Genomic DNA, 71,811 nt, shown 5'->3' on the forward strand with positions numbered 1-71,811 from the left:
CACAAAAATGGGCTGTTTAGGGGAGGTTTGCAGAGTGTAAAAACTTTTTCCCCCTCTTGGAAAGCTCTTTAACTGGTTGATGAGAATTACATTGATCAAGTGCTGTGCCAGCAGAAACAAAGTCTTAGGTGCTGCAGATTGTCAGCGATTTCCTTCTCCAGCACATGGATAAATACACCTGGAAACATCTACCTATCTACCTACTCTCTCTTTCTCCCTCCCTCCCTACTGTATTTCTCTCTCTATCTCTTTTTATTTCTCTCTCTCTATCCCACTACCTACCTACCCCCCCTCTCTCTATCCCTACCTACCTACTGTATTTCTCTATCTCTCTATCTCTCTCTATTTCTCTCTCTCTATCCTTTTATCTACCTCCCTACCTAACTACTCTCTCTCCCTACCTATCTACTGTATTTCTCTCTCTTTCTCTCCCTCTTCCTACCTACCTACTTTTTTTTTTAAAAAAAAAGCCTCTTCAAAACCTTGGTGTGTCTTATACTCCAGTGAATCTTATACTCCGAAAAATACAGTACATGTTGTGGCATGACAACCTTTATAAATTTGGAGGAAACCCTGAGACCATCTAGCCCAACCCCTCCTCTCTGCAGGAATCCCAGTTCAAGCTTCTCTGACTGATGGCTGCTCAGTCTTTGCTCTCAGACGATCCATGAAGTGGATGCTTTAGTGGCTCAGCTCTAAAACAGCGCATCCTTTTATCCTATTTTTTCTCTCATTTAGTTAAAATCTCCTCTCTTGTAACTGAATTCACTTTTTCCAAGTCTGATACTCTGGAATAAGAGTGAGCAGATCTTACACTCGTGTGTAACAGGAGTCAGTTATTGGAAGAGGGTTCTATCCAGTGGTGGGATACAAATCTTTTTACTACTGGTTCTGTGGGCATGGCTTGGTGGTCTTGTGACTGGGTGGGCGTGGCTTGGTGGTCTTGTGACTGGGTGGGCGTGGCTTGGTGGTCTTGTGACTGGGTGGGTGTGGCTTGGTGGTCTTGTGACTGGGTGGGCGTGGCTTGGTGGTCATGTGACTGGGTGGGCGTGGCTTGGTGATCATGTGACTGGGTGGGCATGGCTTGGTGGTCTTGTGACTGGGTGGGCATGGCTTGGTGGTCATGTGATTGGGTGGGTTTGGCTTGGTGGGCATGTGATTGGGTGGGTTTGGCTTGGTGGGCATGTGATTGGGTGAGTGTAGCCAACTTGACATTACTCACATCAAGAGGTACCTTGCCTGGCCTCTCCTTGCGTCAACAAGATACAATTTCCTTGTCTATTTATTTACTACTAATGAACATCCAAAATACACAATTTAATCCTATGTATATATGCCATATGTGTACATACATATTACAAGGTATAGTGTGTTTATAGGCACACAAAAAGATACATTACTTTACACACTGTATGTGTATGTACACACACACACAGAGAGAGAGAGAGAGAGAGAGAGAGAGAGCTCTTCTAAAACTATACACATTTTAGATTTTAGATTTTATTTTTAGGGTCCGCAACTTGGGAGTCCTCCTGGATCCACAGCTGAGTTTTGATCACCATCTATCGGCTGTGACCAGGGGGGCATTTGCCCAGGTTCGCCTGGTGCGCCAGTTGCGGCCCTACCTGAATCGGGAGGCCCTCACAACAGTCACTCGAGCCCTTGTGATCTCCAGGCTGGAATACTGCAATGTGCTCTACATGGGGCTGCCCTTGAAGAGCACCTGGAGACTTCAGCTAGTACAGAACGCGACCGCGTGAGTGATTGTGGGTGCACCTCGGTTCGCCCACATAACACCTATCCTCCGCGAGCTGCGCTGGCTGCCTGTAGATCTCCGGGTGCAATTCAAGGTCTTACTTACCACCTATAAAGCGCTCCATGGTAGTGGATCTGACTATCTGAGAGACCGCCTCCTGCCAATAATCTCCCTGCGTCCCATCAGATCGCATAGAGCGGGCCTCCTCCGTATTCCATCCGCCAGTCAATGCCAACTGGCGACCACCCGGAGGAGAGCCTTCTCAGTTGCTGCTCCGACGCTATGGAACAATCTCCCCGTGGAGATTCGTACCCTGACCACAGTCCAGGCCTTCCGTACAGCCCTCAAGATCTGGCTAGCCCGTCAGGCCTGGGGATAAATTCTCTTGCCCCTCCCGAATGCTGAGTGAATGTTGTGTTTTAGTACTTTTTAGTTATTTCACATTTTTTTTCTGTATTTTGTCTTTCACTCCCTTTCCCTTACTATTGTAAGCCGCCCTGAGTCCCCTCAGGGAAAAGGGCGGCCTATAAATGCTAAATAAAATCTAAAATCTAAAAATCTATACACATTCAACCTCACTTATTGCATTTAGGAAAAGCACACCCAGAGTCCACTTTCTGCCACATATTTAACTTTCACTTCTGCACATTAGAACATTACACAGGCCTTCAGATGTTCTTCGCTAGTCTGCACATGACTGTTAGAGCCAGGAGATGTCATGGATTGAGTAAAATGTGGCAAAGCTCACTTAACAACGCTCTTGCTTAGCAACCAAAATGTTGGGCTCAATTGTCATAAGTCAAGGACTGTCATCGCCTTCCTCTGCATGGCAGCCTTGTCCTAGTAAACTCCTTCCCTTTTCTGGCAATTTTCCTCTCTGTTAGAGGCACCAAAATAATCCAGAGGATATAAGGTCTCCAGCTGGAGGAGGAGTTGGACTAGATGGCTTCCAAGGTCCCTTCTGACCGTACTAGAGCAGGGGTTGGACTAGAAAATGACCTCCAAGATCCCTTCCAGCCCTTTCAAACGTTGTTGTGCTGTTTGAAAGAGTCTTCTGAAGCCATGGTTTGTGTCCTTCCTTCCTCTCATTTTCTCTCTTTCCCTCCCTCCCTCCATTTATCTATTGACCCATCCATCGAACTATATCTCATTCACTTCCTCCTCCCTTCCTCTCTTTCTTTCTTTCTTTCTCTTCCTTCCATAACTCCCTCTTTCTTTCCTTTCCTTTCTTTTCCTTTTCTTTCTTTTTCCAATTCTTTCCTCTTTCTCTCTCTTTCTATCCCTTCCTTTCCTCCTTCCAAAGCTAGGAGATCCACCTGAAACAAAAACTCCTTTGGATGAAACCACCCATTTTACACACACACACATAGACACACACACACACACACATTATCCGCCCATTTTACACACACACACACACACACACATACTTCCAACCAGCTCTGCCCCTCGCCTCATTGTTTGATTTTTAGTGGTGGGCCGGTGTCCGAAGTCCTTTCCAAGCGCCCAGCAGCCTCGCTTGCATCCCAGGAAAGCCCGGCTGATTAACTTACTGGGACGCGCTTCGATCGATGCAACAATAGTCCCCATGTGATAGCAGAGAGTTCCAATAGTTCCTGTATTTCCCAGAATGAATGGCATCTATACGGTTAGGACCCCCATATCTGGGTGGGAATCTTCTCTCTCTGGAGCAGGCAGAGAAGGGGGACTTGCAGGGATAAGAGTGTGCCTGTGTGTGTGTGTGCGCGTGTGTGAGAGAGAGAGTAAGGGCAAGAGCAAGAGGGAGAGAGAGAGCAAGAGAGGGGGGGGAAGAAAAAAGAAAAAGAGAGTGAGAGTGAGGAATCAGAACCTTTTCAACCTTGTGGGACTCCTCTCCCCGTTTCCTCTGGATCTCCCTCCCTCTTCCCCAAGTTCTTCTTTTCTCCCATCCATTCTCTCCCCCACTCCTGAGAGGGAGGGGGCGCTGCTTTGCCTGGGAGTTTTCGGGGCTCTTGAAGGGGCAGCAGGAGGGGGGGTGTTGGGTTCCCAGAACTTTGGGTGTCATTCTGAACTCCGCATTGGGGGGCTTGTGCGCGGGGTGTCCACTGAGGGGCTTTTAGCCAGAGGCTCCTTTGGCCAGGGGGGAAATTGGAGTGGCTCGGGGGATCCAGGAGGGACGATTGAAATCTGTTGGCTGAGGTGGTCAATTCCCCCCCAGTTGGACCTGGCCGAACTTTCCCAATTCTGCAGCAAGAGGAGTTTCAGCAATGGGGATGGGGGGAGGGGTAGCCCCAACTTCCAAAGGCCTTTTAGCCATAATTGCCATCAGAGTAGATGTTGGGGAGGGGGTCAAGGAGGAAAGGGGTCCCCTGACTCTCCCTCTGACCCCCACAGGAAGGAAGGAAGGGAAGGGAGGGGGAGGGAAAGGAAAGGCAATGGGAAAGAAGGAAAGGATGATAAACAGGGGGAATGGGAAGGGAAGGAAAAAGGAAAAGAGAAAGGAAAGAGGTAAAAGGTGAAGAATGGCCGCTGCTGGAGTGGTCGGGAGCAGCCTGAGGTGGACATTCGGGAGCAGACCAAGACAAGCAGGAGGCCACGGCAAAGGCAGGCAAACAGGCTGGGCTGCATGGATGCCTGCAAGGGGACCTGGTCCTTGAGTTGGGGTCTCCTCAAACCAGAACGTTCACTTCCTGAGATTCTTATGGCTGCATTTGCCTTCTTTCCATGAACATCTCCCGGTAAAATAAAACTATTACAATGACAAAATAAAAGTAGACAACACATTTTTTTAAAAAAATCTGCATTAAAAACAGACAAAAACATGCATATGTCCCACCCCCCATTGAATACAATACAACTATAATAGTTTCTCCCCCTTGCAAAACAGGCCCACCATTATAAATTACGCATCAATTTGCAACTCCTTGACTTGTCATCTATCTGCTGTATATAAAAAAACGTAGTTAACAGGCAATCCAACAATAAAGTTAAATTTCAAAACTTCAAACTTCTGTGTTATCTGCTGTTGTATTTAACCCTCAGAATATTTACAGGGGCTTCTTCTCTACTACAGACCACCACATTCATTACCTCTGATCCATCCAGAATCTGCCCAGGGTTAAACAGCTTTGGTTGATTCTTAATAAGACATTTCCTTAAAATTTTAATTAGGATCTTTCTCAACAACTGCTTCCCATTCCCCAAAGTCATGGGACCTCCTGAAAATGGAAACATGACGAATCTTAAACTCTTTGTTTTCCAGTTAAATATGACAAGTTCATCCCCAAATCTCCCTCAATCTTCTTGAAAGAATCCGTTTCATCAGTCCTCCCTTCTGTCCACTTTGAGTCTTCAGGGTCCATGGCCTCTCCAGCCATCTCCAAGCAGCCTGCCTTCAAACCAGACTCCTTCCTCAGGGATGCCAGCAGCAAATTAAATTCCAGTCCATCCAATCCATCCGATTCAACAATTGTTGCGTGCTTCTGATTATTGCCTTCAAGTTGATTTAAAACCATTGTTATTTTATCAAACTTTTTAAATGAAATTTAAAATAAAGTTTCAAATAAAGCTTCTAAGTTGAAAGACTTTATATTCTTTAAATCACATCAAATTAGCTTACTCTAAGATCGTATTAATTGCCGTATTGATGACCAATGGCAAATTATAATCCATCACCTTCAGGTTTCATAGGAAAGATTAAAAATTATTTGAGTAACATTTTGAAGACAGTTTTTATTCATTTAGTTATCATACCACCCCTCAAGTTTCCACAAAATTCACAAAATTCTTTGTGAGTCCTTTATTGAAACCCAGTTCTATCACCAGAGTTCCCATAATCCATTTAGAAAGTGTAATGATATGTGAGAATGACTTTTGGGATGAAGAGAAGAGAGGCTGCCTAGGGAGGGATCAGATAAGAGGGGAGAATCCTGCAGCTGCATAATGGGAGAGAAAGAAATTCAGAAAGGATCCTCCCTAACTTTTCAGGCTGAGAAAAGTGTTGGTGGGAGATTTGTTCTTAAAGATTTTAAAAAATTTGTTAAAGTCATATTACAATAAAGCAGAATTAGCGCATCTGGAGGTATTTTCCATCAGGCTTGCAAAGGAGGAGATTAGCCTGAATGATTTCTTCTTGATCAACCCATGCTTTCAGGGAATCAAGCTGTCGTTTTCAAAGAGTTTATGGATCATCTTTTTTTTCTCTGTTCATTTTATTTGTCATCTGCTCTAGAATGTTCCCTATAATTGTCCAACTGGGTGGATTATATTTTCTTTATATTTTGTCAGTATGTGATTGACAATTTTTTCTCAATTTTTTTCATTCACTTATGAAGATATTGGCAGTATTTGTACCCTATTTAACCATATTTGGAGATTAGACAATTGTAGAAAAAAGATTCAATGTGGGATAAGAAACAAAGTTTTCTGTTTTTCAAATTCCTGGATGTTCCCATTCTAGTTTCATCCCTTTCTGGAGAATAATGAATTTTGGAATATTTCCCCCTTTAAACTGTACTTGGACCAAAATGGAGAGATAAAAGCAGATATTGGCATTGACGGCATCTTGGTTCTCCCCAACGAACATCCCAGGAAAGAGATTCTGGCGTATTTTGATAGACAGAGACTTTCTATCGATGAAGATGCTCTTTCACAGCTAAAGTTGCTCAATAAGGTGGGAGAAATTTTGGTGTCTTTTCTCTGTTTCCCAAAGCCTGAGGTCCCATTTCAAGTGGGCAAAACCTATATAGTCTCCAGGGTGGTTGGCATCCCATGCCAGTTGGTGTCTAATGGAAGTTGTTCAACAGATGGGACCTAAGTGGAAGGGCTTTGCCATGTTTTATGGAAACCTTTCAAGATCTTACTGGTCAGAGGTTTCTTTCTTCATCAGTTTTATTCTATATTAAAACATCTAATGGAATAAAAGTTTCCTAAATCTTTTACATATGTCATCATAATTTTTTTCCAATTCAATCCGTTAATAAAGTTTAAAGCAGAAAAGTACTTTATTGTAATATTAAATACAAAAATCAAAAGGGAGGAAGTAAATAAAGAATCTTCCAGTTGTTCTCCCTCCTGCATCTGTTTAAAAGTAGTCAGAGATTTCATATTTACCTCAGTGAAGACCAGAGGCTACTTGTCTCCATCCATTTCTCCCTCCATTTTCCATGGACGGAGAATCCTAACTTATTTTCTTTGGCATTCCTCATTTTTCTGCTCAGTCCCTGCCTCAGTCCAACTGTGCGGAAAATTGTCATCCTGGATTTGTCAAGAGGGCTCGAGAAGGAGAGCCAGTTTGCTGCTATGACTGCGTTCCTTGTCCGGAGGGGACCTTCTCCACTCAGGAAGGTGGGTCACACTGAGGAAAATGGGAGGCTTTGTGGAACTGGATCCATCCAGAACATTTTCATGAAAGTGCAAGTTAAAAGACAGATTGGAGTTCACCAGTTTTGTTTTTTAATTTTTAACCTGCACAATTTATTATTAAAAAGGAAGTAAATAAAAAAAAATTTGAAGGAGGGGCTGGGAAGAGTTGGGAGGAGGAGGTGGAAGACTGAGCAAGCTTTACTACTATTTAAGGAAATATTTCTTCTGCTTTTTAGTTTGGACTTGTGCTGCTAAATCCACCTTTCTAGGAACATCTGAGTTCTTTGAAACTTGATGAATTGTTTTAGGTCCACCTTCTGAAAGACCTTGCAATTCACTGTATATTGAATCCTCCCCTTGAGGATCACTGAGAAGGTGTCACTGGTCCATAATGTGGTGGTGTGGATAGTTATGGAGGGAACTCATTACACAAATATTCTGACAGTCATGTAGATCAATAAATCAGAGTAGAGCTGGAAGGGACCTTGGAGATCTTCTACCCCTGCTGAAGCAGGAGAATCTATACCATTTCAGACAAGTGAATGTCCAGTCTCTTCTTTAAAACATTCAGTGTTGAAGAACCCAAAACCTCTGGAGGCCAGCTGTTCCACTGGTTAGTTGTTCTTACTATTAGGAAGTTTCTCCTTAATTCAAAATTGTTTTTAAGTGTTACAAGATACTGTAGGTATCCTCCAAGTCCAGTATATTAACTGCCATGTGGCTGAACTCAGGATGTTTGCCTAAAAAGATTATATGATTCATTACTAATTTCTAGTAATGTAGCTCCCTATGAAGATTCTACACATTACACAGGAAATAATTAACATCCTAGGACTTCCCTCAACTTCAAATACCTAATCATATATATATATTTAAAAATATCCTTCTTATGCTCTTTTTAATGAAATCATTAAGAAATACTTCTTCGAAAATGCCAATTGTATCAGTTGTTATCCAAAGAAGGCATTTCCTATAAGATAAAAGGACAGAATGTTAAAAAAAAATGGTTTTTGGTTTCTCAGATGCAGAAAAATGCACCAAGTGTCCAGATGACAAATATCCAAATGAGGCCAGAGTCCAATGTATCCCCAAAGTTATTGCCTTCCTGTCTTATGAAGAACATCTGGGCATGATCCTGGTCTCTTTTGCCCTGCTCTTGTTCCTAACTACAGTCCTTGTTTTAATTATCTTCATTAAATATGGAGAAACTCCCCTTGTCAGAGCCAACAACCGGGACCTCTCCTACATCCTCCTGGTCTCCCTCCTGCTTTGCTTCTTGTCTCCTTCTCTCTTCATTGGTCAACCAAGGAAAGCCACCTGCCTTCTCCGACAAACGGTTTTCAGCATCATATTCTCAGTTGCCGTTTCTTCTCTCTTGGCCAAAACCATCACGGTGGTGCTGGCTTTCCTGGCCACAAAACCAGGAAACCAAGTGAAGAGATGGCTGGGGAAGAGCTTGGCCAACTCCATCATCCTTTCTTCTTCTGCTGTCCAAATTATCATCTGCTCCATCTGGCTGGGATTTTCTCCCCCCTTCCCTGACTCTGACCTCCACTCCCAGCCTGGAGAGATCATCCTGCAATGCAACGAAGGGGCCGTTGTCATGTTCTACGTCACCCTCAGCTACATGGGCTTCCTGGCTGCCATCTGCTTCACGGTGGCTTTCCTGGCCAGGAATCTGCCTGGGGCCTTCAACGAAGCCAAGCTGATCACCTTCAGCATGCTGGTCTTCTGCAGCGTCTGGGTGACTTTTGTGCCCACCTACCTGAGCACCAAAGGGAAACACATGGTGGCTGTTCAGGTCTTCTCCATCCTGGCCTCCAGTGCTGGTCTGCTGGGCTGCATCTTCATCCCCAAGTGCTACATTATCCTTCTGAGGCCAGACCTGAACACAAAGGAGCATCTCACAGCCAGAATAAATGTAAAAGCATGATATATAATACCATTATGATATTGGAAGAATTGTTAAAGTTTATTTTATTTGAAAGGAGATATTCTTTCCATTTAGACAGTATGCAGGAGTCAAAGAAAATATTTATATGTTTCAAAATAGGAAATTATTGAATTGTTCTAGCCCCCTTCCCTTTCAACTTAATAAACCTTGCTGAAAGTTATTCAGAGGAATTTGCTGTTCAACAACAGCTACTAAATTTGAAACCTATAAAAATAATGCAGGCACTTGTTCCTACAGCTAAACGTGTGTGTGTGTGTGAGAGAGAGGGGGGGGAGAGGGAGAGAGACATAGAGAGACATAGAGAGAGAGAGACATAGAGAGAGAGAGAGAGAGGAAAAGAGTTTAGGAGGAAGCTGTGGGAACCAAGAACCAGCCTGGTTGCCTGATCCTCTCCCTGAGAATGCTAGAATGATATGAAATCCCATGTCTGACTGGCTGTCAGCTGGGGAGGGAAATCGAATATATAATTCTTTCTTGATTTCCTGATAAAACCTCCTTTGCAGAAAGGGTTCAGCAGAACAGCTGTCTGGGATTTCAGTTTGGGATTGTTTTTGTTTTGTTATGAACTTCACACCAAAATAATAAAAACAAAGTAAATAAAAAATGTGTAAAATTTCCACTGTATTTTTTTTTCTTTGATCAACCAGAGAATTAAAATAGCAGTTTTCACACCCTTTAATTTCCCACTCTACAATTGCGACCAAAAGCATTTTCTCTGGTCCTCTTCCAAGCTTGTCTTGTCTGTGAAGGGCTGGAGAAGATGTCCAGAGAAAGGGGACCTTGAGACTCTCCCCAGGAGGAGGTTGGAGGGATCCTGTCTAAAGGCAGCTGCATCATTGACCAGGTCACAAACCTTCAATGCTGCAAAATATCCATCCAGGTCCAAGAAGGGGCTGAATTAGGGGGTGGGGGACTTTGAGGTTTCTAGGAAAAGGCACCCATGGAAGCTGCTCTGCTCTCCAACCACAGAGATTGCTGATCTGTTGTTAATCAGTGTTTATGTCTATGAATGGCTCCCAATTGGGAATAGGATCCCTTTACGAATTTCATTTTAAGGAGGTAAGAAAAGATCTGATGGACCAGAAGAAGGTCACTCTAAGATTCACAGGGACCACACAGAGGCCTCTGGTTCTCCCACAAGCAGAAGAAGGCAGAGACTTATGGCTTTGCTCAACATGGAATAGACATTTTTGCACAATTTCACTTTCTTCCATCACACACCACAATATTGGACACACGGACATCTCCCACTCTAGGAATCCCCAATTCTGGTATGCCAAGTTAATCTGAGAAAATATTTCCAACTTCCACAGGCCCATTCAATAAGAACTAAGGTGGGACTGGAACTCAGGAGTCTCCTGGTGATTGGCCCAAAGTCCCCCAGGAAGTTTTCATGCCTAAGGGAGGATTAGAACTCGAGTCCCCTGGGGATTGGCTCCAAGTTGCCCCTTTGGCTTTTATTTGAAGGTAAATAAATGTAAAAACATGAGATACAACACCATTATGATATTGAAAGAATTGTTAATGTTTCTTTTATTTGAAAGGAGATATTCTTTCCACTTAGATAGTAGGCAGGAGCCAAAGAAAATCAAATCTACTTGCTTCAGAATGGGAAATGATTGAACGGCTGTACTTCTTGTACCTCCCTATTCAACCAAATAAATCTTGCTAAAGAGAACTCTGGGAAAGTCATTCAGAGGAATGTAATATTCAGCAACTGCCAATGAACCAGACACCTTATGAAAAATAATTGAGGCACTTGTTCCTACTGACAGCAACTAAAAGTTCATGTACGTGAGAGAGAAAGATCATAAGAGGTCAGATGGGAACTGTAGGAGCCCTGCTCTAACCGTGTTGTTGGATCATCTCCATGAGAAGCCTTGGAATGGCAGAATGAGCTGGAATGCAGGGATTGACCTGCTCTCCATCACTATCATGTCCTTCTTTCTTGATTTCCTGATAAAGCCTCTTTCACAGAAAGCATCGACCAGAACAGCTGTCTGAGGTTTCACTTTGGGTTTGTTATTATTTAAGTATCTCCCTTTTAGAAATCCCCACTCTATTTTTTCCTTCCTCATCCAGAGAATGAAAATAGCAACAACTAACACTATTCCGGCCCTTTAATTTTCCACTCTATAATTTGTCCATAAAGCCTTTCCCTGCGTTCAATGCCGCCTATTCATCCAGGTCAAGAAGGGGAGGGGGAGTAACGGAGATGGGGGGGGGGGGACACATCCAGGTTTCTAGCAAGAGGCACCCATGGAAAGTCTTCTGCTTTCCAACCACAGAGATTGTGGGTGGATGAGGAGTCAGCCTGAGGTTTTAGAATGGCTTCTAATTGCCACTCGGGTCACTTTGCAAATTCCATTTTAAGCAGGTAGAAAAGGTTTGTTGGATCAGACCGAAGTCAGCCTAAATTTCACGCTGACCCCCCAGATGCCTCAGGTCTGCCCACAAGCAGGGGGGAGGGACGCATCACTTGGCCCAACATGGAACCAGGCAGGGGTGGGATTCAGCCAATTCCCATGGGTTCTCTAAAACCGGTTGTTAATTGTATGAGCTGTTCGGCCAACTGGCTGAATTGTCTCAGCCTGGCCCCCAACCCTCTCCTGAGGGTGTCCCCCCCCAGACAGGTCTCAAGGTCCCATGGACCTCTTTGGCTCAGGCAGTCCAGTTCCCCGGTGGCTCTCTCTCTACGCAAAGTGAAGGAATTGCAGAAACTCTGCAGAGCCCAGAATGGGGCTTCCTCGAACTTCGGGATTGGGAGGGTCCAGAAAGGAGGAGGACCAATGGGAATTCTGCCTGCTTGAGCATCATCGGTCTCCAGGCAGAGTCTCCCTCTACTTCACCCAGTGCAGGAGAGCTTTCCAAGCAGAGTAGAAGCCCCAGTAGGTTCTTCAGGCCAAGATCCCCCCTCCCACTTTCCCCGCCTCTCTCCCTCCACAGAACTGGCTTTCCTCCTTCAGCTGATGCCCCAAAGGACTCTGCCCGGAGACCGATGACGCTCAAGAAGGGAGAATTCTCATTGGTGCTGCCGCTAGTTCTGGCCCAGCCCTCCCATCTCCGAAATCCGAGACAAACGCTCCACACCCCTTCCAGATTCCTTCTCTGGGGCTGGAAGCATCAGGCGGGGGAGATACACGCAGGCACTGCCGAGCCCAGAACGGGCCTTCAGACAACGCAATGTCTGAGAAACACGGGATGTGCAGAGAAATGCAGGCTACAACCAGCGAATCGCGTTTTCCCAGGATCCTAGGATGAAGCCCCAGTGGACCAATACGAAACAATGCTGCCCTCTTACAAACACACACACACACACACACACACACACACACACACACCAAGAGTCTACAGGTGTTTATTCAAACTCCCCAAACAGGCCCACAGAAAGCTGCCCTATTGATAATAAAGAGAATGTAGATTTAATCCTTCATGTATTAACTGCAGCTAGAATTGCATTTGCACAACATTGGAAAAGTGTAGAGATTCCTATGGATGAGAAGGTGATAAGGAAAATATCTGAATGTGCAGAAATGAACAGATTAACATTAGCAATGAAGGAGAAAGAGCAAACTGGATATTACATAATTTGTGAAGTATTTTACCAATGGTTGGAAAATAAAAAAGGAGTTTGGAAATGGAGAAGGCTAAAAAATAAGTAGAAAATATATTTAGAGACATAAAGAAGATGAAAACTGCTAGTAAGTGTATGATGAGAATAATGATGTTTAATGTTAACATGGTATCATCAGTAGAAGATATTAAGAAAAATTGGGAGTTTTATGTTTAAATGTTTAAAATATTATAATACTAAGTTTAGGAATGCTAATGTTAATATGAATGTGAAAGATGTGGCAAATGAGTAACAATGTTGCACAGAGATGTTTGTACCCAGACGACACACAGCATAAGGAATGATGGAATGTTTATTTTTCTAATTGAAACATAATAAAAATTATATACAGTGTATATAAAAAGAAAGCACCCATCTTGCACAGGTCTGGATTCCAGGCTCAGCACGGCAAGATTCCCTGGGTAAGTGAGTCCAATGGGCACCCACGAAGTCCAGGAAAACCCTCCGTGAGTCTAACAGGTCAGGATAGATGGCAGAGGTCTAGAACTGGGCACTTTGCTCTGGCAATGCTCAAGTCTTCAGAGCGGGATGAAGCACGCAATGCCGGTGCAGCCCTTTACGAGAGGGAAGGTGGCATCCTCACAAGTAGCCCAGCTGACTGGCATTGTGCCTGCCTCCTGTCTGCTCTGCCTGTCCTTGGATCAGGAGGAGGTGTGGACTCCACATCCTCCTCATTGCTAATGGGCAGCAGTTGCTCCCTGGGGCCTCCTGGCTAACTTGCTGCAGCTGTGGCTTGCCTTGTTCAGCTCCCGCCTTCCCTCATCCATGACCCAGCTGAGGCCAGCACTCTCTGAGCCCCGATCCTGACCAACACTCGACTTGGTGCTTTTTCTCTGCTGACTGAAACGCCCCCTCCTCCCCTGAAGTCATGTCTACAGAGGGGCCTGGGGGGATCCATGAGAGGTGGGGACCGTGCATGAGATGTCTCCTTCATGTGAGTGGCCAGGAGGAGGTGGAAGCCTGAGCAGATACGCAAGAGCTCAAAGTGAAGGAGACCCTCCCGAGTGGCTAGGAGAGGCGGAGTCCTGCGATGATCAGCCAAGACCTTGATGGTCATTGGGGGTCAGAAAGAAAGGGAGGAATGGAAAACTGCACTCAACTGCCCGTTATATGGTGATCCAGAGATCCCGTCTCTGAAGCTCCTTCCACCCTCCCTGCATCTCCTCTTTAGAGCTTCTCCTTCTGGGAAACCCTTCCTCCCCAGTCCTCGCATTCCGACGGTTCCTCCCTCCTGCTGCCTCTTTCCTGGGAGAGAAGAGAAGGGCTCCTTCTGAAGGCCTCTCCACCCTCCCTGCATGGATCTGGTTTCCCCCTGAGGGGATCCTTTGAGGGGAAGGGAGGGATCTCCTCTTCCTGGGACTCTTTGCACCCATCGAGGGTTGAAATGGCGTCTCCTCTTGGCTCTCTGACTGCTTTTCCTTCAATACCTTTGAGGTCCCCATTGAGATGGAGGGGACCCTCCTCCCGGGTTACGTCCAGTTCCTTCCAAGATTGGACTCTGATTAATCCTCATCCACTCCTAGACACAAATAAAGAAACTCCCATTCAAAGACAAGAATGGGAGATCTGTCTACCTAATTCTTGTGTCTTCTTTGACCCTCCCCAATATTTTCCCCTCTGCTTATAATTGGGTGACATTGGAGGCTGTTTTCCTTCTGACTCCCTCCCAGAGAATTGAAGGCCTCCTTGCTGGGCCTTTCCTGGAGGTCACCAGAGGAACCGGTTTCTTTCTACTCCTAAGTGGGCCCCACTTCCCTTGGACTCAGAAGAGGAGGGAGGGGCAGGAAAGGCCGGACTGAAGAGGGAAAAGTGGAAGAAACCATCCTCCTTTTTTCCGTCTCCTGCAGAGGGGAGTGAAATGCTCTTTCCCTCCAGGAGCCCCTCCTGCTTCTGGAAAGCCCCCTGCTCCCTTCTTTCTGCCCCTCCACAAAGGGAGACTTGGCTTCTCGGAGCCCCCACAACTTGGCTTCTCTCTTTTTGGGGAGACAAAGACGTCCCAGGAAGAGAGACCAGGGTCCTTCTCCAGGCGCCTGAAGGTCGCAGGGCTTTGGATGGGGGACAAAACCCTCAGCTGAACCTGGCAGGAGCGAATGGGGGGCCTGAGTTGTTTTTCCCTTTTGGTTCTAGGACTTTATCTCCTCTGAGGGTGGATGGATAGGGGGGGGCAGCAGCCCAGAACCTGATCTGGGGGTCCTTCTGGATCCACAACTCCTGCCTGAGGAGCAGGGGGGGCAGCCATGGTCAGGAGGGGCCACGGCAGAGTTTGGGGTTTCACCCCCCAGTCGCTCCCTTCACGGCCACTCAGGTCCTGCTCGCACCCAGGATGGACTACCGCAAGGCTCTCCCTGTGGGGCTGCCCTTGGAGAGCTTCCAGGAACTCCGACTGAGGCAGAAGGCAGCTGCGAAGACAGTTGTGTCTCTGCCTAAACAGCCCTGAAGAAAGAGCAGGAGGGCCTCCACTTACAATGGTTCTTTTAGTTCAAAGTTAACAACGGCACTGAAAAAAGGGACTTATGACCGTTTTTCATGCTTACAATTACTGCAGTATCCCCATGGTCACGTGATCAAAAGTCAGATGTTTGGCAACTGTCTCATATTTATGACGGTTGTAGTGTCCCGGACTCATTGGATGGCCTTTTGGGACCTTCTGGCCAGCAAAGTCAGTGGGGAAGATTCACTTAACAACTGTGGCAAGAAAGGTCGTAAAATGGGGGCAAAATGCACTTATCAATGGAATCTTAATTCATTTGCTACAGGTTTTCAAAAGACTGGAGGGCCATTTGTCTCAGATGATATAAAGACTCCTGCCTTGGACAAGGGGCTGGACTAGAAGACCTCCAGTATCCCTTCTGATTCTATGATTTTAAAAACCACAAGCTTTTTACAGCTCGCTTGCAACTTTACCAAATTTAATTCAGCCATTTCCTTTTGTTATTAAATGGGTATTGCTAGTTCAATGCACATGCGTTCCACTTTTAAGATGCTGAAAAAATCCCCATGGCCTGCAACAAAATTCATTCTTCTACTCTTATCTTGCCCTAACTTCTGATAGGTTCCTGAAATATAGATCTATAAAATTTAGTGAAAATATTTCTATCTATTTTAATACAGACTCGTAAAACAGATTGGGACAAATGACATTAGTGCTCTGGGATAATAGCAAGTTTACTCTATTTGGATTTTCAGATAAAAGGTATCTTTTGTGCTAAGTTCTAACAATGTAGTTCTCTAATGTAACTATGAAACAGTCCAAATATACAATTCCCCTCAGGGAGGAATTCTGGGAGTTGAAGTCCACAAGTCTTAAAGCTGTCATGTTTGAAGACCCCTGGGTTTTTTTTTTCCCTAAAGGGTTAGGGGTGCAAGGGTCTTGTAACAACAGCTTTAAGACTTGCGTGCTTCAAATGCCAGATTTTCTGAGCCAACATTTTGGTTGCTAAGCAGGAGCGTTGTTAAGTGATACTGATATTATATAACCCTTTTAATTAAGCGGGTACCTTGAGTAAACATAACTTTGAGTTTCAAATAATACTGATTTTGTTGTTGTCTTAGGTGACATATGTGAAAAAAATTCAGGTGCTCAGTCATGAAAATATGCCGCTCAAACATTATACTTTTCCGCTCACACTGAAAAAAAATTAGAGGGAACATTGACTCCAACCTGGTTCTCAGGAACCTATTAGAAGAATTTATTGTCAATTAGCCATTAAGCCATGTCAAGATGAATAATGTAGAACACAGAGCACAATAAATCCATATATAAAAATGGAAAGTAATAAAAAAATAAGGGAGAAAGAATATGAATAAAGATTGGAAAACATATTTATGCATTACCCTTAATATTTGCCACAGTCATACCCAAATATCCAGTACTCAATGGAAGAGTTTTGCTCCAATAAAGGGCTGCATTATATGTAATTTTGGAATTCTGACCACCCAGAAAATCAGTTGTTTTGATTTAAGCAATGAGTCATTTGTCTAACAATGCAGTCCAAGATCTTTCTCTTTCTTAGACAGTAGACATTCCAATAACAGATGTATTAAGATGCATGACATCTTCTTAACTCCACAAATGAAATCCTTTTCATTATAAGCAGTTGATTATATTTCTTTAATTAACCATTATGACTAGCTTTTCAAATGTTGCTCAAATAAATACGACCCTGAGATATTAAGGTATTTCTGCGTCTCAATACTTGGCAATTTGGGAGGTCTGTTTGTAGCAGCTCATCCACTTCAATGTGCCAACCTTACTGAGAGGTTGGGTGTATCTTTCTCTGCTCGGATATCCCAGATTCTTTGTGCAGCCTTCTCTTGAACTTGTTCTCCGAGTACGCAAGAGACAGGGAAACCACAGCTCCTAATAGGATTTGACAGATGTTCAAGGAAAGTGGTCTGTAATTGAAATTTTGTTGGTTCTGACAAACCAGATTTTGGGGTTCTCTCATTTTCCACTAATTTTATTTTAGATCAATAATAATATTCCCTAATTTTAGTGAGAGAGAAAAATGAACAACTTCCTAAATTAGTTCTGAGGGCAGAAGCTAAAGTTCTTTTATCCATCTCTAAGATACTCTTCAGATGCTGGGACTGGAATTGTACTAAGCATGAACTATCTTAACTATAGTTTGATATTGGAGCTTGGAAATAAAGACTTTAATATATTGGGCTAAGGAAGCTGGATGGTTTTTAAAATTTAAGCAGCAAATTCACTGAGTCCCCTGCTCTAAAAGCGCTTCATTGAACAAGAGTGAGTGAACTTTCAGTTCTGGAGAAAAGTACTCTAAATAAGGAAAAATGTTAATTCACTCTATTGACTCACCATCAAATAGCCATCAATGGCTATGATGTTATTTTCCAAACACCCTAACTGTTGACTTTCATTTATTAATTTTAAAACAATTATTAGCACAGTAGGAAGCAACTCTTCTCAACAACCCAAGTTGAAACTATAAGAGTAATATCATAACATCAGCAAAGAGGCATTTATCTCCTAAGGTATCCTTACTTCATGCCTTGATTTTGACATCTTTTCACTCATTTCTTTTAACTTTTCTCCCCCCTCCCCCTCTCCTTCCTTCCTTCCTGTGTTCATTCCATGGGGTGAGAGGCAGCCCTGATTTCATTTTTTCTAACCTCTCCCCCCCTCCCTCTCTCTCATTTTTTTTAACTCTGCAAAATTCTGGTAACTAGTTTTTCAATAAAGTTGATTTTGTTCTGGGAGACAGGCCATGCTATAGTATCAGCCCTTTTGTGTGGTGCCCTTGAGCATTAGCTTTCAAAATAAAGAACATTTTGGTTCCAACTCAGCTGCCAACTATTTCAGTTCTGTGTTATGTTCTGCCATTAACTGGTCCCTGGAGTTTTGTCTTTTATTACTATGCCAACAAATCTCAGATGTATTTGTTTCTTCAGCCACAGGTGATGTGTATTCCCTCTGGGCTCAGTTTCAAGCATGGAGACCCCAAATCTCTCAATTCTAGATGATGGCTTTAATTCGATATCTGCCCCTATTATTATGAATCACATAGGGATTATTTCCCTTTCATTTCCCTCCAGAGAATTTCCAACAATTTTATAATCCAAGAACTGGTTGAATTATCCAGGGATCCCTCCTGAGAGGGAGAATTATGATAAAAGTTTCAGCTCTGCTCTTTGGCCAAATCCTCCAGGGGAGACTTTGGGCAGAGAAATAGGGAGTTTTGGGACAGGCAAGGTCTGTGCTCTTGAATGTACATCTCTCTCCTTTCCAGATGAAGCTGAGTGTTTCTCTGTGTTTGAATCAGGAAAGACACTGGATCATATTCCACCTTGTGAGACTTCTTTGAATTCTTCTAATTCTTCTTTAGAAACAGGAAGGGGATTGATTGATTCGCCCCATGAATGATGGACCTCCTGCTTCTGCTTCTGATGCTGCTTTTGTTCCATCCAGTTTCTGGGAAGCTGGGAATGAAATGCCCGCAGAGTTTGGAGCACCAGGATGGAAAACTACCACAGAGCTTTTACAGCCCAGGAGACCATCTCATCAGTATAGTCTCCACTGGAAGGGAAATATTGCATACAAACTTGCTTTTCAACGTGGCTCCTTCTCTTCAGTTTGTTTTTCGTGATCCGTAAGTCATTCAGGGTGATAGAGTTGCACTCCCTCCATTCTAACACTCTCCTTCTTTTCTGTTTTTATTTTTCGTTTATTCCTATATTGGGGATTGTGTCTAATTTCCTCAATGATTTTGATTTCCTTGGCTTCTCTCTTTTGTCTGATTTTGTGAAAGAAACTCAAATCGAAAAATAGGCCTGAAAAAAAAGCTGAAAGGGCTGCAGATTATTTTCCTCTCTCAGTTCAATCCTTAATTTATCACTTGAATAAATGAATTTTATCTAAAGTAGTGGTGGAACCAGTTGTAGTTGTCGTACCTCAGCCCATTTCCATATTTGTATAACTGATCATTGCTTTTGGATCAATGTTGACTTAAAGTTCAGTAGGCTTTTGGAGGCTTATATATTTTTAAAAAGTATTTGTTGCTGCCCATTGTAATAACATTTTTTTTACAATAGGGATGTTTATGGTTTTTCAGATGCCTTAATATACATTTTCAACATTCAAATGGTCAACAAGAATTCCCAGCTCCTGCACAATCTCACACTGGGCTACAACATCCATGACAACTATTTGAGCACTTTCCGCACTTCAGATGCCTTGCTGGACATTCTCTCCACTGGAGAAGCCAATGTCCCCAACTACAGCTGTGGAAGGAAGGAGAACCTTCTGGCTCTTCTTGATGGAGCTACCAGGGAAATCTCCGTCCAGACGTCAACATTAGGAGGCACCTACAAAGTCCCACAGGTTTGTGTGGGTTTTTCTCCATCTGGTAAAGTGGGTGGTGGGTGGTGGTGGGTGAGCAATAGATGCAATCATGTCTTCTCCATGGAATCCAAGAGCTGCTTTTCTCCATATTAGCAAAAATGTCAATATTTTACCCCTTTATGTTCATGTTGAGATTAATCATAAAAGGCCTGAAATGCAAGCAATTCATTCCCTGGAAAAGACATTCTACCAACTATTTGATTGATCAAAAAATATCCCTGGTTGTTTGGGTCTCTATTGGCATCTTCATTTTCACATATAAAAAAGTTCTACAATATCCAGTCGGATTGAAGTCAGCAATAGTAGCATTTTATCTGATTAAAAAGTGGAATAAAAAGAAGTCTAGCAATTATAGGCCAAACTGACTAGGAGATATTGTGGCTAAACTTTATGCCATGATCCTCTTAGTTAAACTTGAGAAAAATGTATTCCTTGCAGAAGAACCAGAAGGTTTTAGGTAGTGAACAGCTATATAGATTTTATAATAAATATTGCATGTCAATAATCTAATATTGCTAACAATTTGTCTTAAAATCTCTTATCTATATCAGCAAACTAAAACACAGTTTGCTGGCTTTCTAGATGTTAGTGCATTTGTCATAATTAACAGAGAAATATTATATAGGAAATTGATTGCCCTCGAAATGGAACTCAGCCTGTTGGCCCTGATCCAAGCTCTTTCTCCAGGTCCTTGTTTAAGAGGGAGGTTTGGGCTCAATGGAGCCATGAGAAGAAGGATTGATACTTACCAAGGAGGAAGGGAAGGATGCATATTTGAACCCTTGTTAATCAGTCTAGATATTGACAACTTACTTCAACAAATGAAGGATCCAAACACAGATCATAAATAAATGTTATTTCATTTTTTGACAAAAATTACTAAATTAGTGGACCAGTGAAATGCAGTGCACATAGTATACAGTACTTGGATTTTAGAAAGGCTTTGACAAAGTAAACCACCATCTACTTCTTCGAAAGCTAAAAATATATGGGATAGACAGCATCACCCCCAGATGGACTCAGCCTGTGGTCCTCAATGGAACTAGGTCTGCATGGAGGGAAACAAGCAGTGAGGGACCCCAATGTTCCATTTTAGGCCCAGTACTCTTCAACATCTTCATCAATGATTTGGATGAGGGATAGATGGGGAACTCATCAAATTTACAGATGACACTAAACTGCCAGGAATAGCTAACAGCCCAGAAGATAGGCTGAAGATCCAGATGGATCTAGATAGACTTGAACCCTGGGCCTATCTAGCAAAAGGAAATTCAAGGTAGAGAAAAGTAAAATCTTACACTGAGGCTAGAAAAACCAAATGTACAGGTAGAGGTTAGGTGAAACCTGGCTCAATAAAAGGAACTGTGAGAGGGATTTTGGAATCTTAGTGGACAATCTCTCAAATGTGAGCCAAAAATGTGTTACAGCAGCCAAAAAAAAGCCATTGCAATCCTAGGCTGCATCAACAGAAGGAGAGAATCCAAATCATGTGAAGTATTGGTACCGCTTTATAATGTCATGGAAAAACCACCCTTGGAATAGTGCATGGACGGAGAACCTTTTCAGCACCAAGGGCTCTTGTCAGGGACGCGATCTGGAAGAGGAGTTGCACAGTGTACATGCCAGTGCGTACATATGTACCAGGCAGCTCCTCTTCCGGTTTCTAGCATGCACCCACATGACAATCAGCCGGCTGGTGTGCATGCACTCGCAGAAACTGGAACACCAGCTCTTCCACTTCCTGGCACTACTGTAAACACAGAGGCCAGCTGATTGTTGCACACACGTGTGCACCAGAAACCCGGAAGAGCAACGGGCAAGGCCGCACATGCCAGGTGACATGGCTCTGCGTTCCACTCAGCCCGAGTTAAGAAGCTGAGGCAGAGGGCGCCATTTCCCCCTCCTGGGGCCTCTGTGCATCCCGTTTTTGGCTTCCCCAGTCCCCAGAAACACTCTGCCAGCCAAAAACTTTGGTCTTGCTTTACAGCTTCACTCCGTGGGGCTTGCGAAAGGAAGGCCTGCACTCAGCTGGTGGGTGGGGGCTGGAGGGTGGGCGGGGTGATTTGGGCGGGGCAGCCTCATGGTCCCACGTGGGCCAGATTAATGGCTTCGGTGGGCTATATCTGGCCTGTGGGCCGTAGTTTGAGGACCCCTGGAATAGGGTCTCCTTCATGAGCAGAAGGTTGGACCAGAAGAACTCAAAAGTCCTTTCCAACCCTTTTATTTGGCTATAAGTTATGTTATAGGTACATATGTTTAGCAGGCTAAATACCTATTGGAATATGCTGATTTACACTGTGATATTATCATACTTACACATTGGATTATATACCCTGTGAGGAAGACTTGGGTTCTTTTCTCACAATAATTATCTGATACTTAATAAATCAAACTCAAAAGTTATGGCCTTTGGGAAATGACATCCTAGCCATAGATGGTCAGCCAATGGAGCAAGTAAGACCTTTCCTTACCTGGGGTAGTTTTCTCTGAGACTGAATCTTGGCTCCCTCATCATCAAAGGAGCTCAGTTAGATCAAAGACATGAGTGAAAGTGGTGCTTAAAAGAAAACCTCATAGCTCTCCAGCTTCCTCAGCCCCAATTATTGAAGTATGTGAGGCCAAGGTTTCCCCCATGTTCTTACATCAATCTGATGTTTGGGGCTTCAGAGAGAAACCACCAGCAGAACCAACCGAATCCCAGCCGCTGAGGAGTATCTTGGGGTGGACAAAAGGACTCCAGCTGCTGCCCCTCAGAGCTGATTTGGGAATTTTCACAATTTCTGCTTTGCCTAAAATTAGAAAATATGGATGTTGGCATAAAATTTAATCTATGGAAACTGACAGACTCAGAAAATTGTGGCTGTTAGAACAGAGAAAACTTCAATTGAAGTCCAATCTTGTATTGTACAACTGACAAATTGTATTAGGAACTGACGTCTCCATGTTTCTTGTACAATTGGAGAAGAAGCTAAAAAGATTCCTCCACAAAGAATCTGGGCCATTTAAGCATTAAAATATGCAGCAATCCTGAAAAATTATAGTAGGCCATTTATTGGAATAGAATACTTCAGTTGGCATTTGCACACGTTAATCTTATTGCAATAAATTGTAGGGGTGAGATACAGTAATATGATTTACATTGTTTATAGTTTTTTAATTAATTTATTATTTTCTGCTTTTATTATACAATCTTGCTAATATTCTGTCTTTAATATTTTAAACAATGTCTAATTAACAAATTATTCTAATGCTTTCATGAGAACAAGATTGGATTTATTAAAATCTAATATTGTGGACTTGATCTGACCTCAAATATAAGACAGCATTCTTCATTGTGGAAGGTTTTTGAATGCAGCTCAGAATCTGATAAGTCTAGTGAAACTCTGAAGATGAGGCTAGAGATTATCAGCTTTTATTTCTGCAGAAAGCAAAAGACTGGACAACCTTTTGGTCTCCCGCCTTACAAGAGCAGGCAGAGAGAGAAAAACTTTTCCAAACATCTTACAGCTCACACAGCTTGCACAGAACGTCATTGCTATAGAAACATAAATTGATATCATGTGAATTTCATGATTTTTCTCAGTGCTCTGAAAACAATGGACTTTAGAAGGGAAAAGAAATACATTTTCTGGCGTATAACTCAGAGCTTTGTTAGGGAATGCAGAACTTACATTTTAAGTTACAAACAAGGCTCCTTGGCAGAATCCACATTTTACTTTTCACAAGACGTTACTTTGCTAGGCTAAGGTTGGCAATTCGCCTAGAACCAGGATGGCGAACCCATGGCACGCGTGACACAGGTGGCACATGGAGCCATTTGTCAGGGCACGCGAAGTGTTGCCCTGTTACCTGGCAGGCACGCATGCCATTTCAGTTCAGCCTTTTCAAAAACCATTCGATTCGAACGATTCGACGATTCGAACGGAAGGTAAAGTCCCTCCATCTTGGAAGACAGCGTTTATATCTTTGATACCCAAAGAAGATCAAGATACTACTCAACCCAAAAATTATAGACCTATTTCATTACTGAAAGTAATTTTTACTAAAATATTAGCAAATAGGTTAATGTTGGTCACTCAACAATTGATACATACGGACCAAACAGGTTTTATACAAGGGAGACAGATGAAAAGTAATGTTAGATTAATTATTAATGCATTAGAATATTTGGGAAAGAACAACCAGATCCCTGCTGCGTTTATATTTTTGGATGCTGAGAAGGCCTTTGATCGAGTTAACTGGCAATTTCTGTTGAAGATACTGCAAAAAATGCAGATAGGAGATAATTTTTTACAGTCAATTAAAGCAATATACCAACAGCAAACAGCACAAATCATAGTCAATGGAAGTTTAACAGTCTCTTTTCAAATTGGAAAAGGTACAAGACAGGGCTGTCCTTTGTCCCCATTATTGTTTATTATAACTTTGGAAGTATTGTTGAATAAAATACGGGGCTTGGATGGTTTAAAAGGGATCAAGATTAGGCAGCAAGAATATAGAGTCCGCGCTTTTGCGGATGATTTGGTCATAATATTGGAACAACCGCAGGAATCCAGTATGGTTTTAATGAATACGATTAATCAATATGGTCAAGTGTCGGGCTTTAAAATAAACTTAGGAAAAACCAAAATATTAGCTATAAATATGAATATTAAACAAAAGGAAGAATTAGGAGTGATGCTAGGATGTGAGGTAGTTAAAAAAGTCAAATATCTTGGAGTTAACATTTTAACTTCAAATGGGAAATTATATAAGCATAATTATGAACCACTTTGGCATAGCATACAGACACGATCTGGTATTTGGTTGGCATGCTTACCTGTTATTCAACAAAAAATTGGATAAGAACTTTAAAAGTCATATTTTAAGAAATGCTTTATTGCGGGTTTGGAAGAAATACCAATATAAATTAAATGACAAGATACCCATGTGGGCAATTCCTAGACACGCAATTGAAAATATGAATACAGCACAAAAACAGGACAGAATTACTTACAGACAGCTTCTTACCTCGGAAAGGGGGGTATTACAATTAAAATCTTTAGAGGTATTAAAAGAGGAGAAGGTAGTTCAAACATGGTTCCAGTATGGGCAATTACAGGCTAGGTGGAAAATAGATAAAAAAATTGGTTTTATTCAAGTTGAGGATAATCTGTTTAAACAAATAAGAGATCAAAGCTTAATGCATATAAAGAGGATATATAATGTATTGATACAGATGGATTCGGAAACAGAATTAGTTAAAGATTGTATGATAAAATGGGCTCAAAATATTGAGGAACCAATAATGTTGGATACATGGGAAAGGATCTGGGTAAGAAATGTGAAATTTACACAAGCTCAAAATCTGAGAGAAAATTTTTACAAGATGTTCTATAGATGGCATTTAGATCCTAAAAAGTTGGCTTCTATGTATCCGAATGTACAGCCTAAATGTTGGAGGTGTGGTTCTCTCGATGCTACATATTATCATATATGGTGGACCTGCCAAAAGGTTAAGGCATTTTGGATAAAAATATGGTGGGTCATGCAAAATGTTTTTAAAAGAAGGATAAAGTTTAGTCCTCAGTTATTTTTACTAGGTATATGTACTGACCTTACAGTGGTAGAGACCAATTTGATTCTGCACCTGATAACTGCAGCAAGACTGTTGGTGGCGCAATATTGGAAGAAGGAAGACTTGCCTACAATCCAAGAATGGACATTGAAAGTAACAAACTTAGCTGAAATGGCTAAAATATCGGCATATCTCAAAGATCATTCAAATGAGATATATAAACGAGACTGGAAAAAATGGATTGACTATATACAAAATAAATACGGGACTAAGAAATTCCAGTTAGCCTATGCTTAAGATCAGAAATGATTTAAACTGTTAAAAGTCAGTTCAGTAAGAAGAAGCTAAGGTCAATCTAGAATGTCATTAATTTCTTTATTTCTTTTTTCTCAATAGATTTTAGACTGTGTTAGTTAAAAATCCATACCGTGTATGGGTTCTGGGAAGTCGGGGGGGGGGGGGGGGGAAGGAGGAGGGGGGGTGGGGGGGTGGAGGGAGGGAGGGGTACACACAACAAAAAAAAATTGTACTTCAATGTCTTAATGATTGACAAATGATGACATATTTGTGTTTTTTTTAAAGAAAAATAAAAAAGTTCTGTTCAGAAAGAAGGGAAAAGAAATACATTTTCTGGCGTATAACTCAGAGTTTTGTTAGGGAATGCAGAATTTACATTTTAAGTTACAAACAAGGCTCCTTGCAGAATCCACATTTTACTTTTCACAAGACGTTACTTTGCTAGGCTAAGGTTGGCAATTCGCCTAGAACCAGGATGGCGAACCCATGGCACGCGTGACACAGGTGGCACATGGAGCCATTTGTCAGGGCACGCGAAGTGTTGCCCTGTTACCTGGCAGGCACGCATGCCATTTCAGTTCAGCCTTTTCAAAAGCCATTTTTCGCCCTCCCTAGGCTCCAGAGGCTTTATAGGAGCCTGAGGAGGGCGAAAACAGACCCCCCCCCCCGAGTCCCTGAAGCCACCAGAGTCCAAAAAAAGGGCCCTAAGGGCAAACTGGATGCTTGGGAACAGACTTCCGGTTCGCTCGTAGGGCAGGTTTAAGCCCTCCGGAGCCTTCAGGGACATTCAGGGGGCTTCCCTGAAGCCTTGGGAGGACTAAAAATGACCCTACGAGCAAACTGGAAGTGACTTATGGTTTTCTTGTAGGGTCGTTTTTCGTCCACCGGAGCCATCAGGGAAGCCTCCTGAGTGCTCCTGAAGGCTCCGAAGGGCTTAAACTGGCCCTATGAGCAAACCGGATGTCACTTCCATTTGCTCATAGGGTCGTTTTTAGTCCTCCCGAGGCTTCAGAGAAGCTCCTGAAGCCTCCAGAGGGCCTCCAGGGAGGTGGGGGAGGCTGTTTTCACCCTCCCCAGGCTCCTATAAAACCTCTGGCGCCTGGGGAGGGTGAAAAAAGCCTTCAAAAAAGGTGGGTCGCAGCTGTTATGCACGCATGCACGTTGGGGGGGAGGTGTCACACATTGCATTATGGGTGCAGCACGCCCGCACACGAACCCCCTGCGCTCCCCCGCTTATGGGAGTTGAGACAAAAAAGATTTGCCATTGCTGGCCTAGAAGTTTTATCCATGCAGTTGGCACTTTAGGTTACAATGGAGCGTCTCTCACCAGCAATTTAACAAAAGCTGAATTAGGTTACACTCTGTGTATGCTCTAATCCAGTGATGGCAAACCTTTTAGAGACCGAATGCCCAAACCGCAACCCAAAACCCACTTGCTTATCTCGGATTGCCAACACGACAATTTAACCTGAATAATGAGGTTTTAGTTTAGAAAACAACTCATAGGTGATTAATGTCTTTTCTCTGAACCCCCCCCCCACAATAAAAGCACTTTCAATGATACAAACACCTTTTTGTTGAAAGGTAAACGTTTGCATTTGACGTGCTTTTGATTAATGTGACCTTTGCTGTTGATGCACACTGATAATTTTTCTCACCTTGACTCAGACTTTGGAAGTTTGAGAGCAACACATGCAGCACTCAGGTCATCTGTTAGTCCAGGGGTGTCAAACTCAATTTCATTGAGGGCCCCATTGTGGTTGATTTTGGAGGCCATGGTGGGCTGCTCTCACTGCTGCTGTGCTCACTCTCCTTGGTTGCCCATGGTGTGTGCAGGAGGGCAAAGTATGTGGGTCAGAGGGAGGCCCACTCTCTCTCCTTATGAGACCTAGCTTTGTAACCAAGCATCCTCAATGATATGATGGGAGACCACCAGGAGAGGTCAGGAGGAGGGGACAAGGGGTTGGTCAAAGGCAGCAGGGCTGCAGGAGATCAAGTGCTAAAGCAAGATTAACCTCACACTTTCACTCTCTCATTATAATCTCCTTCCTTCCCTTCTGTTAGCTGCCCTCTTCATTCTTCCTTCCCCTCTTTCCCTCTTTTTGCTTCCTTGCTCTCTTCCCCTCTTTCCTTATTTTTCTTTGTCTTTCCTGTCCCGACTGGGATGCTCCAATGCAAAAGGGGAAACATTCCTTGCCTTGTGATCAAATGGCACTTTTGCTAGTAGTTTGTGGCCACTGAAAAGACTGAGAACAAACCAGGCTCAGTTTATTCCATGCTTGCATTTCATGGGGACAGACGACAGGACAGCAAAACTGTCAAAATGATGGCTCTGGTAGTTGATCAGAGCTCCTCTGTTTTTTTATGTGCAACAGCTTTAGCATTTAAGAACAGAGACAGGGAGGATAAGAGAGCAATCCGTCTCTCTGTGTGTGTGTGTGTGTGTGTGTCTTTGTGTGTGTGTCAGAGAAAGTGTGCTTCAGCCAGGGCACCCAAACTGCTGCCAATGCTGTGGGCGACAGATGAGCAGGGAGGCAGGTTGTGTTTGTACTTTCATCCCCATTCAAGCAGGGCCTCTCATTTCCACCCTGGCACAGTTGGGGCATGGAGGCTGCTGCCACCTAAGCACCATGATTGCCCCCTCCCCAGCCAGCCAGCCCCACCTGACCTGCTCCCTACCGGCTCCTGCAAATCCTCCCCATTCTCCTCCTCCTCTTCTTCTTCGTGTCGTTGCCCAAGTGGCAGTGGGCTCCACAGGACAGGCTCTCATTTCTGCACTGGGACAGAAAACTCTGGTGGGCTGGAAGTGAGTGTGGATGGCCTCCCCCCCCCCCAGTGCTTCCTTGCTCAGTTGGAGACTTCCTTCAGCCTTCAAACAGTTGCAGGGTTTTTTCTTTGCTCCCAGGTTGGTGCAAGAGGCTTTCCAGGGCTAAAATGGGGGGAAAAACCCTGCGCTTTCTGCACCACATTTTGGCCCTGGAGAGCCTCCTGTACCAACCTCAAAGCAAAAAATAAAAAATAAAACCCCTGCAACTGTTTTAAGACTGAAGGAAGCCTCCAACTGAGGAGAAAGCACTGGAGGCCCAGACCATTCATTCCAGCCCACCGGAGTTTCCTGCACAATGTGAGCACACACACACACACACACACACACACACACACACACACACACACACACTGCATACTCACGCGTCCCCCGTCCTGGCCCCCCACAAAGGCCAGAAAACCAGCTGGCTGGCAGGAGGTGCGCCTGCATGTGGATGCTAGTGGAGCTGGGCTGGAGTGGCTGGTGTGCCGGGAGAGGAGGCTCTGCATGCCATAGGTTCCCCATCACGGCTCTAATCCTTTCAATTCCTTTTCCAGATCAGTGATACAATCGCTTCAGAGGCTCTGAGTGATAAAAGCAAATTCCCCTTTTACCACCACATGTTCCCCAAAGAAGGATTCCAGTACCCAGCAATTGTCCAACTGCTCCTCCACTTCAGATGGACCCTGATTGGCCTCTTTGCTTCAGACACAGAAAAGGGAGAGAATTTCATGAGGACTTTTCCTCCTGTGCTTGTCAGGAATGGAATTTGTGTGGTTATATCACAACTGTTCTCAACAACTGGACATACAGCAGCCCTCAGGGATTCCCTCTCTAAGTGGAGACAAGTCAACGTCTTTGTTCACTTCATGGAATATGAATATATTTGGGACAGAATTCTTCCTTTCCATTTAACTTTTATGCATCTCCCAGGACCCATTGAGGGGAAAGTCTGGATCCTCACAAGCTTTAAAGGGTACAGAATAAACAAACGGAGGCTTCTCAAATACATCCATAGTCTTTGGAACTTTGGTTATCTGGCAAAAGAAAGGCCAAAAGATTCTGCCTTTAAACCCTTTTTCTTTGTAGAAGAAAAGTTTCAAGATCATTATTTTCATTGTTCTCTTTCAAAGAATGTCTTTTCTGTCAAAGGCCGCAGAAGATGCACCCAGAAAGCCCCACTGGAGACCCAGAGGAAAAGGGACAGAAAAAGGGGCCCAAATGACTACAACCATTACAGTCTCGCAAAGACTCTGGCCCAGGCCCTGAATGCTGCATATTCCTCCAGATTGAGGAGGGGAAGGAAGGAGGGAGAAAAGATCTCGGGGTCTCCAAGGCTGCAGCCGTGGCAGGTAAGGGGATCCCGATATGGATCCATTAATCTTAGATCCTTTGGAGGAGGAATCCAGAGGAGAAGGAGGGGAACCATCTCAACAGATCTGGCCAATTTAATTACTCAGGGAATTAATGGTTCCAAAGAGTAGATACCATGGCATTTTTATATTTAGCACTGCTAATTGGAAAATGCTGTATTCTTTTCAAACTAAATCCCCTTATTTGTGGGTTTGTGATTAGCCTGGTGGAATTCCACCTTCCTTCTGTCCCCATTGCAGGTGGGTCTGTGTGCAGCTGGACAGGCAGCTAAGCCCCCCTATTCTCCTCCAATGAAAGGGAGCCTGGTGTGGATCTGGATGCTTTATTGGGAGAAGAGGGCAGGTGAAACTGAGGAGATGCAAAGAGTGGAAATCAACTAGAAAGACGAGATAGGCAGCATTAACTAACAGCCAGCAAAGAAGCATCTGGAACCTCTCCAGCGATGCTTCATGTGAGGGGCGGAGGCCGTCTCCGGATGACCAGGGGTCTCGGTCACAACGGCTGCTTCCGTCTTCTCCAAAGGCTGACAGAAAATGGAGTCTGGCTTCAGACCTTAGAGTTAGGCTTATCTGCCCCCGGCCACTAGGTGGGGCTAGAGCAACAACAGCACAATAGTTACCGTATTTTTCAGAATATAAGACACACCTTTTTCCCTCAAAAAAGAGGCTGAAAAACTGGGTGCATCTTATACATCCAATACAGGATTTTTTGCCTCCCGAAGCCCCGCCCCCTTCACCAAAATGGCCATGCAAACCCTTATGGAGGCTTTCAGAGAGCTCCTGGGGGCTGGGGAGGGCAGTAATGAGCAAAAAATGGACCATTTTTGCCCCCCCAACCCCCAGCAGCACTCTATAAGCCTCCATAAGGCTATGCATACAATATTTCTGACAAGAATGGGCTTGTTTTTGAGAAAAAGGGCCATTTTTTGCTCATTCCCCCCCATCAGGAGCACTCTGCAAGCCCCCCCCCCAAGGCTATTCATGACTTTTTTAAAGGGGGGGGCGTTTTCACAAAAACGAGCTGTTTGGGGGATGTTTTCAGAGTGTAAAAACTTTTTTTTCTCCTGTTGGAAAGCTCTTTAACTGGTTGATGAGAATTACATTGATCAAGTGCTGTGTCAGCAGAAACAAAGTCTTAGGTGCTGCAGATTGTCAGCGATTTCCTTCTCCAGCACATGGATAAATACACCTGGAAACATCTTTCTCTCCCTCCCTCCCTACTCTATTTCTCTATCTCTTTTTATTTCTCTCTCTCTCTATCCCTCTACCTACCTACCCCCCTCTCTCTATCCCTACCTACCTACTGTATTTCTCTATCTTTATATATATATATATATATCTATTTCTCTCTCTCTCTATCCTTTTATCTACCTCCCTACCTAACTACTCTCTCTTTCACTCTCCCTACCTACCTACTGTATTTCTCTATCTCTACATCTCTCTCTATTTCCCTCTCTCTCTATCCTTTTATCTACCTCCCTACCTAACTACTCTCTCTCTCTCCCTACCTTCCTACTGTATTTCTCTCTTTTTCTCTCCCTCTACCTACCTACCTACTTTTTCAAAAAAATTACCTCTTCAAAACCTTGGTGCGTCTTATACTCCGGTGAATCTTATACTCTGAAAAATACAGTAAATGTTGTGGCATGACAACCTTTATAAATTTGGAGGAGACCCTGAGACCATCTAGCCCAACCCCTCCTCTCTGCAGGAATCCCAGTTCAAGCTTCTCTGACTGATGGCTGCTCAGTCTTTGTTCTCAGATGATCCATGAAGAGGAGACTGAACTTCTCTTCTTTACTGGCTCAGCTCTAAAACAGCTCAGCCTTTTATCATATTTTTTCTCTCATTCATTACCTCTCTTGTAACTGAATTCACTTTTTCCAAGTCTGACACTCTGGAATAAGAGTGAGCGGATCTTACACTCATGTGTATCAGGAATCAGTTATTGGAAGAGCGTTCTATCCAGTGGTGGGATTCAAATAGTTTTACTACTGGTTCTGTGGGCATGGCTTGGTGGTCATGTGATTGGGTGGGTGTGGCTTGGTGGTCTTGTGACTGGGTGGGCATCGCTTGGTGGTCATGTGATTGGGTGGGCGTGGCCAACTTGACATCACTCACGTCATCACTAACTATCACTTCTGCACATTAGAACATTACACAGGCCTTCAGATGTTCTTCCCTAGCCTGCACATGACTGTTAGAGCCAGGAGATGTCATGGATTGAGTAAAATGTGGCAAAGCTCACTTAACAACGCTCTTGCTTAGCAACCAAAATGTTGGGCTCAATTGTCATAAATCAAGGATTGTCACCGCCTTCCTCTGCATGGCAGCCTTGTCCTAGTAAACTCCTTCCCTTTTCTGGCAATTTTCCTCTCTGTTAGAGGCACCAAAATAATCCAGAGGATATAAGGTCTCCAGCTGAAGCAGAGGGTTGGACTAGATGGCATCCAAGGTCCCTTCTGACCCTACTAGAGCAGGGATTGGACTAGAAAATGACCTCCGAGATCCCTTCGAGCCTTTTCAAACATTGTTGTGCTGTTTGAAAGAGTCTTCTGAAGCCATGGTTTGTGTCCTTCCTTCCTCTCATTTTCTCTCTCTCCCTCCCTCCCTCCATGTATTGACCCATCCATCCAACTATATCTCATTCACTTCCTCCTCCCTCTCTCTCTTTCTTTCTTTCCCTTTCTCCATAACTCCCTCTTTCTCTCCCTCTCTCCTTTCCTTTCTTTCCCTTTTCTTTCTTTTTCCTTTTCTTTTGTCTCTCTCTTTCTCTCTCTTTCTACCCCTTCCTTTCCTCCTTCCAAAGCTGGGAGATCCACCTGAAACAAAAACTTCTTTGGATGAAACCACCCATTTTACACACACACACACAGAGACAGACACTCTTCCAACCAGCTCTGTGGCTCCCCTCATTGCTTGATTTTAGTGCTGAGCCGGTGGCCGAAGTCCTTTCCAAGCGCCCGGAAGCATCACTCGCATCCCAGGAAAGCCCGGCTGATTAAGGAGGCCACGGCAAAGACAGGCAAACAGGCTGGGCTGCGTGGCCATGTGGCAGGGGGTTGGACTAGATGGCTTCCAAGGACCCTTCTGACCCTACTAGACCAGGGGTTGGACTAGAAAATGACCTCTGAGATCCCTTCCAGCCCTTTCAAACATTGTTGTGCTGTTTGAAAGAGTCTTCTGAAGCCATGGTTTGTGTCCTTCCTTCCTCTCATTTTCTCTCTTTCCCTCCCTCCATGTATCTATTGACCCATCCACCCAACTATATCTCATTCACTTCCTCCTCGCTCCCTCTCGTTCTTTCTTTTCCTTCCTTCTAACACCCCCTTTTCTTTCTCTCTTTCCATTTCTTTGTTTTCCTTTTCTATCTTTTTCCAATTCTTTCTTCTTTCTCTCTCTTTCTACCCCTTCCTTTCCTCCTTCCAAAGCTAGGAGATCCACCTGAAACAAAAACTCCTTTGGATGAAACCACCCATTTTACACACACACACACACACACACACACACACACACAGACACACACACTCGCACACACTCTTGCAACCAGCTCTGTGGCTCCCCTCATTGTTTGATTTTAGTGGTGGCCAAAGTCCTTTCCAAGCGCCCGGCAGCATCGCTCGCATCCCAGGAAAGCCCGGCTGATTAACTTACTGGGATGCGCTTCGATCGGTGCCTCTTGTGCGCAGGCAAACTTCTCTCTCTGGAGCAGGCAGAGAAGGGGACTTGCAGGGATAAGAGTGTGAGTCTGTGTGTGTGTGTGTGAGAGAGAGAGGGGGGGGTGGGAAAAAAAGAAAAAGAGAGTGAGGAATCAGAAGCTTTTCAACCTTGTGTGGGTCGCCTGGCAGGAGGCGGAAACAGGGTGAGGGCCTCTCCCCCTTTCCTCTGGATCTCCCTCCCTCTTCCCAAGTTTTTCTTTCCTCCCATCCATTCTCTCCCCCACTCCTGAGAGGGAGGCGGCGCTGCTTTGCCTGGGAGTTTTCTGGGCTCTGGAAGGGGCAGCAGGAGGGGGGGGGTTGAGTTCCCCAGAACTTCTTTGGGAGAAGCATCATTCTGAACTCCGCATTGGTTGCAGAAACGCAAAGGGGTGGGCAGCCTTGGAGGGCCTGTTCATCCTTCCCCTTTTCCTCTCAGCCCTACAAAACCAGAAATCTCCCCCCCTCCAAGCAGCAACTGAGACTGTGCAGGGGAGAGGATGGGGGGGGGGGCAGGAGAAGAAGTTCTGAAAGATCCCAATTCTGCAGCAAGAAGAGTTTCTGCAATGGGGAGGGGGAGGGGAGAGGGTAGCCCCAGCTTCCAAAGGCCTTTTAGCCATAATTGCCATCAGAGCAGATGTTGGGGAGGGGGTCAAGGAGGAAAGGGGTCCCCTGACTCTCCCTCAGACCCCAAGGAAGGAAGGAAGGAAGGAAGAAAGAAAGAAAGAAAGAAAGAAAGAAAGAAAGAAAGAAAGAAAGAAAGAAAGAAAGAAAGAAAGAAAGAAAGAAAGGGGAAGGGAAGGGAGGGGGGAAGGGGAGGGAAAGGAAAGGAAATGGGAAAGAAGGAAAGGATGAAAAACGGAGGGAATAGGAAGGGAAGGAAAAAGGAAAAGAGAAAGGAAAGAGGGAAAAGATGAAGAATGGCCGGTGCTGGAGTGGTCGGGAGCAGCCTGAGGTGGACATTCGGGAGCAGACCAAGACGAGCAGGAGGCCACGGCAAAGGCAGGCAAATAGGCTGGGCTGCGTGGCCACGTGGTCGAGGCAAGGGAGCCAAGCAGCAGCTGCAGCAATGAGTCTAAGGCCCCAGCCAAGTCCTGCGAGGCAAGTAGTGATGGGGAGAGACATGGCCAGGCAGAACTTTTACTATCGGTTCACTCGTACCGGGCCGGACCGTCTGAATCCCACCACTGGCTGTATCCTCCCTTCCCCAACCGAGAGATTGTTTCAATTGGAAAGGGGGCTCCCAGACTCCTCTTGATCTTCAGCTCTTCTCCTTGCTGTCTTTCCTCAAGGCTAAAAGCAGCTCCTTTCAACTCTTCCTTGGCTTCATTCTCCTTCCCTGAAGTTCACGTAGATTTTCTGCAAATTCTCCTCCACATGTGATGCCTGCAAGGGGACCTGGTCCTTGAGTTGGGGTCTCCCCAAACCAGAACGTTCACTTCCTTAGATTCTTATGGCTGCATTTGCCTTCTTTCCATGGCAGGGACATGCACTCACTAGAGGCAGGGGAGGCGGGGCCTCACCAGTTTCCTGAAGAAAAAGAAAGAATTTTAAAGATTTTTTTTAAATAATTAAAGCCAAGCTAGTTGCTACCAGAGTCCAACTCACAGTGACTTGGAGTCTGCTTAGTGCTAACTGTAGGGGGAGGCCAGAGAACTATGGGCCTCCTTTTCCTAAGGAATTTTTCGCCTTTTAACAGTTACGCAAGGGTTAAAAAGCAAAAAAATAGTATGCAAATGAGGCCCATAGTTCTCTGGCCTCCTCCTGAAGAGGGCACGTGGTGACTCTAGGAGCCACTATCCTAGCCTGACTGGCCCTGGAGCCTGGCTAGACCAAATCTGGAATTTTGGCGCAGCTGAAAGGTATGTGGGTCAGAGGGACGGGGCAGGGGGGAGGAATTCAATTTATTTGTAATGTAATTGTAATTTGTTTTTATTGTGTCCATGTGTGTGTGTGTGTGTGTTTTATTTTTTAAAGTGCCTTCCGGGCCGAGTGAAGCAACAACCTTCGGACAGGAAAGCATACAGCTTGTTAGAGAAGTAGATTTTAAGGGGGGTTTGAAACAATAGCAATCTTACAAGCTCAAAGTGGCACATTAATACAAAGTTTCTGTACAGGCTCCAAGCCATCTTGTTTCATTTCCATATTCAACATAAACAGCTAGGAAAAGTTGTTAGATTAAATCAGAGAAAAGAACAGACTTTCTGTGGTCTGAATGGATTTGTACTTGAAACTCCTGTTAATAAAGGATCGTGATGTGCATTTTGAAGGCAAAACTGCTTCAGATCAGCTGCAGCTTGGGGAAAGCTGGGGCTTGTGAGTTTGCCAACCGTGCGGGTGTGTGTGTGTGTGTGTGTGTGTGTGTGTGTGTGTGTCGTGGCAGCACCAAACGCAGAGTCTGACCCTCCGACAACCTAGCTGGAAAAGGATGGGGGGGAGCGGAAAAACAAGAGGCGGTTTGAGCCCAATCTAACGGAGGAGAGTCGCCTGTTCCTTTAATTTGCTCTGTTTCCTCCCCGCTCCATAATTGGCAAACCGCATCTTCACAAGCCAGGACCACGTGGTTCTCTTGGGGAGAGAGAGAGAGGGAGAGAGAGGAGGGCGCCTTTGGAAAGGGGGCTGCTGATGCAGAAATCCTCCCTCCCATCTCTCAGGTCTCTTTCCCCACCCCATCACTCCGCTCCCACCAAAATTCACCCTCTGACTTTCCAAGCCACCGCGATGTCCTCAGAGAAAACAGGTGAAGAAGCGCCCTGGAGGCATGGGGGGCGGGCGGAGTGGGAAAAACATGTGGGGGAGGGAATCATTAATGTTCTTATATGAGACTCTATTGTTAGTCAAGTCCTAGTAGATAAAAATCAGATACTTTTCTATTGCTTTTTACTTACAAACACTTCTCTGTGTGCTAATCATAAATATTGTTTCTGGAAACTTGATATTCCTCTTATTATATTTTATTTTATTCAAAAAAGTAAAATACAAGTTTTGGAAAATAAAACTATTACAAAGACAAAACAAAGCTAGATAAAACATTAAAAACAGTTAAAGACATGCATATTGTCTCCCCAATTGAATACAATACAGCAATAATAGTTTCTCCCACTTGCAAAATAGGCCCACAATTATAAACTATATATCTACTGGACTTGTCATCTATCTGCTGTATATAAAAAACATAGTTAACAGGCAATCCAACAATAAAGTTAAATTTCAAAACTTCAAAATTGTCGGTTATCTGCTATTCTATTTAACTCACAGAAAATTTCTACCACAGACCAACACAATCATTAACTCTGATCCATCCATAATCTGTCCAGGGTTAAACATCTTTGTTTGATTCTTATAATAAAAATACATTTCCTCAAAATTGTAATTAGAATCTTTCCCAACAACTGCTTTCCATTCCCCAAAGTTACAGGATGTCCTGTAAATGCAAACAGGACCTTTGTTGGGAAGGTTGTTGAGAAAGTGGTGGCCTCTCAACTCCGACGGTCCTTGGATGAAACCGATTACCTAGACTCCTTTCAGTCGGGCTTCAGGCCTGATTACAGCATGGAAACTGCTTTGGTCGCGCTGATCGATGATCTCTGGCGGGCCAGGGATAGGGGTCACCCCTCTATCCTTGTGCTCCTTGACCTCTCAGCAGCCTTTGATACCATCGACCATGTTATCCTTCTGCGACGGTTGCGAGAGGTGGGAGTGGGAGGCACTGTCCTTCGGTGGTTCTCCTCCTACTTCTCGGACAGGTCGCAGTCGGTGTTGGTCGGAGGGCAGAGATCGACCCCAAGGCCCCTCAACTATGGGGTGCCACAGGGTTTGGTCCTGTCCCCCCTCCTATTTAACATCTACATGAAGCCGCTGGGTGAGATCATACGCCGGCACGGGATTAAGTACCACCAATACGCAGACGATACGCAGTTGTATCTGTCTGCCCGGTGCCAACTCAGCGAAGCAGTAGAAGTGATGTGCCAGTGCCTGGAGGCTGTTAGGGTCCGGATGGGAGCAAACAAGTTGGCACTCAATCCAGACAAGACCGAGTGGCTTCTGATGTTCCCTCGCAAAGATTGGGCAATTATTCCATCTCTCAGGCTGGGGGGTGAAATTATACGCCCCTCAGAGAGGGTTCGCAATTTGGGAGTCCTCCTGGATCCCCAGCTGACTTTAGAACACCATTTGTCGGCTGTGACCAGGGGGACCTTTGTCCAGGTTCGCGTGGTGCACCAATTGTGACCCTACCTGGATCGGGAGGCCCTTCAGACAGTCATTCACGCCCTTGTGACCTCAAGACTGGATTATTGTAACACGCTCTACATGGGGCTGCCCTTGAAGAGTGTTCAAAGACTTCAGTTAGTCCAGAATGCAGACGCGCGAGCGATTTTGGGTGCACCCAGGTACACCCACGTCACACCTATCCTCCGTGAGCTGCACTTGCTACCCATTAGTCTCCGGATCTGCTTCAAGGTGCTGGTCGCTACCTATACATGGCATCGAACCTGGGTACCTGAGAGACCGCCTCCTGCCGATTATCTCCCATAGACCGATTAGATCTCACAGGTTAGGTCTCCTCCCGATTCCATCCGCCAGCCAATGTCGGCTGGCGACTCCCCGGGGGAGAGCCTTCTCTGTTGCAGCTCCAGCCCTCGGTAATGACTGCCCCGTGGAGATCCGGACCCTTACTACCCTCCCGGCCTTCCGCAAAGCCACCAAGTCCTGGCTGTTCCAGCAGGCTGGGGGGCTTGTGAAACATCCAGCCCCACGAAAATTGTGAATGTTGCGTTTTTTTTTAAAGTGTTGTCTTTGTCTAGTTATTTCCCCTTCCATTGTCTATTGTGAGCCGCCCGGAGTCCTTCGGGAGTGGGCGGCATACAAGACAAATAAATACAAATACAAATACAAACAAAACTCTTAAGACTTGTTTTCCAGTTAAATATGGCAAGTCCATTCCCCAATCTCCCTCAATCTTCTTGAAATAATCCATTTCATCAGTCATTCGTTCTGTCCACTTTGGCATCTCCAGCCATCTCCAAGCAGCCTCCCTTCAAACCAGACTCCTCCTTCAGGGATGCCAGCAGCAAGTTAAGTTCCAGTCCATCCATCCAATCCATCCGATTCAACAATTGTTGCTTGCTTCTAATTATCGCCTTTAACTTGATTTAAAACCATTGTTATTTTATCAAACTTTTAAAATGAAGTTTCAAATAAGGCTCCTAAGTTGAAAGACTTTATATTCTTTAAATCACATCAAATTAGCTTATTCTAAGATCCTATTCATTACCGTATTAATGGCAACATAGAATAATTGATGACCAAAGGCAAATTTGTATCCATCACTTTTAGGTTTCATAAGAAAGATTAAAAAGGGTTAAAAATTATTTGAGTATCATTTCGAAGACAGTTTTTATCCACTTAGTTATCATACCATCCACCCCTCAGGTTTCTAATCCTATCGCAAAATTATTTCTGAGTCCCTTACTGAAATCCAGTTCTATCACCTGAGTTCCCATAATCTATTTAGGAAGAGCAATGATGTGTGAGAATGATTTTTGGGATGAGGGGAAGAGAGGCTGCCTAGGGAAGGAACAGATAAGAGGGGAGAATCCTGCAGCTGCATAATGGGAGAGAAAAAAAACTCAGGATCCTCACTAACTTTTCAGACTGAGAAAAGAGCTGGTGGGAGATTTGTTCTTACAGATTTGCAAAAAATAATAATAATGTCGTATTACAATCAAGTACAATTAGCACATTTAGAGAAGTTTTCCATCAGGATGACCAGAGAGAAGGTTAGCCTGACAACTTTCTTCTTGATCAACCCATGTTTTCTGGAAAACCTGTTGTTTTCAAAGAGTTTATGGATCATCTTTTTTTTCTCTATTCATTTTATTTGCCATTTGCTCTAGAATGTTCCCTATAATTGAGGAATTGTGTCGATTATATTTTCTTTATATTTTGTCACTAAATGATTGACAATTTTTTCTCAAACTTTTTCATTCACTTATGAAGATAATGGCAGTATTTCTATCCTATTTAACCATATTTGGGGATTAGACAATTGTAGAAGAAAGATTCAATGTGGGATAAGAAAAAAAGTTTTCTGCTTTTCAAATTCTTGGATGTTCCCATTCTAGTTTCATCCCTTTCTGGAGAAGAATGAATTTTGGAATATTTCTAATTTTAAACTATACTTGGACCAAAATGGAGAGATAACAGCAGATCTGACCATTGACAGCTGCTTGGTTCTCCCCAAAAAGGATGTTGTTGAAAAGACTCTGGGGTATTTTATAAGACAGAGATTTTCTATCAAACAAGATGCTCTTTCACGGCTAAAGTTGCTCAATAAGGTGAGATAAATTTTGGTGTCTTTTCTCTGTTTCCCAAAGCCTGAGGTCCCATTTCAAGTGGGCAAAGCCGAGAGTCTCCAGGGTGGTTGGCATCCCATGCCAGTTGGTGTTATCTGATTGTAGTTCTTCAACAGACGGGACCTACAGTGAGTGGAGGGGCTTTGCCATGTTTTATGGAAATCTTTCAAGATCTTACTGGTCAGAGATTTCTTTCTTCATCACAGTTTTATTCTTTATTGAAAAATCTAATGGAATAGAAATTTCCTAAATCTTTTACAATAAATTTTATTCTCAGTTTTAATATATCATCATATGTAAATCTTTTTTCAATTCCATCTCTGCTGACTTTATTAATTGGAAAAGTCCTTTATTGTAATGTTAAATGCCAAAAGCAAAAGGGAGGAACTAAATGAAGAATCTGCCAGTAGTTAGTTATACCTCCTGCATCTTCTTAGTAGTAGTCAGGGATTTCATATTTACTTACATGAAGACCAGAGGCTATTTGGCTAATGTCAGTGTCTATCTCTATTTTCCATGAATGTTGACTACTAACACATTTTCTTTGGCATTCTTCATTTTTCTGCTCAGTTCCTGCCTCAGTCCAACTGTGCAGAAAATTGTCATCCTGGATTTGTCAAGAGGGCTCGAAAAGGAGAGCCAGTTTGCTGCTATGACTGCGTTCCTTGTCCGGAGGGGACCTTCTCCACTCAGGAAGGTGGGTCACACTGAGGAAAATGGGAGGCTTTGTGGAAGTGGATCCATCCAGAACATTTTCATGAAAGTGCAAGTTAAAAGACACAAGCTCACCTTTTTTTAATTTTTAACTTGCACAATTTCTTATCTAAATGGAAGGAAATCAAAAAGTCTTTGAAGGAGGGGTTGGGAGGAGGGGGTGGCAGACTGGGCAAGCTTTACTAATAGCAGAGGAAACGTCTCTCCTGCTTTCTAGTCTGGATATGTGTTGCTAAGTTCACCTTTCTAGGAAGATCTGAGTTCTTTGAAACTTGATGGATTGTTTTAGGTCCACCTTCTGAAAGACCTTGCAATTCACTGTATATTGGATCCTCCCCTTGAGGATCACTGAAAAAGTGTCACTGTTCCATAATGTGGTGCTGTGGATAGTGATGGGGGCAACTCATTGCACAAATATTCTGCCAGTCATGTAGATCAATCAATCAATCAGAGTAGAGCTGGAAAGGACCTTGGAGGTCTTCTAATGCTACCCCCTGCTCAAGCAGGAGACCTGATACCATTTCAGACAAGTGACTGTCCAGTCTCTTCTTAAAAACATCCAATGTTGAAGCACCCACAACTTCTGGAGGCCAGCTGTTCCACTGGTTAATTGTTGTCACTGTTAGGAAATTTCTCCTGAATTCCATATTGCTTCCAGATGTTACAAGATACTTTAGGTATCCTCTAAGTCCAGTATATTAATTGCCATGTGGCAGGACTCTAAATATTTCTATAAAAAGATTATATGATTCATTATTAACCTATAATAATGCAGCTTCCTATGAATTACATTACACATTACACCAGAAATAATTAACATCCTAGGACTTTCCTCAACTTCATATACCTCAAAAAAATTACATCCTTCTTATGTTATTTTTAATGAAAAATAAAACATCTGTGCATGCGTGAGAACGGGAATGGCTGCCGAGCCTCATCGCTCCGATTACTAGAAGACAATAAGAGACCAGTCTTGGCGGCCAGGACCCTTGATATGGTAACTGAGGGGTTCCTGTGGGGCGCCAATGTTCGGGCTCTCCAGGGAGGGGGCTGTTTGAGGAGGGGGCTGCCCTTGAGCGGCTCTGGGACGGCGTTACCTCCCCCGGCGTGGTTTCTCTCGTCGGCCCTTTGGAACAGCTGGGAAGCGGCGGCGGCGGCTCTGTACGAGAGGCGGCGGCTTCGGCCCCGCTGCTTTGAGAGGTGCCGAATTTTTTCTCTGGCCGGGCAGCACCGAGGGGTTGGTTTATGCCCCGAAGAGGGGGTGGGGAGCCCAGGAGAGATGCTTGGACCGGACTGGGAGACAGAGGAACTGGTTTCCTGTCCCCACCGCAGCTCTGCTGACTCCCCCCCCCCTGCATCCTGGCGCGGCGTTTTTCTTCCATCTCGCCGCTGTTCCTGCGGGGCTTTACGCTGCCTGACTATTTGCCTGCTTGGACTGGGACTGCTTGGACTGGGACTGGAACTCTGGAAATTCAACGACGGGCCCTCTGTGGCGGCCAGTACCACCAGCTCCTGCCACTGCCTCAGGAGTGCTGTGCTGACCAGTATTATTGCTATTTACTGAGTCACCTTACATCAGGCACTATTACTCTGGAGAGGCAGCGTGCTGGGAGCTTGGACTCCCCCCAGTGGCCACTATTGGTGCCTTTTTCATTTCTTTGTCGTTGCTCTGTCATCTTTACCATCTTCTTAATTGGCACTTATCCACCCTGCCTACAACTGCAGCCCTCAGAGTTTTACACCTATGAACAAACTATACCGGCTCAATCAGCATTACCTCTTGCTGCCCCAGTGACACCACTCCGGCCACCCAGACCCTACGCTTTGCTACACCTTTGGCAACCCGGATTCAACATCCTTGGCAGTCCTTTTAACCATTTAGACTTTTTGGGACTTTTGACCTTATCAGAGGGGGGGAAACGCCACCCCCCCCTCTGTATACCCTCAGTGGATTGGAGCTGGGCTCGTAACTATCTTATCAACTAACTGCCATAGGAAGGGAGAGGAGCGGAGTACCTCTCCCCCTCCCCCTTCTCACTTTGTTCCATCCTAGATTGCGCAACTTTAGCCTCCACATTTTATGAGTGAGGTGTGAATGATGTGACTGTTGCTGTATGTGCCCACTTTTAACCCCTATTATTGTTGTATTCTCTCTGTGTTTTTAAATTGTTAGTGGGGAGTGAATGGTGCTGTGACTGTGTATGTTTGAGTAGGCTGGGGCCTTACCCAGGTACCCTCTATACTGAGTGCTCTGCAGAAGTATTAGGGGGGCCTGGGTCAATCCCAGCCGCAGGACGTTTGATTCGAAGGGCCTGCCTGAGCACGCAGGGGTTATGGGGGTGGGTAGGGGGACCACGGACACGGGAGTGGGCCGGAGCATTACAGTCTTAACAGGGAGGGGCAGATATGGCGGGGACTTTAGGGCAGGCCATTACCGGGGAAGGAATTGAGAATTGAGAATTGAGAAGTTTATTTATATGCCGCCCTTTTCCCTGGGGGGACTCAGGGTGGCTTACAACTCGAAAAGGGGGGGGGGGACAAACATTTAACACATAGGACAGTACGTCATTAAAAAACACAACATTCATACCATTCGGGTGGGTTACAGTCTTTAGCCCCAGGCCTGACGGGATAGCCAGATTTTGAGGGCTGTGCGGAAGGTCTGGAGGGTGGTGAGGGTACAAATCTCCACGGGGAGATCGTTCCATAGGGTCAGAGCTGCCACCGAGAAGGCTCTCCTCCGCGTGGTTGCCAGTTGACATTGACCAGCAGATGGGACTCGGAGGAGGCCTAATCTATGGGATCTAATAGGTCGAGTGGAGGTGATTGGCAGTAGGCGGTCTCTCAAGTACCCAGATCCACTACCATGAAGGGCTTTATGGGTGACAAGTAGCACCTTGAAGCGTACCCGGAGATCGACAGGTAGCCAGTGCAGCTCGCGGAGGATAGGTGTTATGTGGGTGAAGCGAGGTGCACCCACAATCGCTCGCGCGGCCGCATTCTGGACTAGCTGAAGTCGCCGAATACTCTTCAAGGGCAGCCCCATGTAGAGCACATTGCAGTACTCCAGCCTAGAGGTCACAAGGGCACGCGTGACTGTTGTGAGAGCCTCCTGGTTCAGGTAGGGGCGCAACTGGTGCACCAGGCGAACCTGGGCAAATGCCCCCCTGGTCGCAGCTGACAAATGGTGTTCAAAAGTCAGCTGTGGGTCCAAAAGTCAGCTGTGGGTCTCGTCGCTGCCTGGCACTCGGCAGCTTCGGGGTCTCTAGACCGGATTGCGCCACTACGGCCCCTCCGGGTCAGCGGCCTCCTTGGTTCACTGAGGAGCTCCGGGAGATAAAGCGCCGGAGGAGACGCCTAGAGCACTCGTGGAAGTCCGATAGGTCCGAGTCGAAACGGGCACTTTTAACAGCATGCACCAAGGAGTATATTCGGACTCTAAGAACAGCAAAAAGAACATATATTGCCTCCTTGGTAGCGTCCGTCGAGTCCCGCCCAGCCGCCCTGTTTAGGATAACCCGCTCCCTCCTAAATAGGAGGGAGATGGGGGACCCCTTACAGGGTAAGGCTGAGGAGTATGTCCAGTTCTTGGCGGACAAAGTTGCCCGGTTTCGATCGGACCTGGACTCCACTCCAGCAGATCCAGCCGAGACACAAGGGGAAAACTTGGCAAACCATCTCTGGGTTGAGTTTCAGGAAGTTGCCTCTGGGGATGTGGACAAGGCTATGCGAGCTGTGAGTGCCTCCACCTGTATACTGGACCCGTGTCCCTCCTGGCTGGTTGCCAACAGCAGTGAGGTGACACGAGGCTGGATCCAGGCAGTTGTTACCGCCTCTCTTCGGGAGGGGTACTTCCCCACCGCGCTTAAGACAGCGGTGGTGAGACCCCTCCTGAAGAAACCGTCCTTGGATCCAGCTGTCCTTAATAACTACCGTCCAGTCTCCAACCTCCCCTTTGTGGGGAAGGTTGTTGAGAAGGTGGTGGCCCTCCAGCTTCAGCGTACCTTGGAGGAAGCTAACTATCTTGACCCCTTCCAGTCTGGCTTCAGGCCCGGTTACAGCACAGAAACCGCTTTGGTCGCATTGACCGATGATCTCTGGAGAGCTAGGGATGGAGGCCGTGCTTCCATCCTAGTTCTCCTTGACCTCTCAGCGGCTTTCGATACCATCGACCATGGTATCCTTCTGCGACGACTGCGGGAGATAGGGGTGGGCGGCACTGTTTTGCAGTGGTTCTCCTCCTACCTCTCGGACAGGTCGCAGTCGGTGTTGGTGGGGGGGCAAAGATAGTCCCTGAGGCCCCTAACTTATGGGGTGCCGCAGGGTTCGGTCTTATCCCCCCTACTATTTAACATATACATGAAACCGCTGGGTGAGATCATTCGGAGGCACGGGATAAAATACCACCAATATGCGGACGATACACAGTTGTATCTGTCCGCCCCGTGCCAACTCAATGAAGCGGTGGACGTGATGAACCGGGGTCTTGAGGCCGTTAAAGACTGGATGAGAGCAAACAAGCTGATACTCAACCCAGACAAGACCGAGTGGCTGTTGTGTTTTCCTCCCAAAAATTTGACCAACGTACCATCACTCAGGCTGGGGGGACAAAACCTATACCCCTCAGAAAGGGCCCGCAACTTGGGAGTCCTCCTGGACCCACAGCTGAGTTTTGACCACCATCTTTCAGCTGTGACCAGGGGGGCATTTGCCCAGGTTCGCCTGGTGCACCAGTTGCGGCCCTACCTGAATCGGGAGGCCCTCACAACAGTCACTCGAGCCCTTGTGATCTCCAGGCTGGAATACTGCAATGTGCTCTACATGGGGCTGCCCTTGAAGAGCACCCGGAGACTTCAGCTAGTCCAGAATGCGGCCACGCGAGTGATCGTGGGCGCACCACGGTTCGCCCACATAACACCGATCCTCCGTGAGCTGCACTGGCTACCTGTCGATCTCCGGGTGCACTTCAAGGTCCTACTCACCACCTATAAAGCGCTCCATGGTAGTGGATCTGGCTATTTGAGAGACCGCCTTCTGCCAATTACCTCCCTGCGTCCCATCAGATCGCATAGAGTTGGCCTCCTCCGTATTCCATCTGCCAGTCAGTGCCGACTGGCGACTACTCGGAGGAGAGCCTTCTCTGTTGCGGCTCCGACGCTATGGAATAATCTCCCCATGGAGATCCGTACCCTCACCACCGTCCAGGCCTTCCGCACAGCCCTCAAGATCTGGCTAGCCCGTCAGGCCTGGGGATAAGTTTTTACTTTCGCCCCTCCCGAATGTCGAGTGAATGTTGTGTTTTACTGTTTAATTTATTCTCGTTCACATTTCTTTTTGTATTTGTCCTACACTCCCTTTTCCCTTTTATTGTAAGCTGCCCTGAGTCCCCTCAGGGAAAAGGGCGGCCTATAAATGTACAATAAATACAAATACAAATACAAATAAATACAAATAGGAGGACTCCCAAGTTGCGGACCCTGTCTGAGGGGCGTAGTGTTTGACCCCCCAGCCTGAGAGATGGAATACTTGCCGAATTAGTGGGAGGGAAACACAACAGCCACTCGGTCTTATCTGGGTTGAGCACGAGTTTGTTAGCCCTCATCCAGTCCCTAACAGCTTCAAGTCCCTGGTTCATCACGTCCACCGCTTCATTGAGTTGGCACAGGGCGGATAGATACAACTGAGTATCGTCCGCATACTGTTGGTATTTTATCCCGTGCCGCCGAATGATCTCGCCCAGCGGTTTCATGTAGATGTTGAAAAGTAGGGGGGACAAGACCAAACCCTGCGGCACCCCATATGTTAGGGGCCTAGGGGTCGATCTCTGCCCTCCAACTAACACCGACTGCGACCTGTCCGAGAGGTAAGAGGAGAACCACTGCAAAACAGTGCCTCCCACCCCCACCTCTCGCAGTCGTCGCAGAAGGATACCATGGTCGATGGTATCGAAAGCCGCTGAGAGGTCAAGGAGAACCAGGATGGAGGCATAGCCTCCATCCCTGGCTCTCCAGAGGTCATCGGTCAATGCGACCAAAGCGGTTTCTGTGCTGTAGCCAGGCCTGAAGCCGGACTGGAATGGGTCAAGATAGCTAGCTTCCTCCAAGGACCGCTGGAGCTGAAAGGCCACCACCTTCTCAACAACCTTCCCCACAAAGGGGAGGTTGGAGACTGGACAGTAATTGTTAAGAACGGCTGGATCCAAAGATGGTTTCTTCAGGAGGGGTCTCACCACCGCCGCTTTAAGTGCGGGGGGAAAGACCCCCTCCCGAAGGGAGGCGGTAACAACCCCCTGGATCCAGCCCCGTGTCACCTCCCTCGCTACGTCACAGAGATCCCTCCTTCCGGCCCTACGAGTCCCACTCCAAGGCCAGATGGTGTGAGTAATCAGGACCCTGGCCTCAGGCTGCTGTCGCTAAATGCCAGGTCTGTAGTTCATAAAGCTCCTCTCGTTCGGGACTTAATTTTAGACGAGAGGGCAGACCTGGCATGTATTACTGAAACCTGGCTGGGCCCGGAGGGAGGAGTCCCCCTCGTAGAGATGTGCCCAGAGGGTTTTCAGGTGCTCCATCAGCCGAGAGCTCAGAAAGGGGTGGGGGTGTGGCCATTGTTATTCGAGAGTCTCTAGCACCTCATAGGATCCCTGCTCCGGAGCTTGTCGGGTGTGAGTCCCTGCTGGTGAAGTTGGACCTCAAGGGTCAAGTGGGTTTGCTGCTAACGTACCTGCCTCCCAACTGCGTTGCAACAGCCCTCCCCTCGCTCCTCGAGTCGATAGCCGAGCTGGCAGTTGAGTTCCCCAGACTTATGGTTCTGGGGGATTTCAATTTGCCTACGCTCGGTGAACACTCTGATGGAGCGCAGGAGTTCATGGCTTCCATGACAACCATGGGCTTGACCCAAGTAATCCAGGGACCAACCCACTCAGCGGGTCACACTCTTGACCTCGTATTTCTCTCGGAGCAGTGGAATTGTGATCTTGGTCTGAGGGGTAGCGAGATCTTGCCCCTGTCATGGTCAGACCACTACCTATTGAGGCTTGACTTTCGGAGACCAAACCCCCACTGTAGGGAGGAGGAGCCGACCAGGTGGTTCCGCCCCAGGCGACTTATGGACCCTTTGGGGTTCCAGACGGAGCTTGGGGTCATTCCTGATACTCTCGCCCGCAGTCCGGTGGAGACCCTGGTTGCTGCCTGGAACTTGGCAGCGACGGAGTCTCTTAACCGGATTGCGCCTCTACGGCCGCTCCGAGGCAGTGGATCCCGGAGGGCTCCTTGGTTTACTGAGGAACTCTGGGAGATGAAGCACCGAAGGAGACGCCTAGAGCACTTATGGAGGTCCAGTAAATCCGAATCGAGCCGAGCACTTTTAACAACCTGCACCAGAGAGTACATTCGAGCAATCAGGACGTCTAAGAGAACACATATTGCCTCTCTGGTTGCATCCGCTGAGTCGCGCCCAGCCTCCCTGTTTAGGATAACCCATTCCCTCCTAAACAGGAGGGATACGGGCGATCTGCTGCAGGGCAGGGCTGAGGATTACGTCCAATTCCTCGCGGACAAGGTTGCTCGGTTCCGGGCGGACCTGGACTCCAATTCTGCAGAACCAGCCGAGGCACTAAGGGATAATCTGGTAAGCCATCGCTGGATTGATTTTCAAGCTGTTACCCCTGAGGACGTGGACAAGGCGATGAGAGCTGTAGGTGCCTCCACATGTGTGCTGGACCCGTGCCCCTCCTGGCTGGTTGTAAACAGCAGAGAGGTGACACGAGGCTGGATCCAGGCGGTTGTTACCACCTCTCTACGGGAGGGGGTCTTTCCCCCCGCTTTAAAGGCGGCGGTGGTGAGACCCCTCCTGAAGAAACCATCCTTGGATCCAGCCGTTTTAAACAACTATCATCCAGTCTCCAATCTCCCCTTTGTGGGGAAGGTTGTTGAGAAGGTGGTGGCCTTTCAGCACCAGCGGTCCTTGGAGGAAGCCAGTTATCTCGATCCATTCCAGTCAGGCTTCAGACCTGGCTACAGCACAGAAACCGCTTTGGTCGCGTTGACCGATGATCTCTGGAGAGCCAGGGATGGAGGCCATGCCTCCATCCTGGTGCTCCTTGACCTCTCGGCGGCTTTCGATACCATCGACCATGGTATCCTTCTGCGACGACTGCGGGAGGTGGGGGTGGGAGGCACTGTCCTACGGTGGTTCTCCTCTTACCTCTCGGACAGGTCGGTGTCAGTCGGAGGGCAGAGATCGACCCCATGGCCCCTAACGTATGGGGTGCCGCAGGGTTCGGTCCTGTCCCCCCTTCTTTTCAATATCTACATGAAACCGCTGGGGGAGATCATTCGACGGCACGGGATAAAATACCACCAGTATGCGGACGATACACAGTTGTATCTGTCCGCCCTGTGCCAACTCAACGAAGCGATGGATGTGATGAGCCAGGGTCTTGAGGCTGTTAGAGACTGGATGGGGGTTAACAAGCTTGTGCTCAATCCAGAAAAGACCGAGTGGCTGCTGTGCTTCCCTCCCACAAATTGGCCAAGTGTTCCATCTCTCAGGCTGGGGGGTCAAATTGTACGCCCCTCAGATAGGGTTCGCAACTTGGGAGTCCTCCTGGATCCACAGCTGACTTTCGAACATCATTTGTCAGCTGTGACCAGGGGGGCATTTGCCCAGGTTCGCCTGGTGCACCAGTTGCGTCCCTACCTGAACCGGGAGGCCCTCACAACAGTCACTCGTGCCCTTGTGACCTCTAGGCTGGAGTATTGCAATGTGGTCTACATGGGGCTGCCCTTGAAAAGTATTCGGCGACTTCAGCTGGTCCAGAATGCGGCCGCGCGAGCGATCGTGGGTGCGCCTCGTTTCACCCACGTAACACCTATCCTCCGCGAGCTGCGCTGGCTACCTGTTGATCTCCGGGTGCGATTCAAGGTGCTACTTGTCACCTACAAAGCCCTTCATGGTATTGGATCTGGGTACTTGAGAGACCGCCTACTGCCAATTACCTCCACTAGACCGATAAGATCGCATAGATTAGGCCTCCTCCGAATTCCATCAGCCAGCCAGTGTAGACTGGCAACTACCCGGAGGAGAGCCTTCTCGGTGGCTGCTCCGACCCTCTGGAACGAACTCCCCGTGGAGATTCGGACCCTCACCACCCTCCAGTCCTTCCGCGCCGCCCTTAAAATCTGGCTGTCCCGGCTGGCCTGGGGTTAGCAATTCTAACCCCACTCGAATTGTATGACTGTTGTGTTCTTAAATGATGTAGTGTCTCCATGTTGTAAATTGTTTGTCCTTCCCCCCCCACCTTTTGAACTGTGAGCCGCCCTGAGTCCCCCCAGGGAAAAGGGCGGCATACAAATAAAGTGGAAAAAAAAGAAAAAGAAAAAAAAAAGGAAAAAAAAGGAACGAAATATTAAAGAAAATTGATTTTGGGTTTTTCAGATGCAGAAAAATGCACCAAGTGTCCAGATGACAAATATCCAAATGAGGACAGAGTCCAATGTATCCCCAAAGTTATAACCTTCCTGTCTTATGAAGAACATCTGGGCATCATCCTGGTCTCTTTTGCCCTGCTCTTGTTCCTAACTACAGTCCTTGTTTTAATTATCTTCATTAAATATGGAGAAACTCCCCTTGTCAAAGCCAACAACCGGGACCTCTCCTACATCCTCCTGGTCTCCCTCCTGCTTTGCTTCTTGTCTCCTTCTCTCTTCATTGGTCAACCAAGGAAAGTCACCTGCCTTCTCCGACAAACGGTTTTCAGCATCATCTTCTCAGTTGCTGTTTCTTCTCTCTTGGCCAAAACCATCACGGTGGTGCTGGCTTTCCTGGCCACAAAACCAGGAAATCGGGTGAAGAGATGGTTGGGGAAGAGCTTGGCCAACTCCATCATCCTGTCTTCTTCTGCAGTCCAAATTATCATCTGCTCCTTCTGGCTGGGAGTTTCTCCCCCTTTCCCTGACTCTGACCTCCACTCCCAGCCTGGAGAGATCATCCTTCAATGCAATGAAGGGGCCGTTGTCATGTTCTACACCACCCTCAGCTACATGGGCTTCCTGGCTGCCATCTGCTTCACAGTGGCTTTCCTGGCCAGGAATCTGCCTGGGGCCTTCAATGAAGCCAAGCTGATCACCTTCAGCATGCTGGTCTTCTGCAGCGTCTGGGTGACTTTTGTGCCCACCTACCTGAGCACCAAAGGGAAATACATGGTGGCTGTTCAGGTCTTCTCCATCCTGGCCTCCAGTGCTGGTCTGCTGGGCTGCATCTTCATCCCCAAGTGCTACATTATCCTTCTGAGGCCAGACCTGAACACAAAGGAACAGCTTACAGCCAGAACAAATGTAAAAACATGAGCTATTAAGAGTCACAAACACACCATTATTTGCAAAAGTACTATTTTATACCTGGCTACTAAAAGGGATTCAAAATAATTTAATCATTAAAACAGAGCTATCATAAAAGTATGAGGATTCTTTTACTGTGAGAAACATTTACCAATTCTAAAAAAAAATCAGTTGTTTCTACAATCATCAAGAATTGTAATATCTATCAGCAATTATAAATATATGGAACTGGCCTGGGCAACTGTTTCAATCACTACTTTAAACAAAAGTTAGCATTCAAGTGATGAAGTCAAGTTTGGATGGAGAGAAGGAAAATAATCTGGAGTTGTTACAGTTTTTATTCCATCCCATCTTGGGATTTCAGCAACTTCCACAAAATAAGAGAAAAAGAGAGAGGCTTTGAGAATCCAGACCATGCAGGAAATTAGAGACCGGTCCTTTCATATAGGAGTAAGTGGAGTAAAGAGAAAAGAAGGAAAGTGTTAAGAGGAATGCAAACAGAGGAAAGGAAATTCCAGCACAGGGAATGACTTAGAATGAAACTGACCAGGAGGAGCCTGGCTGGAAGTCCTTGTTGTATGCAATCTTCTGGTGAAGCTGAGGATTCTCCCAATGAGACAGTCTCCTGGCCTGGAAAAGCTCCATGGATTGTTTCTATCCTGGTGCTCCATACTCAGCAGCAGGGACATCCAGTCAGGGGAGGCAGGGGAGGCAGAGCCTCACCACTGTCATCATGAAAAGAAAAAAAAAATGTAAAAGGAAAAAGGCAAGAGCTGAGGTCAGGCTGAGCTAGTTGCTTAACTGTTTAAAAAAGCCTCTAAAAAAGCGCCCTCTGCAGGGGGAGGTAGGAGAACGATGTGCCTCATCTAGTCTGACTTTAGGCGTTTTATGACCACTCGAGCAGAGTTAAGCAATTGTTAAAAGCCTAAAAATTCCTGATGTTGGTGAGGCATGTCATTCTCATGCCTCCTCCTGTAGAGGGCGCTTTTTAGAGGCTTTTTTCAACAGTTAAACAGAGTCATCCACGGTGACTCTGGCAGCAACTAGCTCAGCCTTTTTCCTTTTCCATTTTTTTCTTTTCATGATGACAGGCAAGAGCAGAATTGAAATCCTCTCTGAAACAGCTGGAAAAGGTACTTGTGGGTCGGAGGGAGGGGGAGAAATTCAAACTTCATCCTAAAGTGTAGATCCCTCCCCAAGTGTAGTTTGATTGCAGGCAGAGTCACATTGCCTTTTCAAACACACACACACAGACACACACACACAGCTGGATAAAACTATATAAACTCAGCTTCACTGATTACAAGTTTCAAAAGGCAACGTGGCTCCGCCTGCAATCAAAGGCTCGGATCGGAAGGCAGCAGGGGAATGGGGGGAGGGGTATGGCAGAGGAGTTGGTTTCAAGCCATTGGAAAATATATCCAATCCAACTTCTGTGTTTGTGTTTGTTTGAGAGAGAGAGTGAGAGAGGGAAGGGGTTAGGAGAGATAGTCCAATCCAACTTCTCTGTGTGCATGTGTCTGTTTGAGAGAGGGGGGAGGGAGGGAGGAGGGAAGAAGGAGGGGGAGGGAGAAGAAAAAGAATGAAGGAAACTTTTTCACAAAGGAGAAAACAAATGCTGTCGCTTTAAATTGGAACTGAGCATGCCTGGCTGTGGAATTCTGGAAATTGAAGTCCACAAGTCTAAAAAAATTTGAAATCCACCACTGTGTCTCTGCCTCACCAGCCATAAACCTCACGCACATCACTGCTCAGCGGGTACTTCATTCTCAGCTTCACAGAGACTGGCTGGGATACCAGCAGCACCAGAACCAGGAGCAGGAGGTCCACAATTCATTGGGTAAACCAATCAATCCCCTTCCTGTTTCTAAAGATGAATTAGAAGAACTCAAGAACTCCTGTTATGTTCTGGGCGAAGATTGGAGGCGAGGCGAGAGTGAATTCTAACAGCCCTTTATTCAATACTGCCTGCAAGGTATCAACTCCCTGGTTGTCACAGCACCTTTTAAAGGAAACTGATCACCCGAACAACCAACCAGGAGAGAGCATTTTCCCACTCCAACAGAGGACCAGAATGAAAACTTCAACTGACAACAATACACTATACACCTTCTGTACCTCAAAAATAATAAGAGCTCCCTGAAAATAAGGACAAGCACTTATTTCAGGGGTTAAAAGAAAACAAGACCCTGTCTTCTTTTGGGGGAAACACAGTACAATACCATATTTTTTCAGAGTATAAGACCCTCCGAAGTGTAAGACGCACCTAGATTTTGGGGAGGAAAACAAGGGAAAAATATCTGTCTCTGCCTCCCAGCAATTTGCCTCCTTGCAACAAACATTACAGACAATATACACTGCTTGTAGTGTTATATTTCAGACTATACTTGTACAAGATGCTGTTAAAATTGATGTGCTTTCTGGAAGTATAGTTATTCTCTGCTATTTAAAAGAATGGAGCTTTTTAAAACAATAGCACGGGGCCTCTTCAGATCAAGCATTTCTTTTAAAAAGCTTCTTCATTTTGTTAAATTGTCTAGAATAATAAAGCAGTCTTTAAAAAATAAGTCTAATGATTTGAACATTCTATAGGCATTTATAGTTGTTGACTTGCCTCCTTGCAGCAAACAGCCTGAATAGCGCAAGAAAAAAAAATCTGCCTCCCAGCAATTTGTCACGGAGCAAACAGCAAATTTCACTTTCCATTTCTTCCGATCATCAGCTTTTCAGGCTGCAGGGATTGCTATAGCCTGTTGAAGCCCCCACAAGCCCCCATTTGCTGCAAAGAGGTAAATTGCTGGGAGGCAGAGGCCAAAGGGTTGGGGCCGGTGGGTGGGTGGGGCTACATTCAGTGTATAAGACGCACCCAAAATTTCACCCTCTTTTAGAGCTGGAAAGGTGCATCTTATAGTCCAAAAAATACAGTATATAACAACTCTCACAAAGTGGCATATCCAGGTGCTTTCATGATTCAAAAGGAAAGAAGCTAAGCTTCAACTGAAAAGGAAAAGCTTGAATAACAAGGATATTGACCTTCTGCTGTCCTTCAACATGGTCTCTTGTCTCCAGAGACTGCTGGGGAAGGTTACCCAGAGCTATAGAGTTTGGTGCCATTCTATTTATTCTGTTCTGTTCTGTTCTGTTCTGTTCTGTTCTGTTCTGTTCTGTTCTACTCTACTCTACTCTACTCTACTCTACTCTATTCCACACTCTACTCAGCAATGGTGGCACAGTGATTAGAATGCAGTCCTGCAGTTTCCTTCTGCTGACTGCCAGCTGACTGCAATTTGGCAGTTCGAATCTCACCAGGCTCAAGGTTGACTCAGCCTTCCGTCCTTCCGAGGTGGGTAAAATGAGGACCCAGATTGTTGGGGACAATAGGCTGCCTCTAAGTGCTATTGCTATTCTGCTCCACTCCACTCCATCCTAGTCTACTCTAGTCTATTCTATCCTTAGGCATTAAAAACCATCTGGATGACTACAGTCACTCTCACCCCAGAATTCCAGGTTCAGGCAACAAGCCAGCTGATCAATTCATGTTTGTCAATCAATTCCTATTGCAACCAATGAGCAATCAACTGGGTACAAATATGAAAAAAAAACCGCAATGGAAAATGTCCCAAAGGTGCTTTTTCAAGAGGCAAATGGACTTCCTTGTTTTCCTTTGAACATGATTACGTGTCTTAATTTTAAAAACAGCAACTAGCACCACAAAATTGAACCCTGAATCTTCTCCTGGCATCCGTTTTGTGTTTGGGTTGCCATCTCGTGGCCATTTTGAGTATGACAGACTGACAGCAGTCATCTCAAAGTGTAATGTAAATAAGAATAAGTAATAAAAATAATTCCTTCAAAAAAAAAAATCCATGGGAAATTGTGGGACCAATAACAGCCTGCCACCTCGTGGCCATTTTGAATATTGCAGGCAGAAGCCAGTGATCCAAAAGTTTAATGTACAGTATTTTTCAGAGTATAAGGCACACCTTTTTTCCTCAAAAAAGAGGCTGAAAATCTGGGTGCATCTTATACACTGAATACAGCATTTTTTGTCTCCCAAAACCTCGCCCCCTTCACCAAAATGGCTGTGCAGAGCTTGTAGGAGCATCCAGAGAGCTCCTGGGGGCTAGGGAGGGCAGAAATGAGTGAAAAACGGACTGGCTTTTGCTCATTTTTGGCCCCCCATCCCCTAGGAGTACTCTACTCTATAAGCCTCCTAAAGGCTATGCATGCCCTTTTTTTGAGAAAAACAGGCCGTTTTTCGGAGGTCTGCAGAGTGCAAAACCTTTTTTTTTAAATTTGCCTCTTCAAAACCTTGGTGCGTCTTATACTCCAAAAATACGGTAAATAAAAGTCATCAGGGGACAGATTGGGCTGTGAACCCCTCCACATTTGGCTAGCGGTGAAAATGGGGTCCTTCAAATTAAATGAAAATCATTGCTTTAAAGTCTCTGGGAAATTAATCATCTTTTAACAATCCCATTGTCAGCGTTCCAAATATCATGCAGAATTAAATCAGAGTCCAAGGCAATAGTATCCTTAAAGTTCCAATTTAATAAGTCAGACATGTTGGCACACCTGTGGAAAATCCCAATTCTGAAAACTTCCTGGAATTTCACCCAGTTGAAAGTTCATGATCTTAACCTCACACCCATAAATCCATCACATGGTCCAATCTTCTTCAGCTATGCTGGCATTTCCACCCATCTAGTTTCGGTCAGATGTAGAGGTGCGGAAACAAAATATGACCTTGGGCTTCTAGAAAAGAATGACAACAGCACATTCCACAATTCTACTTCTTTCTATTCCCCCTTCCCAACTACTACACTAGTGAAACAGCATAGGAAAATAATAGAGTGTGTGGCAGGCCAAAAATCCTAAAAGGAATATAACTGCAGGCCTGACAGGCGGCCGCTCCTCAGAAGAAAACGTTTCCTGAAAAGGGAATAACATAAAAGTTAACATAACAAAATTACCCATCTCTTCCCCCCTCAGGGGGACCCTTTGGCTTATCGGAAAACTTCTCATTGAATTGTTGTACTAACTTCTCCACTTTTAGGTTCCAGCTTTTCACCTAAGTAGCTTCAGACAAAGGGTGACCCTTCCAATGCACTAAATACTGTAAGCGACCCCTATTCAGCCTGGAGTCTACGATTTTTTCCACCTCAGATTGTGTTTCCCCTTCTATCACTACAGGAGGAGAGAAAGCTTGGGTGGATGGTCTTTTGCTAGACCCAATTACTGGCTTCAACAAGCTACAATGAAATTCTGGGCCAATTTTCCCTAGACTTCTGGATAGACTGAGTCGAACTGTAACTGGGTTAACTATCTTCACTATTGGGAATGGACCTAGAAATGTTGGACCAAATTCCTTGCTAGGCATTCTTAATCTCATGTATTTGGTAGATACAAAAACTTTGTCCCCCACACCAAAGGGTTTTGGAGCGAGCGGTGTTTATCAGATTGCTCCTTGTAGGCTTCTGTCGCATCTGCTAGAGCTTTCTTCATATTCTCCCATCCTTTCTTTAGTGTGTCCATCCATTCATTCAAAGACATGGAGGAGGGAGGTTCTCTAGCTCAGGCATGGGAACAAATTCCATGCCACTGGTAATCTGGAAAGGAGTAAATCCGGTGCTGCTGTGTACCGCATTGTTATACGCCACTTCGGCGAAGGGTAGCAAGTCCGATAGTTGTCTTGCTGATAATCCGCATAACACCGGATGTATTGTTCCACCACCACATTGGCCCTCTCTGCTGCGCAGTTCATGCTGGGATGAACCTCTGAGCTCAGTTCTTGTGTGGACCCAATGGATCTCAGGACATCTCTCCAGAACTTGGCTGTAAACTGGACTCCGCGGTCTGAAATGATCCACTTGGGCAATCCGTGCAGGCGATAAATGTATTTCACAAACATATTCGCTAATCTCTTTGCAGACGGCAACCCTGAGCAAGCTATGAAGTTTGCCTGCTTGGAAACCAAATCAATAACTGTCCAGATTACTCTATTCCCACTGCTGTCTGGGAGTTCGACGACAAAGTCCATTGCGACCTCTTCCCATGGTCAGTTAGGGCTGGCCACTCATTGTAGCAGTCCAGGGGACTTCTCCGGCAGTGGTTCCATCACTGCACAAGTAGCCACCTCTGGCTTCCACCTCTGATTCCATCTTTGGCCACCATAATTGACGCCTGGCATGGTGGAGTATTTTTAGGAATCCAATATGGCCTCCTATTTCTGCCTCATGGCTTCTCTGTAGAACTTCCAGCCTCAACCCCGTGGGGATGTACAGTTTGGACCCCTTCCAAGCTAGTCCATTTTTCATAGTTAGGAGTCCAGATTACTGAATGGGGTGATTTAAGACTCCTGCTAAGTGACTTAAAACCAGACATTGGGAAGCTGGTATCCCTTCATCAAGTCCATCCATCACATTAAGAAATTACTGAATAGTGAAGTAGTTACTAAATTTTAGTGAGTTTACTAAGTTACTAGACACTAAGTTTCTTGATAAATGACTATCAGACTTTGAAAAACTGGTATCACTGGATCACGTTCAACAATTTTGTTGAATTAACATTAACTAAAAATGTTTTTAAATTGGATTTTGAATAAATGTGCAATTAATCTTTACAGTTTTGAATTTTACTGTTACTATCTTCCTTCCGTCATGCCCACTCACATGACCCCCCCCCAGCCATGCCCACCAAGCCACGCCCGCAGAAACAGTAGAAAAAAAATGAATTCCACCACTGGGTGGGGGCCACTGAGGATCAGTTTGTAGCACCAAGGGGACGGTGGACTGAAAAAGTTTGGGAACCACTGAGCTACATTATCCTTCTGAGGCCAGACCTGGACACAAAGGAGCAGCTCAAGGCCAGAATAAATGTAAAAGCATGAGATTATAACACCATTATGATATTGGAATAATTGTTAAAAGTTTATTTTATTTGAAAGGAGATGCTCTTTACAATTAGAAAGTAGGTAGGAGCCAAAGAAAAGCAAATCTACTTGCTTCAGAATGGGAAATGATTGAATGGCTGTACTTCTTGTATCTCCCTATTCAACCCAATAAATCTTGCTAAAGAGAACTCTGGGAAAGTCATTCAGAGGAATGTAATGTTCAGCAACTACCAATGAACCTTATGAAAAATAATTGAGGCACTTGTTCCTACTGACAGAAACTAAAAGTGTTTGTGTGTGTGAGAGAGAGTAAGATAAAGAGGTAAGATGGGAGCTGTAGGAACCCTGCTCCAATTGTGTTATTGGATCATCTCCACGAGACGCCTTGGAATGGCAGAATGAGCTGGAATGCAGGGATTGACATGCTCTCCATCACTATTATGTCCTTCTTTCTTGATTTCCTGATAAAACCCCTTTCACAGAAAGCATCGACCAGAACAGCTCTCTGGGGTTTCACTTTGGGTTTGTTTTTATTTAAGTATCCACCCTTTAGAAATTCCCACTTTCTTCCTTCCTCATCCAGAGAATGAGAATAGCAACATCTAACACTATTCTTTAATTTTCCACTATCATTTGTCCATAAAGCCTTTCCCTGCTTCTATTCCAAGTGTTCTTGTGTGTATGAAGGGATGGAGAAGAGGCCCAGAGAAAAAAGCCCTTGAGACTCTCTCCAGGAGGAGGTTGGAGGGATCCTGTGTAGAGGCAGCCTCAAGTGCTCTGGATTGAGGCATGAGAGCTTTCAATGCTGCCTATTCATCCAGGTCAAAGAAGGGAGGGGAGGGGGAGTAAGGGGGTGGGACATCCAGGTTTCTAGCAAGAGGCACCCATGGAAAGTCTTCTGCTTTCCAGAGATTGTGGATGGATGAGGAGTCAGCCTGAGGTTTCAGAATGGCTTCCGATTGCCATTTGGATCCCTTTGCAAATTCCATTTTAAACAGGTAGAAAAGGTTTGATGGATCTGACCGAGGTCAGTTTAAAATCCACGCTGACCCCCCCCCCCAGATGCCTCTGGTCTGCCCACAAGCAGGGGGGAGGGATGTATCACTTGGCCCAACAGGGAACCAGGTGGGGGTGGGATTCAGACATTTCCCACGGGTTCCCTAAAACCGCTTGCTAATTGTATGAGCAGTTATGAGAACTGCCAGAATTGCCTCGGCCTGGCTCCACACCGCCATCCCCTCCTGCGGGTTCCCCTTCCTGAGAAAATGATCTGCCTCAAGATCCCATGGACCACTTGGGCTCAGGCAGTGGAATTCCCCGCTGGTTCCCTCTCTCCGCCAAGCGACAGACTCGCAGAAACTCTGTAGAGCTCAGAATGGGGCTTCCTGGAACTTCGGTATTGGGAGGGCCCAGAAAGGAGGAGGACCAATGGGAAATCCCCCTTCTGCAGCGTCATCGGTCTCTGGGCAGAGTCTCCCTTGACTTCCCCCCAGTGCAGGAGAGCGTTGCAAGCAGAGAAGAAGCCCCAGTTGGTTCTTCAGGCCAAGATCCCCCCTCCCACTTTTCCCGCTTCTCTCCCTCCACAGAACTGGCTCTCCTCCTCCTGGTGAAGTCCCAAAGGACTCTGCCCGGAGACCGATGACGCTCAAGCAGGGAGAATTCTCATTTGTGCTGCCCCTCGTTCTGGCCCGGCGATCCTACCTCCGAAGTCCGAGATAAACGCGCCTCCCCCCAAACAGAGCCGCAGATTCCTCCTCAGAAGAAGTCCCTCCTTCTCCAGATGTTGCTGCCTACAGTTGTGGAAGTGAAGAAGGGCCCAGTTTCCCCAATCACCCCTCCCCCACCTCAACTTCTCAATAAACCCCACCCCGAGATCGGACAAGGGGAGGGGATTCAGGAGCCCCCGGGACTCAGCCCAGCCGCCGCCCACAAAGGCATAGGGGGGAAAGGGGGCTTCTGGCCTTGGGCGCAGGTCCCCTCGCCTCTCCCTCCATTCGCTTCTCAGGGAGCAGCTGCCGGGCAAAAGGAGCGCAGCGGGCGAGAGAAGAGCGGATTCCTCCCAGGCGGTTGCAGGATCGGGGTGCGCGGGTGGTCTGCGCCTCTTCCCTCCAGCGCCAGGTCGGGGCTCCCATTTCAGGGGCTGCTGTGGCCCCGGCGAGGAGGGGGGTGGGGTCTTCAGCCCAGGCGGAACCTTTATGTGGAGGGGGAGAGTCGCCTCCGGGGCGGGGGAGAGGGTGGATCGACCCCTCAGGGCTCTAGAACAGGCTCGTTGAAAGCCGCCCGGATTTCTCGCCCTTCCAGGTTGTGCTGCGCCGGGATGGAGCAGAAGGACGCTGGGTCCGCCGGGGGCTGCAGGCCGTTCGAAGAGGCGACGTTGCCTGAGGGTGGGAAGGGACCGTCCCTGATTGAGTCTCTCGATCCCTCGGATGGATCCTCGGTTCCTTCAAAGACTCCCTCTGGCAAGTGTTCCTTTCCCCTCGAAAGAACAAAGCGGGGCTCAGAATTGACAAACAGGCTTTATTGGACTGTCAGCGCAGCTTTTTTTGGGGGGGGGGGTCCTGTGTCTGCTTCCCCAACCCCTAACCCCTCGGCCTCAGTCCCTCAGTGGTCAGAGAAGAGCAAGAAAGAGCGTGAGGGGTCTGGAGGCTGAACCAGATGGTGGTCGATTAAGGCAGCCCCCCCCCCAGGGGCCGGTTCCGTGGAGAGAGATTTTTCCCTGGACCAGAGAGGAGGGGGAGGGGCGTGGGCTGCCTGCATCCTGCGGGTGGGGCTTGCTGGTTTTTGAGGACCAGTTTCTGGCATGCAAGGGGGGGGGGCGCTGGATTAAGGGACTGGGTGTGTCTGGTGTAACGAGCAGAAGGTGCATTAACAGATTAACAGAGTTGGGAGAGAAAGACTGCAGGGGATGGGATGACACCTTCCAATATTTGGCGGACTGTCCCAGAGAAGGGGGGGGGGGGCGGTTCATCCTCCGAAGACCCTGAAGGCAGGAAAAAGAAGCAACGGAGAGAAGCCCAGGGAAGAGAGATCCAACCGAGAAGCCAGGAGAAATTTCCTGACAGTGAAAAATTATTGATCGGTGGGACAGTTTGCATTCCAGAAGTTGTTGAAACTGCTCCATTGATGGAGGTTTCAAGAAGAGATTGGAGAAGCATTTGCCTGAAATCTCCAGCTTCAGAAGCAGGTAAAGTCCCTTCCAACTCTGTTGCTTTGTTATTCTGATTCAGGCCAAATATGAATTCAGAGGCTAGTCAACAGAATTGCTGATTAAAAACAATCTTATACACCTTTGACAATTTATTGGGTGTCAAATACCAACAAGTAATCATTTTATAAAAGTTCTCTTTTAGGTTGTACTTCAGCATAAATTTTAATGTAGACCACATATTTTCCCATTGCTCCAATATTATGACCAAAATTATAACCAATCCAGTAAATCATACAACATTTAACATATTCACAGTGGATTCACCATCTACTTTTTCTTTTTAGCTTCTTTTATTCTTCCTCTTCTGATTGGAATTGCATTTGGATTTTGTGTGTTATATTGTCCTATAGAGTCATTCTGGAATCTGGCAGAATCTAAATGGAATAAACAGAAAAAATGATTTTCTTGACAGGTACTGATGTTCAACTATTAAAAAGTTAATCTTTCAAATAAAAAGTGTTTGGGTGTAGATAAATAGACAAACCAATTTTGGGTGTGTCCATGAGGCTGCCTGAACCAAGATGGATTAAAATAAGGACTTTTTAAGTGTCTGTCTGGAAATGGACTCAAATGAATCTCACTGGATTCACATTTTGAAATAAGCCTCTCAAGTGGGAAAGGAGCATGAGAATAGGAAAGCCACAGTGTGTAGATACATCTCAGGCCAAACCAGTTATTATTGAGGGCAGCAATAGAACTTTGCATTGTATTTCTCATTCACGAGGCTGTTTCCAAGGTGACAGAAAACTTCTTGGAAAGAAAAGAGGGAGGAAGAAATCCCCAGGGCTTCCAAAATTATAGGGGAAAGGTGTGACACCTGCTACAGTTCCTCTGCACAGCTAAAAATGAGCCTGTAAACAAGAACTTTCTTCCAAAGACACAGAAACACTCCCCCCTCATTCTGTGTATGTGTGGTTTTTCTTTAACTACACAAAGTTCTGATGACAAGTTTTGACTGATTGTGTTCTTGGAGAATGGCCACACTATTGCATCAGCTGTTTTGTGGCAATGCCCTTGAGCATTAACTTTCAAAGTAAAGTAAATTTATTCTGCTCCCTGAAATAATAGAGAGCTATTTCAGATCTGTGACATGCTCAGGCATTAACTGACCCCTGGGATTTTCTCTTTAACTACTATGCCAACAAATGTCAGATTTCTTTTTCTTCAGCCGCAGGTGCTGTATATTCCCTCCAGGGCCAATTTCAAGGACTGAGTTGCCAAACATCTCAATTCTTCATGACTGATTTAAATCGATCTCTACCCCTATCATTATGAACCACGTGGGGATTATTTCCCTTTCATTTCTCTTCAGAGAAACGGCCAACAAACTTTGAGTGCAAAAACTAGTTGGAGAATTATGACAAAAGTTTCTGCTCTGCTCTTTGGCCAAATCCTCCAGGGGAGACTCTGAGCAGAGACCCAGGGAGTCGGGGGCAGCTTCTCCTCCCACTGACTCCGAATGGAAACTTTTTCTGCTGGAGAACTTGGCTTCAGGCAAAAAGTGTCTAAGAGTAATTTCAGACTTTGGACTCCCCTCCCCACTGAAGATCGGGGCTGCCTGGATCCCTTCCCATCACAGCATCTCCAGGGCAATCATGAAAGGCGAGGCCAAAAGCAGAAACTGTTTCTCCCATTTTGCAGCTTGTGGAAACCTGCAACCGCCTGAATGCTTGGATCAAAAGACGGCTCACTATTTCATTGTCTCTTAGCTCCACTTTCCCCATCGCTCTTATTAAATCAGTGAAAGGCCAATTATGACTTCTCAATACACTGAGATATGTTTTAGAAAAGGGAAATGGACACACAAAATCTTTCCTCTGAAGAAAGCTTTGTACATATCACCCCAAACCCAATTTAAGTTCTTTGAAACATGTTAAATTAAATAGATTAAATTACATTCCTGAAAAAATAATCCAAGAAGAGTCAAGTGTTTTGCTTTACCTTTATTGTTATTATTATTAGTTTTCCTTTGTGCATCAACCTCACACAAAGAAAGCCCACTTTTTGCATTGTGGTCTCATCATATGCATCGTGCTCAGAGAATGACTCGGTGTTATGTCGCTTGTTTTAAGCACCTTTAACTCACCTCAATTCACCCCCTTGGCTCAGGGCGTCTCAACCTTGGCAACTTCAAGATGGCTGGACTTCAACTCCCAGAATTACACAGCCAGCACAGATTAAGGACTGGGGAATTCTGGGAGTTGAAGTTCGCCCATCTTAAAGATGCCAAGACGGAGAAATACTGCTCTACATAGAAGTCAGCACTACCAAAGCGGTGTGTGTGTGTGTGTGTGTGTGTGTGTGTGCACGCGTGTGTGCAGGAAACCCATCAATGTTCTTTCTCAACCCCTTCGGCACCTCTGGAGAGGGAAGGTTCAGAAACGGGGACTTTTCTTGCATGGAATGAAGTTTAAGGAGCAAAATGGGGGCATAAGCAGAGGTTTGAGGCAGCTGTTTCAACCCCTCTGAACGACCCTCAAATCTTTTAGACTGCAATGGAAATTGTGTATTCTGCAGTCAATTCCCATTTACTCCCATGTTTCTTAGGCTCAGCTGTCTGGAGAATTCTGGCAGTTGAAGTCCACCCATCTGAAAGTCTCCACAGTTGAGAAACACTGGTTGACACTGATTCAGCCCTGAAAACAGCTTTCCCATCTCTCCTAAACTTTCTTCCCTGATGAAGGAGACTTCGGTTTTTCTACCGATCCTTAAGAGGCTTTTGAGCTTCTCCTTGCAGGGTTTTCCAGCTCGGTTTCTGCCCTGGACCTTCCCGCTCTGTTTCACATGGAGTAAGTAAAACACACTACAAGCCCTCGCTGTGCAGAAGCCACCTGATTGGAGAGGGAATACTACGAGAAGAACCAGAAATGCATCCCTGGAAGAATAGAGATGAATGTGATACAGGAAACAACTGCAACGGAGAGGAATGATAGAGCTGAATGGAAGGTAGACATAACACCTGTAACATCTGCCCCTTTTTCAGGTTAACCAAACAACATTGTGAATTTTCAGATGAGAACCAGCACCAACACATCCTACAGGTTAAGTCTCTGCCCTCTGCCAGAAAACACGAGGCACGTGGAGCCACATATCCCCCATCTCCAAGCTCCATTTTCACTGATCCTTTGCTATTTCCAGCCCCCCTCCCCCCAGGCAAGATCTAAGTCTGGATTTGGCCCATTGGCCTTGAGTTTGACCCCCCTTAATGGTAGTTCCAGCAGACAAGTCAGGAAAAAGTTTGATTTCCCAGAAGTCTGAATAAAGATCCACTAATATCAGGTCCTTTTTTCCTGCTGTTGGAAGAAACGACCATATGGGTTCAGTTGCAAGTGGGGAAAAAGAGACTGGAAACATGGAGGCTGCTGGGAAAGATGGCTTTTAATGGTGGACAGGATCTCCTACCCTGACGATGTTCGGTGGAGAAGGAAAAAGGGAAGAGAGTCTGAGAGCGACTGAGTTTTATACCCTCTGTGGGCTTTTGGATCTGAGCTTGTATTCCGATTGGTTGTCAGGCTCCCATGGGGCCATGCAGGGACAACTCTGTAGGAGTCCCAGGCTTGGTTGAGCCTTGCTGGGTGATGATGTAACGAAAGGGCTTTGGGATTCCTATTATGGCTCTGCCTGAGGGAGGTAGATCTTTGTTATGTAGAATAGACTGACTCAGTCCTTAATGGCCCATTGACAAAGGTGGGGGGGGGCAGGGAGCTGCTTTGTCTTTAAAACATGTTTCTCCTTTTCTCATCCATATTCTGCCTTTTTAATACTTCCTAAAATATTTCATTTTCCTAGGAGAGGGGTGGGTGCTAACTTCCTGCCTTGCATGGTTGAACAAATCTATACTGATGAACTGCCAAGGACGTGACGGTGTCTCAGGTGGCATCATTCTTTCTTTCTCTTGCAAACGTGCACATTCATTGCAAGGGGGACAATTGCTCCCAAAGTCTTTGATTTCGCCTTGCATGTCAGGCCAGTAAAGAGTCTCACGGGCTTTTCTCTAGCACGGCTCACCCCCAGTGTGGCTTGAGTGTGTGCACAGTAACATCTCTGCTCTCAATGACTTTCTTACTATGACTCTCTGAAGGACCAATATTCCCTCCCGATTGCCGGACCTGCCTCCTTCCCACCCGGCCACCCACTCAGAACGACCGTCTTCAGTGCCTGTAAGGCTGCATCAGTCTCTGTGTGCTGCCTGAGCTGACGGAGCCCCTGATTTGTGACATTAAGCGAGTCTGCTTGATTGACTTGATTTTTAGAGGGTCTAAACATTTCTAAGGCATCTAGGATGGCTTTAGTACCCCATTTCTGCTCCTCTGTAAGGGTTCAATTGTGCTTGTAAACGTGGAGGCATTTGCTGCCCATCTGGCTCCTCAGTGTGGCTGCTTCCACTGCTGCCGGCTTCTCCTTTCAGCCTGTGGCCAGGGAGAGACCCCCAAACTCTGCTCTGAAGTCCCCCCAGTTGCTGCTGCAGCCTCCGCTCCCCCTCATGGCCTCAGGCATGGGAGGCTGTTAGCGGCTGCCGTGATGCGGGTTTTCCCGCTCCAAGTGCTCGGCTTCCAGAAAAGGACCGCAAGTGCCAGACTGGCATCCATCATATGTGGAGAGACAGCGCCGGTTCAGACTTCATGCCTTTCAGTTCCCTGTTGTCAGCTCTGCTTGCGAAGGGCAGCCTGGAAATTGGACACAATGTTGAAACCTTCCAAATTTGTCCATTAATGCCTTTGATGGTCTTTAAAGTCCTTGACTTACGGCGGCAATTTGAAGCAGAATTCCCATAGCTAAGTGAGGTGGACATAAAGCTCAATCATACCCCTTAGCCATGGCAATCCCTGCAGCCAGGGTGGCTGTCATTAAGTGAATCCCACAGTCATCGGGTGAGGCAACTTGTCCAAGGTCACTGGGGAAGCCAGCAGGAAGTTGCAAGTCTCAGGCCTGCAGGCAGCAAAGTGGGGGAGGGGAGGAGGGGAATTGGGGGAGGGGGAGCCAGTGAAGGAAATAAACCCCACTGCTCTTCTACCTTCCCTGCCAGATTTCCCCCGGACTCTCTGGGGAAGCCAAAGGGGAAGGCTGCAAATGGGGATCGTGAGACTGGACTACAACTGGTTGTAACTGGGAACTGATGGTGAGGCATCCAGAGAGCCATTGCATGGCTTAATGGGGGGAGGGGAACTGAAGGAGACCAGAACTCCAAGGACCTCTTGCAAGCAGCCTTTGTTCAGTGCTGTCATAACTTGGAGCGGTTGCTCACCCATGCTCGTAGATGGAGGACTTCCTGCCCTGCCAGATGCTGGATCTCCTCTCCTTCTGAGCAGTGAAGAACCCGGAGAGAACTCTTCACTTTCTGGGCCAATCAGGACCCTTCCCAAATAAGATCCCGCTCTGTGTGTGAGATGGAATTTGTGTGTTTTGTGTACTCCCAGTAAACCACATTTATTTCATACATTTTATAAAGAGTTCCCTCTCACAACAATTAAAACCAAGGAAACTCAGTAAAAATAGAAATATTTGCACAAACAGACAACAGTATTAAAAGCATCCCTGAAAGATCAATTAAAGGCCATATGGGAAGAGGGTCAGCAGGTGAAGACAACCAGGGGTCCCATTCAGGGGAAGCCTCGCAAGGCTCCCTCCTCCTCCGGGACCCCCAGGTACAATGACCAGCATGGTCCGGGTCCTTCCCAGAGGCCATGAGGCCAGGCTGGATGGCCAAGGGTCAGGGCAGGGACCAGGAATCCAGTCTGTGTGTCCTCTGAGATTCCCACACAATAACCACATCAAGAAATAAAGAGATTTGAAGATTTATTATTCATTCAAACAAACTAAACAAATCCATAAAGGCCCAGCTTGATACTACATTGATAGTAGTAAAATATATGAAGATTTCAGATGTAAATTGTACAAGTCAATATGAAGGAAATATATGTAATGATTGTGGTTGAAATGCCCAAAAAATATTTGTAACCAGTCAACATGCTGGATGCAATGAAAGATGATGCTTTTTTATATATCTTTTGTTCAATTAAAACAATAAAAAACTTTTTCCATAAAGGCGCAGCCTAAAAAGCATCCACCTCAAGCAAGATGACCCCCAATCTCCCCTAAACTGCCAGGATCTGCTTAAGGATGACAACCGAGAGACCCAAAGAGTGGCCAAATTCCAGAGGACCCAGCGCCAAGCTCCATCCAGAGGCTCCCAGGAGGTCAAAGGCAATTTCAGAGCTTCCGTCCCAGTCTGGACTCAGGACCTCCTGCCTGTTTCCAGGGCACCTCAACTGGGGGAGCCCAGCCTGGCTGCCTAGGAACCCTGGTTTTGGCTACCTCCCAAATGCCTGGGAAACTACGGAGAGGAGCCGATGCTTATTTCAATGATCTCAGGGTTCTCTCTTCTCCCTCCTACCCCCCAACTTCAGACAAGGAAAAATAAGCAGGGTAGCTCAGAGGGAACTCTGGGTTTTGCATGATTGTTACTCCAGAGGCCCATCTGAGTTCTGGGGAGACAAAGTTCCAAAGGACTCCAGAGGGTGTTGGGGTCTATTTTAGTGAATGGAGAAGTCTGCAGGGGCCACAGACCCCCCCCCCAAGGAATAGCCTCCTCTACCCCTGGTTTTTTCATCTTCTTTCCTTCTCCCCATCAGTTGGGCACTTTTGGGGAAAGAGGTTTTTTCCAACTCTGGGCCAAAAAGACTTTGGAATCCAATCTTTCCTCCAATTCTGGACCGGACAGCCTCTCTCCTCCCCAGCTGCCCCGTCTGCCTCCCACCCCACAAAATAGGAAATCTCCAGGGAAATGAAGGGAATAGAGTCAGTTCTAAGAAAGGAGTGGGTGAGGGGATCCAGGGTAGAGAAGAGAGGAGAGGAGATGATGGATTGAGGGGGAGCCTGTCCCAGCAGGTCCCCCTCCATCAGTTGGATCCCCGCTGTGGCTCCCCAGTCAGCTTGGGTCTTGGGACGGACGTCCACCTGGAGTTACATTTGTCCACCAGGAACGGATGTCCACCACCATTACTTTCAGGGTCTCCATGGGGGTCGGCAGCCTCACGCAAGGTCCTCCACAAAGTTTACACTCTCGGGCACCTTCCTTGGATTTCTGTGTCTTCTCCATCTTCCCTAAGTCTCTTCTGCTGTCCAACTAAAATAGGCCAGGTAAGTTCAGGACTCTGGATAGCGATCCTGGATGAGGAATTGGAGGAAAACGTTTCTTTTAGTAGAGCCGGAATAATGTCAAGCCCCCAAGTAACATGAGCCAAAAACAAAGTCCAAGGCATCCATCTTCCTTTCAAAGTCTATTTATTAGGAACACATTACATTGTCAAGCACTTGGTGTAATTCCGACTCCGGCCGGGATCCAGAATTACATCCAATCAAAGCAATAATATGAAACTCCCCCCCCCCCCTGAGTCACAAACTCCAGTCAACTCTCAGTCAACTGCCCAGTGGCTCCAAACTCCACCTTCGTCCAGCTGCAGCTGCACCTTCTCCCTTCCCAGGGAAAGGAAAGCCACCTAGGCATAACATTCCCCCTTTGTCTTCACAACCCCACTTTCCACAGTTAGAAAGTGGAGAGCCTGGAGTATTATTGAACCCATTTACTCAGAAACCTCAAAGCTAATAGAAAAAGAACACAAAGGCTAAAATCAAATATGGCTACACCCAGGACACCTTCAGGGCCGACCTCGGTTCACCCACATAACACCTATCCTCCGCGAGCTGCACTGGCTACCTGTTGATCTCCGTGTGCGCTTCAAGGTGCTTCTTACCACCTATAAAGCCCTCCATGGTAGTGGATCTGGGTACTTGGGAGACCGCCTCCTGCCGATTACCTCCTCGAGACCGATTAGATCTCATAGATTAGGCCTCCTCCGAGTGCCATCTGCCAGCCAGTGCCGGCTGGCCACTACACGGAGGAGAGCCTTTTCAGTGGCAGCTCTGACCCTCTGGAACGAGCTCCCCGTGGGGATCCAGACCCTTAGAGCCAAGGTGGCGCAGTGGTTAAATGCAGCACTGCAGGCTACTGCTAGATCAGCAGGTCAGCGGTTCAAATCTCACCGGCTCAGGGTTGACTCAGCCTTCCATCCTTCCGAGGTGGGTAAAATGAGGACCCAGATTGTTGTTGGGGGCAATATGCTGACTCTCTGCAAACTGCTTAGAGAGGGCTGAAAGCCCTATGAAGCGGTATATAAGTCTACTGCTATTGCTATTGGAGAAGAATGAGTTTTGCAACATTTCCAAGAGGAAACTGCATTGGGACCCAAATGGAGACGCAGCAGCGGATGAGAACATCATGAGCATCTTGGTTCCCCCTCCCCCCATGGATTTCATCCCAGAGCAACTGGGGAGTCTTGAAAGAGGGAGACTGGAGATCAGACAAGACGCTCTTTCTCGGCTGAAGCTGCTCAACAAGGTGGGGAAGGCATTGGCGGTTTTTCCCCTTCGCAAAGCCTTAGGACCCAAGGGGGAGGACTTCCACTGAGAATTAAATGGGGGGGGGGAGTTGAACCTTTACAGTTTCTTAGGCTGCTTGGGAGGCTTCGGGGCCATTGACCAAAGTGCCCTTAAAATGCTATGATGTGGAACACTCTTTTCAGCTGATTCAACAAAGTCCAACATTTTTATGTGTTTGTTTGCTTGTTTCTTTAATTTATATGCTGCCCAATCTCACTGCCCAGAGTAACATGGGATGCAAAGTGAGGATTCCTTAGGAAACAGATCAGGCTGTTTTCTGTCCCCTCTGCCACCTGGTGCCACCCTAAACCTCGGGTTATTTTGATGCTGGATATTTTTATCAAAGGAATTAGAGAAACCGGGCATCTATGGTTAGGGAGCTGCCTTATGGGGTTGGCACAGGCTGTAGACCTTGAAGAACTCCTCATCAGATGGGGGAGCCAAGAAGTGTTGCTCTGTAAACAAATCTTAAGTGTGGACAGGACTTCACCCGATCTTCACATTCCCTATCCAGGCTCCAAATATACCTGCCTCTTCCCCAAAACAACTACCTGATGTTCAGGACGCTGAGTGCACAAGTCCTACTAAACCTTGACCTTAATTGTTATCTACCATGAGCTCTCTGGGCAAAAAGAAGGCTCCGGATTTAACTAACAACGAAAGTGGGGCTGTCTTTCCATGGACTCACCTAACTGTAGTTCTTCTACCTGCTGCAAAGGTTTCCTGACCAGCCTTGTTTGAGGGACACGTCCTCATGACCTCCCTCTCGCCTCACTCCAGTTCTAGAAATTGGACAGTCAGTTTGAATCTCATTTCATCCACGACAGCTGTATGGATGGAAGAAATGAATGTACAAATAAACAAATCACATCTCCTTTAAAGCTGACAGCCCTCATTTCTAAGGAATTTTGCCTCCCACCCTTAACTGGGAGACTATTTTGGACTATATTCAAAGGGGAGCAGGTTTGCAATCTTTTATTTAATTAATCCAGAAGAAACCTTTGCAGATTCTACTGGCCAAAGATTCCTTTCTCCATAACAGTTGTATAACATTTTTAAAAATAGAATAAAAATGTAATGAAACGCTTGGACTAGATGTTATTGTAAAATTTAAATTGAAACGTTTACCATCCTTAAAAATCCCAGCTATATGAAGAATGGAGGAATGGATATTAATACAGCCATGAGGAGGAACCCACCGGTTGTCACTTAAGGCTTCAATCTTTTCTCATTTCCTTCCCCCAGACTTTATTAAGTAAAAAAAGGGTTAGTAGTTAGATCTTTTGTAATCTTTCAGCACAAATTAGACATTTCATATTTTGCAATAGTGGTGATTTCACATTTACCTCAGTCTCATCTCACCTCGTCTTTTGTCAGAAATGCAGAACTAGAAAGGAGGGAATTGTAAATTAAAATTTAAAAAGATTAAAAACTTTAATGCTTTTATATAGTTGTAGTACAATGCCAGGCCGCGTTGATGGCAAAGATATTTCCGAGCAGCAAATCATTCTGTGTGCCTGGCGGTCCCAGGGGGCCCTCTGAAAGATGGACGGTTGTCTGAATAGTGCCACGTTCTTAGTAAATGTCCTTGTCCTCAGGGAGGGACCTCCATTTTAACCTCTGGCCTTTAGTTCTGGCCAAACCTGTGTGCAGGCTATTGACACACCTTCAAAACTCCTTCTCCAAGTCTCTAGGCAACTCCTCAAGCAGTTCTACCCAGTTAGGAAGGTCACTTGACGTTCCCATCTTTTCACTTCTTTACTTCTGTGAAGCCCAGAGGCTACTTGGCGAATGTCCATTTCTCCCTTCACTTTCCATGGACGGAGAGTCCTAACACATTTTCTTTGGCATTCCTTGTTTCTCTGCTCAGTCCCTGCCTGAGTCCAACTGTGTGGAAAGTTCTCATCCTAGATTTGTCCAGAGGGCTGGAGAAGGAGAGCCAGTTTGCTGCTATGACTGCGTTCCTTGTCCGGAGGGGACCTTCTCCACTCAGGAAGGTGGGTCACACTGAGGAAAACGGGAACTCTTGGGGAACTGGGTTTATCCACAGCATTTTGATGAAAATACAAATGTTAAAAGATACATTGAAGATTTTCTTGCTTATTGTCAAAGTGTCAGAGCATTTGCAGCGTGACTACCATTAGGAGACAACCCTGGAGCAAAACACAACACGCAGAGACTTTGGCTTTTACCAGTGGTTTATACACAAGACAGATACAGATTTATACACGTGGTAGACAAATACCTGACAAGCAATCAATATTCTTCTTAACTCTACAGGGAGAACTTAGCAATGGACACTGGACACAAGGAGAGAGAATTCGCCCTCTGCTGGCAGCATTATGTAAACACCTCTTAAAGTGGCAAAGACTTTTGGGGAGCCCCTCATAGTCTTCAACCGGCTACACTAATGCTGATTCCTTTTCAATGCATCAGCCTTACAGTTGCATCAGCTTTTACAGCTGGTCAGCTCTTAAATCACGATACCTTAAGACACAGTTTCTTATCTAAAGGGATGAGTAGAAAAAGGACCATGAAGTGGGGGCTGAGAAGTGATGGGAGGAATGGCAGAATTCTTTGAAACT

At 46.0% G+C, this 71,811-nt stretch overlaps 1 protein-coding gene across 1 annotated transcript; it reads left to right on the forward strand.

The window, feature by feature from the left end:
• Nucleotides 1–18,573: 18,573 nt before the first annotated feature.
• Nucleotides 18,574–52,634, forward strand: LOC148042474 (vomeronasal type-2 receptor 26-like). Its single transcript, XM_087702404.1, has 6 exons — nt 18,574–18,800; nt 19,243–19,531; nt 28,770–29,564; nt 39,406–39,618; nt 40,207–40,333; nt 52,414–52,634. The coding sequence occupies exons 1-6, from the start codon at nt 18,574–18,576 to the stop codon at nt 52,632–52,634; spliced, it is 1,872 nt and encodes a 623-aa protein (XP_087558530.1).
• The last annotated feature ends 19,177 nt before the right edge of the window (nt 52,635–71,811 follow it).

Source organism: Thamnophis sirtalis, unplaced genomic scaffold (assembly GCF_051295495.1).
Source record: "Thamnophis sirtalis isolate CommonGarterSnake01/CBP01778 unplaced genomic scaffold, rThaSir2_p1.2 scaffold_15, whole genome shotgun sequence".
Lineage (NCBI taxonomy): Eukaryota > Metazoa > Chordata > Lepidosauria > Squamata > Natricidae > Thamnophis > Thamnophis sirtalis.

What these genes read in the sequence shown, in the direction of transcription:
- LOC148042474 (XM_087702404.1), top strand. Translation starts at nt 18,574, where the DNA reads ATGGACCTCCTGCTTCTGCTTCTGATGCTGCTTTTGTTCCATCCAGTT. An exon ending in CAGTTTGTTTTTCGTGATCC is followed by an intron (nt 18,801 to 19,242) that starts GTAAGTCATTCA and finishes TTTTTACAATAG; the next exon opens with GGATGTTTATGGTTTTTCAG. An exon ending in GCACCTACAAAGTCCCACAG is followed by an intron (nt 19,532 to 28,769) that starts GTTTGTGTGGGT and finishes TTCCTTTTCCAG; the next exon opens with ATCAGTGATACAATCGCTTC.